The sequence below is a fragment of the Pogoniulus pusillus genome, chromosome 29 (genome assembly GCF_015220805.1).
Source record: "Pogoniulus pusillus isolate bPogPus1 chromosome 29, bPogPus1.pri, whole genome shotgun sequence".
In the NCBI taxonomy this organism is placed as follows: domain Eukaryota; kingdom Metazoa; phylum Chordata; class Aves; order Piciformes; family Lybiidae; genus Pogoniulus; species Pogoniulus pusillus.
In genome coordinates, this window is record NC_087292.1 from 81,618 (window position 1) to 153,324 (window position 71,707).

A 71,707-nucleotide genomic window follows, 5' to 3' on the forward strand; every position below is an offset into this window, starting at 1 on the left:
CCAGGGCTGGGGAAAGGGAAAGGGAAGATCCTTCGAGGGCTACGCTTGAGCTGTGGTTTGATGCCCTGGGAAGGTCAGGGGCTTCCAAAGCTGGCACCGGAGGACACCATCTCGAGCACGGTAGAGAACACGGGAGTCCAGCTCTGCTCCTGACCACCACAGCCCTGTGGTTCATTCGGCACAAAACAGACTTCTGTGGTTGCCAAGCTGAGACAGGGGAACGGGATGAGCTGGTTCGCTGGTCTCTCCCCACCGTGAGCCAACTGCACTCAGACCGGCATGTGCTCAGCAGCCTTTGCTCTCCTACCCCTACCACGGGTTAGGGCTAGAGAGGCTGCAGAGGACATGTGGCACAGAGCAGCCAGCTGTGCTCACAGCTACATACACCAAAACAAGTAAATGAGAGATGCTCAAGCCCTCTGGAGCAGTCATGCCAAGCAGAACTGGGAAAGCATTTCTTCCTCCTGGGGGTCTGGCTCTCCCACTCAGTATTCAGCACCAAACACCTGCACCCATGCATAGGGCACCTTGCAGTAGGCCAGGGTGGCTAATCCAGCTCTGTTAACACCGAGTGAATCATGCCTATGTAATGCCAGGCAGTTTCAAAGCCATCCTTGCAGACAATCCATTTACTTTTCTCTTATACAAGAGCCCCATTGAGCATCAGGGGGGAAAGCACTGCTGGTGGTGGAAATGAAGCACAGCAGGGAGGACACCACATCAAACACAGGAGGCTGACAGCATTTGGCACTTCTATGAGCCCAAACGAGCAAGCCTCGCAGTTCAGGGCAGCACAGAAATCTCAGTGCACTGACTCCGCACCCAGTCATGGCTGGAGAGGAGCAAGAGGGCTACAAGTCAGGCCGTTTTAATGATTCATTCAGACCACCAAAGTGTATCACTGGTGGGTGGATCCAGCACGTGCTCAAAGCTGAACAAAAGCCACGATCTCCCACGGGAGGTTGCGTGGCTTCCTGAAATACCCAGAATGGTGCTATCACTTGGATTCACCTGAAGACAGTACCTCAGTTTTGGTAAAACAGGACCTGGGAAACTGGGAGCACATTTTACACCTGAGGTAGGGCACTCAGCTCACCAAGCAGTCTGGACAAAGAAGGGGGATGGAACATTACCTCCCACTGAGAAGCGACCTCTATTGGATAGTATGGCATAAGTCTGCCATGAAATGCCACCAATATTTACTGCCAGGTGTCCTAGAAGTAAAAAGGAACGATCTTGTTGAGCTCCCACGTGCAATAGGTGATTTTGACTTACACGAAGCCCTGAGGCTGAAATACCGTTGAGAGCTGCAAGTACAAGGGTGCTTCCTCAGCCCTGGCCAAGAGCAGGCTGAGACTTCCTAAGCGCTCTCCATGTTAACTGTGGAGATAAAGCAAGAGACGGAGGTGCAGAAAGCATGCACCAGCAGTAGGTGAGAACAGCACATTCTCTTGAGGAAAAAAAACCTGAGCTTGACCTGAGCTTTCGTCTACCTGGAGCAACAACCATGCCATAAATCCACATTCTAGCTACATCCAGGACACACCTCCCAACCTCTTCAACAAGACCTCCAGCAGTGGTCTTCACTGCCCTGGGAGTGTCTGAAATGAGTGGAAAAGGGCAAATCAACTGCTCTCCCACAGCTTTCCACCTGGGCTCATACCCATGTAACTCCTGCTCTCAAGTGACAACCACAGGACTTCTTGTGCTAGTTTGAAGCAGGCTAGAATGTTTTGGTGAGAACTAGATTACAGGCTGTGACAGGAAAACAACAGTGATGTCTACTTCCCTCATAGGCCTTGTAATCTGTTTTAGTTTAGGCAGCCCCTCAAGAAGAGAGGCTGCTTGGCTTCCTTCAAGAATCTACATAAATGCAAGCCAGCTGAGTGTTGTAGGCTAGATGCTGGAGTAATTCTTAAGAGATAGTCCAGCATTCTCTAGGTGAAGCTGTTGGCTGCCTGTGGAACCTGGGAGCACACATAGTCAAAACGAGGTTTGAATAAAAAACTAGCACAAACTCTTCTTTGGCATTGGCTCTAGGCTCACAGCCCTTCAAGCACAAGCTAAGTGCTAGTTTGGTGGCAGATATCATCTAGAAGGACCAGTCTAGTTGAGGATGTAGATGCAAATTCAGTTTCTGCTTTCACACAGGGTTGTGACCTACCAGCTTCATAGCCTGAATTGCCAGGGCAGTCTTCCAAATTATTCTCGCCATTTCCTGCTTCATCTGGTAGAGCAGGCAAGTTCTTTCTTAAGTCCAGAGCAAACAAACAGCTCACTGAAGGAGAGGACTGCAGGATATACATTCAGCAGTCTTAATGATTAACAGGTAACAGGACTAATGATAATGGACAACTTGCTCAGCTTTTGCAGCTGATCACACTCACAGAATCGCAGAACATTAGGGACTTTGAAAGTCCAACCTCCCTGCCAGAGCAGGATCACCTAAAGTAGGTCACACAGTAATCCATCCAGGCAGGTTTTGAATGTCTCCAGAAGAGACTCAACCTAGGCTAACCCACATGCTGAATCAGCATCTGGCTAGTGTGGCAATGCATCCAAACCCCCTCCCCCACACATGTGATCAGCATGGCAGCGAAGATCAGAAGCACAGGAAAAAGGGCAAGGCAGAAAACAGCTTCCCCCTTTTGAGGCTGTCAGCTGACACCTGAGCCCCTGTTATGGAGGGGGATTCTTATCAATTATTAATCACCCTCCGGGGCCACGTCACAGCCTATATGAATGTCCAGTTCTCCAGGGTCTCTGCCTGTGGACTCTGAGGCTGGAGTCCTCCCGGCTTGAGGGGAAAGGATAAATCTTCCCAGTCTCTGGGGAAATAGGTTTTCTGACCTTTTCTCCTGGTGAAGAGGCGATCTCTGCCTTTGGTGCTGCTGGCTTCTTCTGGATGCTGCATCCAGGAATCCTTGGCTGGCAGGATTTGAGGAGCAGAATATCGTGCTGTCTCTGGCACAGTTCTTCACAGCTAGCAGGCCATGTGTGTGTGCAGGCAATTCAGAGTCTGCTTCCTGGTTATCTCAGCAGCAGTGGCGCTTACCAGGCAGTGATAGGCAGCAGGCATGCAAAGTGTGCGCGGCTGCTGGGAGTCTGAGCTCCGTAGGTAAAGGCAGTGCAGATCTGGGCCTGATAACACAGTGGTGTGCAGATGTGCACAGCTGGCTGGAGACTATTGGCTCCTCATATAGATATATGCAGGCTTAAATGAGCTCTGCATCTAAGGTACACAGGCAGGTGAGCTGCGACTGGGTCACAGCATGAGGTCGGGGCCGCTGAGTGTCTGAGTAGCTGAGCTATGCAGGGTCTGTGCCTGAGGGTCCGAGCTGAGCACTTTGTTTACCTGTGCTCCCCTATTTATTGAATGTGAGCCAAGATTAATGGTCCCTTTGGCCACTAGAATGACCAATCAGGTTGGCAGTCAGCCAAACCTTACCATAATAGGCAGAAGCTGCTTGCCTGGACTCTCCCAAATATGGGGATCACATGGGCTTACCCCAGGGAAACACGAGGTGGGTGTGTGGGGGCTCACACAACCTGTTTACAACCAGGGGTCCTGGCACAAAAACATGTCCAGGCAAGGCAAGGTGTAAATAAGCCTCTTTTCGGGCCTACAGGCCCTCCATGACAGCCCCTTCCCCCAAGTCATATGTTAGGGGCAAAGCCCCAGGCCAGCACAAGCCTAGACAATCCAGAACCTGATGCTAATCAGTTTTCTGCCCTTTTTTTGGCATGTGGAATATGACCTCTGGCGTCCACAAGACACTTGGGCCATGAGCCAATATAAAATGGGCCTGCTAGAGAGCACCCTGGCTCTGCCTGGGGCTTTCTCCCCCTACACGTGTGGATCACACACTGCAGTTCCAAAAGGACTCCTTGAGAAACAAAGACACCAAGAGGACTTCTCACAGCTGGAACCAGCCTTGTGAGTATAGCTGGCATTTGCCTAAGTCTCTGGGGAATACCTTCTCTTGTTAGTAGGGGCAATCTACTGCTGGTGGATTCAATCATTTCCCAAACACTGATCTTTACACTGTTTGCACTGGTGCTTGTATCCTGTCATCCAACCGAGCAACCACCCTGTAAATTATCTTATACTAACCTTTGTATCAGCTATGTGGGTGCCAGAATCTTTAAACTAACAAATAATTTATATTTTAATTTCCCACCAGCATCCCTTTATTCATAACAGCTACTACTAAAGATCTTCCATAAAGTAAAACATCTATATGGATGAACAACAAAAAGAAAAGCCCAGAAAGGAACTGTTATGTAAGTCAAAGTAGATCGTTTATTTGTGGAACTGAAAGTGATGACCACTTGCAGTGCAATGACAAACCCATTTCCATATCCCTACCTTGAAATGAGCGATCAACTCCCGCCTCTCAAAACAACTGTGCTTTGCTATCTTGTGCCTGTTCTGCAGTCTCCAGACCACGGAATACACACAGTCCTGAAGACAAGGACACACCTCTTCGCAGTTCCAGAGTTATCTCATTTCCTAACTTCTGCAGCACGAAGAAGTCACTCAAAGCATCTTTATTTCAATGTTTCCAGCTTCTGTATTTTGAGAGTCACATTAATGCAACTCATTAGTCCCATCCCAAATTAATTAATGATTAATCCTCATTAAGTCCCCCCCAAAATAAGTACAGATAAGTAAAGTGCAGTGTTCTTAAACTGCAACAGTGTCTCCAAGCAAGAGGCCATCACAGAAGACATTTTTGCTGACAGAAAAAATGTGATTAAAATAAGATTACAAAGTATGGTCACTGAAGTGGGAAAATAAGCCTCTACATGTAAAAATAGACTGGCACTTTAGGAAGGCACAACAGGAACTACCTCAGACACCCAACCAAGAGGACTTTGTTAGCAGCCAGGACAGAAGGGTGCCCCCATTCCCAAAGGAAAAGCTGAGAACACAGGTAGGCACCGTCACAGCAAACATGTCTGCAGTGCACCTGTGCCAAGCTCAGCACAGAAGCAGCACTGTGCAAGCAGCTCTGGGAGCAAGCAGCAGATGGGCTGTGTCAAGCCATGCTGGATTGCTCCTGCTAGGTGGAAAACCAACAAGGTCCATTCTATTGTGACAAACGCTGCTGGCAGTTAGTGATTTTTTTCCCTATATACATTTCTCTCAGCTAGGAGCAGGAAAGATCAAAGACACAGAGCACAAGCAGGTGAGTCTGTGTGAGTGCTACCATTTGCAGGCAAGGAGCACTCAAAGTGTGTAAGGGAGCATGTGGGTGTAGGCAGCTTTCTTCACTCCAGTGATAGTGGTGGCCAGGGTCATGCTGCAATCTACATTGCCTTTACTTCTGGTGGTTTCACAGGTGGCCATCCCTGCCACTTATAGTATGACACCAGCTGCTTGGGCACTTCAGCCAGAACCACCTGGGAAAGTGCTTCCCGAGAAGCCTGCAAGGAGAACGAAGGAGAATAAATCAGAAATACTGCAGAGAAAGGATTCATTACTCCAGGGATGAACTCTCAGAGAACTCAGAGCAAGTCACCCCACCTGCCACATCTCACTTTGCTCCTGGAGTTCTTGCTGCACTTTCAGGAGCACCTGACAGTCTTGGTGAGCACTGTTAAAGAAAAATCACTCATTCCCACCCCTGCACTGTTCCCACCTCAAGACCAGGCTCATGCAGCCTTTACATGGCCTGGATGTGGGCAGGAAGCTGTCCCAGCCACTGGCAATTTCTCTTATTGGGAGTTTTCATTCAACTCCACTTCTGAACTCAACTCACTGTGCAGTATGTGTGAATGCCAGTGCCAGCTGTGGCAGTAGGGAGTCCATCAGGACTGCTTTCAACAGCAGGGAACCATAAAATGAATCACAGAATGCACTGGGATGGAGGTCATCAAGCGCAACCCCTTGGCAGTAAGCAAGGACAACTCCAACTAGATCAGGCTGCTTAGAGCCTCCTCAAGCCTGACCTTCGATGTCCCCAGGGATGGGGCCTCCACCACCTACCTGGGCAATCTGTTCCAGTGTCCCACCACCCTCACACTAAAGAGTTCCTTCTTAATGTCCAATCTAAATCTACCCTTTTCTAGTTTAGAACCCTCTCGATGAGCCCCATCAACTCCTGGGAGAAAATCCTTTCCCTGCTTAGAGACAGACAAACTCCCTCTGCGGCCAGCAGCCCTGGTACTGTCAAAACCTCACAGTCAAACAACCCCAAAATTCCACCAGTGGCACCACCAGCATTCACCAGGTGTGCATTCCTGTCCTGTTCAGTATTCTTCCCTGCCACTGAAGGGATTGAGGAAAACACCACCTGTGCTCCTCATCCTTCAACAGGTCACCCCAGAGCTCTGAAGTCCCTTTTGATTGCTTTTGGACTCCTCCCTGCAGCCTCATCACTGCCCATCTGCATGACCAGCAGTGGGCAATGGTCAGAGGGCTGGACTGGACCAGACTAGACCAGGGAGCTTCCTAGTGAAGTCCCCAACCCAGGCCTCAGGGAGGCAGCAGCCTGCCCTGTGGGATGGATCTGGTTGGCAAACTGGGCTCTCTGCTGCCCACAGAGGAGAATCACCTATGACAATCACTCTTCTTTTTGCTTACCAGAGGCAGACACAATGCTCACTCACCCCAAGCAGCCCCCTAGACGGACCTGCACCTTCACCCTCATTTGCCTGGCCCTCAAATTTCAGAGCCCTGTATCACAGAATCACAGAATTAACCAGGTTGGAAAAGATCAAGTCCAACCTATCAAGCAACCCTTCTGATTAACTAAACCATGGCACTAAGTGCCTCATCCAGTCTCCTTTTGAACACCTCTAGGGACGGTGACTCCACCGCCCTCCCAGGCAGTCCATTCCAATGCCAATCACTCTTTCTGTGAAGAACTTCTTCCTAACATCCAGCCTAAACATATCTGTTGTGTAAGGGCAAGTGGGAAGGCGGGGAAGGCCAGAGGGGATTCATCTGCTGCACCAAGCAGGGACCTGTTCCCATTCTCCCCATCCACAATACTCCTTAGCCTTCCCACCTCCTCTTCCATCTTTGCCACCACACTAAGCAGTTCATTCACCTGGTCGCATTGCACACAGCTGCTGTCTCTGCTGTCCTCTGGTACCAGAGACAAACTCAAGCACGTCCTGCAGCCCTCCAGGCTGCACACACACAGCAGTGTGCATGTCTGCCACCTTCAACTGGGTCACCATGCTCCTTCTAGTGATGGCATTCAGCCAAATGGAAACCACAGCAAGGCCCTCTGCTGGGAGGTGCTGACCACCAGTTGAGTCAGTCTCTAGAGCCAGAAGGAAGCCTGTGCCTTGCCTGCACACCCTCCCCACACTCCAGTGTCACTGCTCTTATGTATTGAGGGAGTTTAGCCACTGCCACACACTGTAACTGCCCATGCTAAGTCACAGCTGCTGCTGCTTAGAAGCTCACTCTTCCTGCTCTGGACAGGGGAGAGGGAACTGGGACACCCTTCTCTTTCCCTGTGTTTTTGTGACTTGGCTGCTTTAGGAAGGGTCCTGCAGTACAACCCTCTGGTCTGGAGCCTTTCACCTCATTGGCTTCGCTTCAGTCTTCAAACAGAGAAGATAATATCTCAACTTCCACCTGGAGCAAGCAGCTTGAAGCATGCAGCTTGCTGCCTTGCCTAGAGCCTGCTAACTTTTCAGATTTAATAGCTGCACATACACTGGCACTAGGACTCCTCAAGTTGCAGATGACTTACATTTTTGAACTGTCGGAAAGGCACAAACTGGACAATATCTCGTGCAGCTGGCTCTCCTGTCAGGGATTTCAGGACACCATCGTCTCCATCAAGGAACTCCATTGCTTTGAAATCAGCTTCCCCAACTCCAACAATAATGATGGACATCGGTAGCTTAGAGGCATTAACGATCGCATGCCTAGTTTGATCCAGATCAGTGATCTCTCCATCTGTGATGATCAGCAAGATAAAATATTGCTGAAAAACATGAGAAATCACCCAGTCAGGCAGTTAGCACCAAAGCCCACAGAACTGAGGGCAAACGGAGCAATCTCTCACTCTAAGGAAGAAATGAGTTAGTGCTGTTGATTAGACAAAACCAGAACACTAAAGAAATTTGAGTTCATTTTCATTTTTTTTCCACATGCAGATAACACTTTTCACTGTGCACTTCAGATTTCCTGGGCACTAGAAAATAAGACAGAGACTTAAAGTCAATTTCTGAAGAACAAATGCATTCTCTACAGATGATGGTGCTTGACAAGAGGGGTTAGAGTGATGGACCTGCTGAGAGTCCAGCTGGTCTACAAGCCAACAGAGCACCCCAGTTTGCTCTGAATACCAGCAAGCTGAGAAAGGAGAAATAATAACATTTGAGCAATGTGAACTAATGTCAATGTCCATCAAGTTCAGTTTGTGTCAATATATACAAAGAAAATACCCACAGCCTCTCCTGTAAGCTGGTAAGAGAGAACTTGAAGTGGGCAGATTTAGACTGGAGATGAGGAATAAATTTTTTAGAGTGAAGGTGGTGAGACACTGGCACAGGTTGCCCAGGGAGACTGTGGATGCCCCTTCCCGGTAGGTGGTGAAGGTCAGGCTGGATGAGGCCTTGAGCAACCTGGGCTAGTGGAAGGCATCCTGCCAATGGCAGGGGGGTTGAACTGGAGGAGCTTTAAGTTGTCTTCCAACCCAAAGCATTCTGAGTCACAGAATCACAGAAGGTTAGAGGCTGCAAGGGACTTGAAAAGATCACCCAGTCCAACTCCCCTGCCAGAGCAGGATCACACAGGAACACATTCAGGCAGGTCTTGAATTCATCTCCAGAGAGGAAGACTCTACAGCTCCCCTGGGCAGCCTGCTCCAGGGCTGTCACCCTCACAGGGAAAAAAACTTTTTCATATTTCCATGGAACTTCCTATGCCTCATCATCCACCACTGCCCTTGTGCTGTCCTTGGGCATCACCCAGCAGAGCCTAGATCCAGTCTCTGGGCATTCACCTGTACATCTTTATAATCATGCAATGAGGGCAGTTCTCAGGCTCCTCCGCTCCAAGCTCCAAGCCTCAAGCCCCAAGCCCCAAGCCCCAGTTCACTCAGCCTCTCCTCCTAAGGAAGATGTTCCACTTCATTATTTTTGTGGCTCTGTGCTGGACTCTCTCAAGCAGTTCCCTGAGGTCTTTCTTGAACTCAAGAGACCCAGAACCAGACACAACGTTCCAGATATGGCCTCACCGGGACAGAGTAGAGGGGCAGGAAAACCTCCTCTGACCCCCTAACCACAGCCCTTTTAATCCACCCCAGGATGCCCTTGGCCTTCTTGGCCGCAAGAGCATATTGCTGACTCATAGGCACCCTTCTGTCCACCAGGACCCTCAGGTTCCTTCCCCCTTCACTGCTAACAGGTCAGTCCCCAACCTATCCTGATCCCTGGGGTTGCTCTTTCCCAGGTGCAAGACTCTCCCCTTGCCCTTGCTGAACTTCATTCCATTTCTCTCTGCCCACCCCTCAGCCTGTCCAGGTCTGGCTGAACAGCATTACAGCCTTCTGGTGTGGCAGCCACTCCACCCAGCTTGGTGGATCAGCAAACTTGGCGACAGTGCACTCTGTGCCCTCGTCCAGGTCATCAATGAATATATTGAACAGAAGTGTCCCAGTACTGACCCCTGTGGGACTCCACTAGCTACAGGCCTCCAACTGGACTGCATCCCATTGACCACAACTCTCTGACTTCAACCAGTTCCCACCCACCTCACTCCCTGATCACCCTGCCCACACTGCCTCAGGTCAGCTGTGGCAGACAGTGCCAAGCACTTCACTGAAATCAAGATAAACCACACTCACTGCTCTGCCATCATCAATTCACCTGGTGATACCCTCATCAAAGGCTATCAAGTTGGTCAAACGTGACTGCCCCTTGGTGAAACTATATTGGCTGCTCCTAATGACCCCTTTTTGTCCTTGATATGCCTAAGGGCAGTGCCAAGGATAAGCTGCTCCATGACCTTTCTGGGGATGGAGGTGATGCTGACCAGTCTAGAGTTACCCTGCTCCTCCTTCTTACCCTTTCTGCAGACAGCAGTGACATTTGCCCTCCTCCAGTTCTCAGGCACCTCTCTTGTGCACCATGACTTACTGAAGATGGTGGAGAGTGCTCTGGCAATGCCCTGTGCCAGGTCCCTCAGCACTTGTGGGTGCATCCCATCTGGACACACGGACCTATGGATGTTCAGATTACTGAACTGTTCCCTGACCCAGCCCTCATCAACCAAGGAAAACTCCTCCTTTGTCCTGTCTTCCTCTGGTACCTCAGGAGTCAGGCTCCTGAGGGCAATCTCCAGCAGTATAGACAAAGAAGGCATTTAGTAACTATGTCTTCTTTGTGCCCTCTGTCAGCAGGCACCCACCGCACTCAGCACTGGGCCTACATTGCCTCTGGTGTTAGTTTTTCCTGCAGTGTATTTCAAGAAGCTCTTTTTGTTGTCCTTGACATCCCTTGCAAGTTTGAATTCCAAAGAGGCCTTAGCCTTTCTAATTGCCTCCCTGCATCCTCTGACAACCACCCTGTACTCCTCCCAGGTGCCAGCCCCTTCTGTGATCATCTGTAGACTCTCTTCTTCCACTTGATTTTGTTCAGCAGTTCCCTACTTCACTATGCAGGTCTCCTGGCTCCTTTTCTCAATTTCCTACTTTTGGAATGCTCTGATCTTGAGCTTGCAAGAAGTGGTCCTTGAATACCAACTAACTACCATGGGCCTCTTTGACTTCAAGTACCCTGTCCCATGAGATGTGCCCTAGCAATTGCCTGAAAAGGCCAAAGTTGGCCCTGCTGAAGTCCAAGGTTGCGGTCCTGCTTGGTGTTCTGTTCTTACAACACAAGATCATGAGCTCCACCATCTCACGATCACTATAGCCAGGACTGCCCTTGACCTTCACTGCTTCAACCACATCCTCCTTATTGGTGAGTATTTGGTCTAGCAGCACCCCGCTCCTAGCTGGCTTGTCCACCATTTGCATCAAGAAATTATCATCAGTGCACTGGAGGAACCTCCTTGATTGTGGCTGGCTGCATGAGTAGCTCTTCCAGCAAATATCTGGGTAGTTAAAATCTCCCCTGAGAGCCAGGGCCAGTGATTGAGAAGCTGCTGTCAGCTGACTGTAAAAGGCCTCATCAACTTCCTCATCCTGATCAGGTGGTCCATAATAAACACTCGCAACTGTATCATTCATGCTGGTCTGCCCCTTATGTTGCACCCACAAGCTCTCAACTTGCCTCTTCTCCCTCCCTGAACAAAACTAAATACACTCTAGTTGCTCCCTCACATAAAGAGCAACTCCACCACCTCTCTTTGTTGACCTGTCTTTCCTAAACATCCACAACCACATTCCAGTCATGGGAGCTGTCCCACCACATCTCTGTCATTGCCACCAGGCCATAACCCCTTGCCCTCATGTGGATTTCCACCTCCTCCCGTTCATTCTCCGTGCTGCATGCACTGATATGCAGGCACTGTAGGGAGCCAGCTGAGCATGCTGAGCCTGTGAACTAAGCTTGGGATCCTAAGGAAGGAATACAACAATGCTTTGTTGTTCCATTCTACCCTATCATGGACATGGAAAGCACACCAACCCCAGAGATCAATGGCACAGCACATGAACTCACTGAAGCAGCTCCTTGTTGTGCTGAGTGTGCTGCAAACCTCGCCACGTGGTTTATAATAGGAGAGAAATTGGTTGGCCCATAGAGACGGAGCTGAGGCAAGATCTGGCGGTAGGCATCCACTATTCCTTGGATCCCTGTAACACAAGGAAGAAAGCTGCCACAAGAGCCTCATTACATCCCCAGTTGTTACACAGCCATCAACTTCCAAAGGGCAAATAAGCAGCAGGACAAGAGCAAGCACACAAAGCACAAGGCTGAAACCAGCAGCTATCTGCAGAAATAGGATTTGCAAATTTCTCCCCCATTCTACATTGTTCACATCACTCTTTGCACTTCTAACATCACAAAGCTAATGGAAGCTGTGGGAAAAATAGTCCAAGGAAGGCATACTGATGACTTTGTTTACCTGTCCTTTCTACCTTGCTTACAGCCTGATCAGACAAGGTCAGGAGCTCTCTGGGACAGCTACATTTCACTTTATTTGAAAAGTCAGACAACAATCACTGAATCAAAATTCAAACATTTCTGTAACAGCATTAGCTTGCATTGTCCACCAGGCAGGTTTTACTGTGGTACCTCTCAAAATACTGCACAAGGACCCTTATAGGGCAAAGACAGATCCCAGTGAGGCAGACGATCAGAAAACACTTGGATTTTAACACTGAATCTCAGATCCGTCACATTTGTTTGCCTTAGACCAGGGGGAAAAAAAACAACCACACCAGAAAGAGAGTTAAATATGCTTGTTCAAGAACAATTCTTTGCCACTGCAAAGTTAGTTCTAAAAGGTCATCATCCTTCTTAGAGAGCAGCCACTGGAAATAGTGAAACAGTTGCTGCTAAGAAGATGGCTATAAAGAAAGTTTTTAAGACAAGCCTTTACATGTAACATCTAAGCATATATACAGAGCTGATAAAGTAACCTGACTGCCTTAGCAGATGGCTGCTGTAGAAGCACAACTAGCACAGACACTTTGCCGATCTGAATCCACAACCACCTGTGACATACCAGAAGTAGCCAAGCTGCAGCAACACAACACAAATTTCAGACTAACAATCAAATTAAATCTGGAGCCCTCTGCTGGAGCTTATGCAGACTGTGCGGGATTTTGCTTCAACACACAGCATGCAGAGAAGGGTAAATCTAATTTGCTGCATGTCTTGGTGCTCCATCTGTTTTTCAAGAGCTATGAAAGAAATACACAACTTCAAACAGCTGCTCCTCTCAGTGAAGTATTAATAGAGACATCCTTACCTTGACAGTAAGGGTTGCTGGGGTTGAAGTTCAGAGCAAACTCATGAGATACCTAGAAAAAGATACACCACAAACAGTTAGAGAATGCCTACTGGGACAGAGCAACTGCTCACTGTTGTGAAGGTCCTACCTGCCAGCTAGGAGGAACCTGAGCTCCAAACCCAAATGCAGGAAACAGTTTGTCCCTGGAGAAAAAAGGTATCAACAAGAAATGAGAAAGAACAATTCTTTAATAGCCTGCTACTCTTATTCCCAGAAAGCAGCTGAAGACCAATTCCCGTCCTAAGGAATGGGTACACTATCTAGCTCCCCATGCTCCCTAGGGCTTTCAGGCTTGGGCTTGACACCTTCAGAATTTCCTTCAGCGCAGCGTCCCATAGGACTCTAAAGATTTCTAGGCAGTGTGAGAAAAGCTAACCCAACCACAGCCCAGCTAAACAACAGTTGACAAGCACGTTCCCATGGCGTCACACAGGGAATCCATGTTTGAAATGCCCTGTCAGAAGCGAAGAATTAGTGAACAGCTACAGCAGCACTACAGAGGCCATAAACAGACTGACCTGGAAGGATAAACCAAGTGAACATGCCAAATTACAGAGGGCTGCCATTTCCCCTCCTGACAGTCACAGAAGCAGGAGAAAGCAGTAGCAGCAGCTGAAGGGACTTCCCAAGTAAAGGTAGCGATTCAATCACTGTAATGTTACAGCCCTGGCACAAGCTCTCAGACTTGATCACAGAGGCTTGCTGTGACGTTTTTGAGGCAGCGGCTAGAGCGGGTAAGATCACTACATACGTGTCATAATCCTGGACTACACTTCCCACACTCCAGATGGCAATCAGGTACTCATTTGTCCCATCTGGGCTGATGTAGTGAAGAGAACCTGGTGACCTGGGATCTCCGTTGGAGCCAGTGAAGTCTACACCCACCTAATTAGTCAAGATGATGACAAGAAGTCACAGATGCATCACCATAAGCAAAAGAACTAACCATACCAGAAAGAGGGTGAGACCTGGCCTGCAGAGCTCCCTTCCTTTCAGGCACATGCACCTCCGTGCAGGAACAGCAAACTGCCTGCATACCTTTTCCCACTGGGGTACAGGTTTAGGAAGCTGTAATCCTTTGCACTGACAGAAATTACTTTCTAAGGAACTTGAAGAAGCTCTCTAGTTCCATTAAAGCTGATACTTGATCACAAAAATTAAGAGTTTAATTTGAATTTTGCATTCTTCATTATTGCAGATCCACATTGTGCCTGCAGCCATTCACACTGCAAACAGAAGTGCTCACCACAACGTCGCTGCTCTTGTCCCATCACCTATCAAGATATGCAGCGGAGAAACAACTCACTGTGAAGTTAATCTGGCAGCCTCCCATGATATAGTCCAGAAATGAATAGTCTGTCTCAATCTGGAGGTACAGACACACAGTGTTACATCTCCTCCCCAAAAGAGATTTCATTGTAATCAGAAAATTAAAAGAAAGGCAAAAAAAACCCAAAATCTTCCTACCTTGAAAGACTTTACCCTAATAATGCCAGAGTTTTTGTAGCTCTTCTTCTTTTCTTTCTTCTCAGGATGAATGCATTCAAACTCCACCTAGGTAACAAAAGTGCGCAAAGAGCAAGTTTCAAAACACCTGCATCTACAGGAGGGCAGATAACTGGAACAGGACGGCATCAGGGTATCACACAGTTTCAGAGATAGGCTAATACCTGGCAGAATTCTGAAACATAGTTTAAAAAGGTTTGCAACTCCTTGGCTGCTGCCTGATGAGTTAAACAGGACGCTTGCCTTAGCACTGAGGAGAAGTCCCTCATCACTGTGCATGCAGCGACGGAAGTGTCATCCCATCAGACAGGAGGGAAAAGCTGATCACTGATACAAGCATCTCTCTTAACATAACCAAGTCCTTAGTTAAGGAAAGGCACTCAAAGAAAAGCTGGAAAGGCAAAATCTGGGGATGGAAGAGGCTGAAAAATCCTAGGCTGCAGGTCCCCAGGGGCAGCAGTTCACTGTTTTGTTTTGCTCACGTTAGTTCTGATTTCACACGGGCTAGGGGAAAAGGGAAGAATCTTGCACCAGTTTTGGGATGACAGCTACAGAAATCAAGTTTGTTGGCAACATGGAGCAGTTCTGGACTATGCCCTACATGCAGATTCACCTGCCTAAATTCAGATGAGACATCTCAGTGAGAATGAGTTTCAAAGAATTAGTTTTCATTGCAGACAGCAGAGAGAAACTGCCACCAGCAGTGAAGGGCTCCAGCTTGCTCTAAACTGGATGCTCAAGAAAACAAGGTAGGAAGAGTATCCCCTAGGAAACACTGATGCTCTCTGTTAGCTAGAGAGGCAACCACAGTGCTTGTAAGGGTGACCACTCATGGTGCACTCATGGTAAAGCATGACTAAGCCTTTTTAATTTCCGCTTGACTCAGCAGACAGAAAAGCAACCCAGTTGCTGGGAAAAGCAGCTAGCAGCCAGCAGCCTCAAGGACATTTTTAGGAGCAGGAATGGCAGCAGTACCCCAGGAAAACAGAGCAACAGAAATCCCACACCAGATTTTACTCTTCACAGATGCTGGCTAAGTAATACAGAGACAGAAAAATTCCCTTTTGGAGGCTACAACTCAAAACACATCAACGAGGTCAGCTTTAACAGGGGGGTATAAAGACAGGGGACTGTGGAAACTCACCAGAGAGCCATCAGCTGCTCTCTGCAGCTGGGCCAAGTGGGTCTCAAAGGTGCCTATCAGGTCATGGGAGCCATCGCTGTCGTGGTCTGCACACTGCACCTGCAAGGGGAGAGAGGCTGCCGTGGGCAGGTGCAGTGCAGGGGCAGAGTGGCAGCTGCCTCAGCGCCTGCCTCCCACAGCTCCACAGCCGCAGCAGTGAGCTCCTCATCACAGCTCAACTGGTGGTGTCATCCAGACCATTCACTGAGCTACCCAGAATCATTCTCATAAGAGGTTCAACTACTCACGCACATAAGCATGCACGGTAGAAGTTTCAACCAAAAGCTTCCTCTAGTTTAAACATAAGAGATTAAATGTGAGTTTGAGCATAGAGGATTAAAGAAACCCCAAAACACAGAACCCTCCAACACTTCACAGCACAGGTGTATAAATGCAGGACCATATAGGATAGGACATGAAACTGGGCTAATGAGAAGCAAAACTTTAAGCACTTTCTGAACAGTCTTATATTCTGCCCAGCAGTAGCACCGACTTACAAAGAAACTGCAATTTCATAGATTCACAGCATGGGTTCAGTTGGAAGGGACCTTAAAGATCATCTCATTCCGACCCCCTCTCCACGGGCAACAACACCTCCCACCAACACAGGTTGCTCAAGGTCTCATCCAGCCTGGCCTTCAACACCTCCAGAGAGGGGGCATACACAACCTCCCTGGGCAACCTGTGCCAGTCTCTCCCCAATCTCACAAGAATTTCTTCCTCATCTTCAGTCTCAATCTTCCCCTCTCCCAGCTCAAAGCCATAGTCCAAAGTTTCTCCCCCCAGCTCTCCTGGATCCCCTTCAGGTACTGGCAGGCTGCTCTAAGTTCTCCCTGGAGTCTTCTGTTCTCCAGGCTCAACAGTCCCAACTCCCTCAGCCTGTCCCCAAAGCAGAGGTTCTCCAGCCCTCTGATCATCTTGGTGCTCTCCTCTGAACCATCTCCAGCAGTTCTATGTCCTTTTTGTGCTGGGAGCCCCAGAACTGGAGGTAGTGCCACAAGTGGACTCTCAGCAGACCATAGGGGCAGAATCACAGCACTTTTCTCTGCATCTTCTATCAATCAAGCTATAAATACCTACTAACCAGCTATGGCTGAAGTAGCACGAAAGTTTTTGGAACTAGATAATACAGAAGAGCAATGCATTTGAAATTAAAGACACGCTAGCAACTACGGCTTGAAGCAAGCACAGTAAGGTATCCCCTGTCAGGAGGTCCCCAGAGACCAACCATGAGCAGCATTTATAACATGCACAATGCACACAGCTTCAAAACATGATTCCAGAAGCAGTCTGTGATGAGCTGCCTATTCCACACTGCAGTTCACCTGCCACAGATCCAAGAACTCTCCAAGATCTGCCCATAGTTACCAGGGACTGACCGTACTCCAGTGTGAGCCACAGTGACAGTGCGCTCCTCAGGACAAAAGGACAAGATGCAGCCATGTGTTACACCTCAGTACGGATGTCACACCCAAAGCCTAGGCATCCGAACTGGAGATAGGCTTCTCTTCTAGGACTACCTTAATTCACTAGAGATCTTCCACTGCTATCAGTGGGAAGCCAGCATAAGTCAGGTGAATTCTATCCTAGTCTAGATACCCAGCTGGAGATGGATTTCTGTCACAGTGCCAGCTGTTCCTCAGTATTGTGAGGAGGAATTCACTCCCTTTCTAAGCACCAACGGAACACCTTATCTACAAAGGTGATCAGTGTCATCTTCTTCAGCGACCATAAAGGCAAGTTGCCTTACCACATGTTCAGGCAACCCTGCATCATGTAGTTGCTTTATACAACCTGGGTTTGGTGGATGGAACCATCTGGAGTAACTCCGGAACTTGTCGAAGTCACCGGAGCAGCTGGGATCTCCAGCGCGGATCCTTCTGGGGAGATGCCTTTTCTTGTCCCTCTGGGAACGCTGGCTTCCAGACTCAGAGCGGCTGGGGACACGTTTCTGTGGCGCTCTTCCCTTTTGCCATGCAGTGCTGGCAGCTGAGGCTGTAGCGTTAGCAGCTTTCTGCTGTTTAAAGTTCGCAGCTTTTCCCCGGGATTCCCTTTGGGGATGCTTCGCAATTTTTACTTGCCCGCGCAGGGGCTTTGCGGCACAGTGAAGCTGTGTCGCTGGGCAGGGTCACGGTGCAGCTCGCAGGCAGGCTGGAGTCACACACTGAATCACGGAGAGATTTCTCCTGCGCTGTGCCTCTAAGGCTGCGGTTTGCCGATTCGCTGCTTTCGCGCTGCTCGGCAGGGCTCGGCGGACGGCTTGCATCGGTCGCGTCGGTGCGAGCAACTGCACTGCACATGCTGGCAGTGCGAACGTCTCCGAGCTTCGGAGAGCCGATGCCTTTTCCCTCCTGGTTGCCTTTAGCTTTGCGGCAGGGCTTGGTGGAGAGAGCGCCTAGAGCCGTAGCGGCAGGACTTTGGGGGCTGTCCCTCGCCTGGCTGTTAGCTGAATTGAGGCTGCTCTTGGCTGAAGAGAACGCTGATAGCTTTTCCCCGAAGGCACAGCCGATTCTTTTGGTTTTGCTAAGTGTGAGCAAATACCTCCACCCCGCCTATCGCCACTGGGGAGAACAGTGGAGAAATACAGTCTGCTTTTGCATCTTGCAAAATGCGCAGTGGAACTAAACAGAAAAGCCTCTGGGTTTGAAACGTTTTCAGGTTCTCTTTCCAGATGCAGAATGTTTGCATCCGCATTTTTTAGCTCCGTTAGGGTCTGCGCTAGACAGATAGCCAGGATTAAAGCATGATTTTCCTGAGCGTTGCCTGCCAGTTCTTCAAAGAAGATTTTGGGCTGGCGGCAACTTTTAGCTGCCCACTCCAGACCGAAGCCTGTGATTTTATATCCCAAGTGACGCAGCCTTGCTGTAATAGCGTTCACTACTCAGGCCGTGCTGATGAACTTGTAGGTCTCCAAATTAAATGCCGTGGGTCTTGCATGCGATTCAGGCCAACCTAAGGGAACAACATTCCAGGGAAATGCCACTCCTGATTCGTGAGCAAATCCAGCAGTTGGTCACATTCACCGACTTTGCAAAGCTAGTTTTCAAGTTTCCATGCATGCTGTCACGGCTGGCTGCACCAGCTGTGGGCTCCTGTCCCATTACATCCCCTTTCCAAAATACCTAACATGAAAAATGTCCTCAGCTTTCTCTCAGTCTTCTCGATAGATTTTCTGCTAACTCTCCACCGAGGTCGTTCTGGCATCGGGGCTGGTTGCAATTATGCGAAATGTATCCACAAGTTGACTCTTTCCACTTTGACCACTGTGTGGGTGATCTGGAGGCTTTCAGAGGTTAGTTGCCCCAGTCACCGGTTTTGCCCTTTCTTTCAGTTCCACTTTTACTGGTTCTGCCAACTTGGCTCTTCTGGCCTTCTTGTGGCACATACAGAAGGAAGCATCACATTAATTTTTTTCAGGAGGAAATCTCACTCTGATCTTCTTTTTTGATGTTCCCTTTGCAAGATGATTCCTTTAACACACATACTTGTGCTCCCCAGAGAGTATTAGCTGAAATACCAATACAAGCCTAGTTTCAGTTTCAAAGTTCTTTGTGTCCCTAATTTAATAAGCCTCTTCCCACCAGAGGCAATGGACATTTTAGGGTCACTTAGTTTGCTAGGTCCTGGACCGTACTAATTGGTTTTCACCACTTTTGAAGGATGCTTTGTTAATTAAGGAAATATCTATGTGGAGGCCTCAGTGATAAGGATACAAAAACTATTTGTCTGTTGCAGGCAGTAAGGATGTGATTAAATTGCTGACATGTAGCCCAAGCTGTTTAAGATAATTCACATCTGTAAATATTTCCTAACAACGACTGAAATGCTTGGTGAAGTTTGGATGTCTGAGCTTATGGCCAGCACTGACCTGGTGCAGCTGCAACCATTAGTCTTCAGGGCACCAGTCATGGTGGGAGAATGAGGTGGGAGATGCTTCATCAGTGGCTCCCTGCTCCACTTGGGAGCTGCATTCAATCTCAGATCCTCATCTCAGCCCCGCCTGAGTTGCAGTGAAGCTTATGCCAGGCCTGGCACCTTGCTGACCCTGACTCACCAACTAGGCCACTAGTAATTTGGCCATGGCTGACCCTGGTCACCCTCACCAAACCTGCTCTCCTCCTCTTTCGTTGTGGGTATGACATTGTTAAGCCGGCATTTTGGCTGCAGCCAGCCTGTCACCTCCTACTGCCCCTGACACCGTGAGAGGTCCCATGGCTGGGAGGAGCAGCAGCAAGAGGAGATCTGTGCACTCTTAAACTGAAGGAGACAATACCAGACAATGTGCTGTGAAAGCTGAAACGACTGTCAAGCTACCCTTAGGAGTTGGCAACTTTTCTCACCATGGACTGCATTTCCTTTATTGCACCAGGAAACAAAATGCTAGGTTGAACAGCAGCACACCCACATGGCTAGTGGGATCTCTGCCGCTGGAGATTATCAAGGTTCAGCTGTGCCAAAGCCGTGATTTGATGAAGGTCTCACTTCAAGCAAGAGTTTGGGCTAACACCCTGCAGTGCTGTGTCAAGAGGCTTGAGGTCTGAGCTGAGCAGGCAGCTGTGGTGAGCTCACCATCATTTCAGAGCACAGGAACCTTGCAGCAGTGTCTCAAATACCTTGTTGAATGGGACCAGGCTAGCCTGGATACAGGAGCCGCAGGCTGAGGTTCCCTGAGGTGTGCCCTGTGAGAGCCCTCCCCTACAGTCTTAGTACAAATGAGGCAAACGAAAACCATCCCTGTACTGAATGAACCATGTCTGTGTTTCTGGGTGAAGATGCTGAACAGCTCAGGACTGCACTTTGGAAAGAGCTAGCCAGGGATATTTGGCCATTTTCACAGAGTCACAGAATATTTGGGTTGGAAGGGACCTGAAAGCTCATCCAGTTCCAGGCCCCTGCCATGGGCAGGGACATCTCCCACCCGTGCCTTGAGCAGTACAGGTTGCTCAAGGCCTCATCCAGCCTGGCCTTCAATACCTCCAGGGAGGGAACATCCAGAACCTCCCGGGGCAACCTGTGCCAGTGTGTCACCACCCTCACTCTCAGCAATTTCTTCCTCCTCTCCACTCCCAATCTCCCCTCTCCCAGCTCAAAGCCATTGTCCCTCATCCTTACACTCCCAGCCCTTGTGCAAAGTCCCTCCCCAGCTCTCCTGGAGCCCTTTCAGGTACTGGAAGGCTGCTCTTAAGGGCTCCCTGCAGCTTTCTCTTCCTCAAGCTCAGCAGCCCCAACTCTCCCAGCCTGTACCCATAGCAGAGATTCTCCAGCCTCTGATCATTTGGTGGCCTACTCTGGACCCTCTCCAACAGATCCAGGTCCTTCTTGTACTGAGCAGCCACTGGAGTCAGTGCTGCAAGTGAGATCTCAGCAGAGCAGAGGGGCAGAATCCCCTCCCTGCCCTGCTGCTCTCCCTGCTTTGCATACAGCCCAGCACACAGCTGACTCTGGGCTGCCAGCAACCAGTGCTGGCTCCTGGGCAGTTTGTCATCACTTGACACCCCCAAGGCCTTCTCCTGCAGCCTACTCTTGAGACATTCCTCGCCCAGCCTGGATTTGTACTTGGGATTGAAAGCTGGGGAGAGACTTTTTAGGCTCTCAGGGAGTGACAGGACTGGGGGGAATGGAGCAAAGCTGGAGGTGGGTAGGTTCAGGCTGGAGGTGAGGAGGAAGTTGCTCAGCATGAGAGTGGTGAGAGGCTGGAATGGGTTGCCCAGGGAGGTGGTTGAGGCCCCATCCCTGGAGGTGTTTCAGGCCAGCCTGGCTGAGGCTCTGGGCAGCCTGCTCTAGGGTAGGGTGTCCCTGCCCGTGGCAGGGGGGCTGGAAGTGGATGATCCTTGTGGTCCCTTCCAACCCTGACTGATTCTGTGATTCTATGTTCCAGTCCCTTCATCATCCTCCTATCTGTTGAGCTCTCTGCAGTAGTCTTCTGTCCCTCTTGAACTGGGGAGCCCAGAACTGGACACAACAGATGTGCTCTAACTAGGGCTGAATAGGAGGAGAGGAGAATCCCAACCTGCTGGCCACACTCTCAATGCATTCAAGTACACTCTCGGCCTTCTTAGGCACCCAGGCACACTGCTGTCCCATGGATAACCCACTGTCAAGAAATTAACAAGCAATTATTATCAATATATCAATTATCATTTGTTTAATGATTCTTTCTGGCAAATTAACTACCCAGCACTCATTACGAGCCTTGGAATGCAGGCAGCAAGTACAAGATCCCCTTCCAGCTACAGGAGGAACTCTCAGATCTCACAATACGTAAATGGGACCCAAACTGCAGCTTGTGGCAATACCAACCCCTACAAATTCCACATCTGCCATCTTCACCTCCATGGCCACGGGGCAGATGTGTTGCTTTCATTCACTCACATCTGTAATGAAACTGCCAAGAAGCTCAGGCTGTGTCACAAATCTGAGCTGCTCTTCAAGACAGAGCAAGGAGAACATCACTCTGCACTATGACCAAAGCGTCGAGTAGCCCCCTCAGTGTGATCAAAAGGGTCACAGCTCATCAGCACCCCTCACGCACAGCTGGCAAAGCTGATGTTCAGCAGACACATCAGTGTGGCTGTTTCCACTGTGTTGAAATCCAGGGAGTTCTTCCTTCACCTTTACTTCACACACACAGGACCACAGAATCATGGTTGTGGAAAAACCCTGTCAGACCACCGAGTCCAACTGTTCTCTAGCTCTGCCATAGCTGGTGCTAAACCGAGTCCCTTAGCACCATCTCTGTGTCTGGCAAATGCCTCCAGGGATGGAGATCCAACCAGTTTCCTGGGCAGCCTGTTCCAGTGTCTAAGAAACCCTTTCTGCAAAGAAGCTTCTTCTAACGTCCAACCTAAACCTCCCCCAGAGCAGCCTGAGGCCATTTCCTACTGTCCTATCACCTGTTACTGAGCAGAAGAGACCAAGCCACGATTCAATACAATCTCCTTTCACGGAGCTGAAGAGTGGTAAGATCTGCCCTCAGCTTCCTCCTCGCCAAACTAAACTGCCCCAGGTTCCTCAGCTGCTCCTCACCGGACCCTTCACCAGCTTCACTGCCCTTCTCTGGCCCTCAGAGTCTCTCTTGAAAATGAGGATCCCAAAGCTCACCACAGCGCTCAAGCTGCGGCCTCACCAGTGGCCACTACAGGGGCATGATCCCTTCCCTGCTGCTGCTGCCCACACCATTGCTGATCCAGGCCAGGATGCTGTCGGCCTTCCTGGCCACCTGGGCACGTGCTGGCTCACCTTCAGCTGCTCTTAACCAGCAGCCCCAGGTCCTGCTCTATTGGGCAGCTTTCCAGGCACTCCTCCTCAAGCCTGTAGCACAGCATGAGACTGCTGCAACCCAGGTGCAAGACCTGGCATTAGCTGTGGCCCATCAACCCAGCCCATCCAGACCCCTCTGCCTTTCTTCCCTCAAGCAGATCAACACTCCCTCCCACATAGGTGTCATCTGCACACTCACTGAGGGTGCCTTCAATCCCCTTGTTGACTTACATTTTAGAGTCTCTGAACGAGAGGTTCAGAGCAGCAAACACAAGACAAAAAATGAGACATCAGAGCAATTGCGGTGGGAAAGCTGCTAGGCAGAAAGGGACCTGAGGGTGCTGACTGACAGCCAGCAGAGCATGAGGCTGCAGTGTGCTCGGGTGGCCAAGAAGGGCACCAGCATCCTGGCCTGTCCCTCGGTGCTGGCCACTGGGGAGGCCACACCTCAAATCCTGGGTTCAGTTTTGGGTGCCACAGTATAAGAGACATTGAGGGGCTGAAACGTGTCCAGAGAAGGGCAGCAAAGCTGGGGAAGAGCCTGGAGAACAGGGCTGGGGAGGAAAGGCTGAGGGAGCTGGGGGTGTGCAGTCTGGAGAAGAGCAGGCTGAGAGCAGACCTCATTGCTCTCTACAGCTCCCTGGAAAGAGGCTGCAGCAAGTGGGGGTTGGTCCCTTCTTCCAGGAAACAAGAGAGAGAATGAGAGGAAACAGGACAAGAGAAAGAAGGCTTGCACTGGACAAGGAGCACTTTCTTCCCCCAAAGGGTTGCCAAGCCCTGGAACAGGCTGCCCGTCCCTGGAAGGGTTTTTAAGACACGTCAATGTGACGCCGAGGGCCATGGCAGTACTGGGTTAATGCCTGAACTCCACGGCCTTGAAAGTCCTGCCCCAGCTAAGCGAGTCTAAGATTCTAGGACATGTTCCCCACTGCAGAATGGGGCAGAGCAGGGCACCTGCACCCCTGCTCCTCACCTGGGATACCCCAGAGAGTCCTTAGCAACCAGCAGACCAAAGGGACCACAGCACTGCTGCCATGCTGGCACCTGCACCCCTGCTCCTCACCTGGGATACCCCAGAGAGTCCTTAGCAACCAGCAGACCAAAGGGACCACAGCACTGCTGCCATGCTGGCACCTGCACCCCTGCTCCTCACCTGGGATACCCCAGAGAGTCCTTAGCAACCAGCAGACCAAAGGGACCACAGCACTGCTGCCATGCTGGCTGCTACTGCGCAGACACCAGTCCCCCCAGCACGCCAGCTCCTGCAGAATTCTGGGCTCCCCAAAACCTTCTACATCCAAGGTAGGACCAACCCTGACCCCTGCAGCCCAGGGATGCTCTTGGGGGCAAGAGTGGAGGTGACCACAGCTCTTATCTCTCAGGTACAGCCAGCCTGTGCCAGCTGCCCAGACAGGAGCACACCTTCCCCACAGCCAGGGTGCTCCCTGTGGAAGTGGCACCCCAGGCTCTCCAGGCACCGCCAGCAGGTATGGCACCCATCTGCTCTGGCACCTTCAGCACCCCTCAACTCCCCTGGCACTCCCAATAAACACACCACAGCCCACCCAGGCATCACACAGCAATTCAGTGAGCCAAGGCGAGCACCCCTGTCCTTGCCTGGGGAACGTGTGCCCAGCAGATCCAGTTCCCAAGCACTCAGGCTCCTCTCTCCCCACTCACCTCCTAGAAGCTTGTCTCCTCCCCACTCTGCAACCCCATCCTGCCAACTCAGCAGCTCACCCTGCAGGGACTGCCCCAGCCACAAGCCCTCCCAGTGCCTGCTGCAGAGCCAAGGGGCACTGCAGATGAGGGCCCCTGCAGAGTCCTTCCACCCCAGCCTGACTCCTGTCACCCACACAGGTCTGCAGAGAGCTCCATGTGGCTGCTTCTTCGACCCGCAGGTCTTCTGCATCCAGTGGGCAAGCATCGTCCTGCCTCCAGCAGCCACCTCCATGCCAAGCTGCAGCACTCCTCTGCTGGGGGCCGCCGTGCAGGACCCCAGGTCATGTGGGACCCCTGCAGCCTGGGCAGCCCCAGGGAGCCCCCCCCAGGGCCAACCTCAACACCTCACATACAAACATCACAGGAGAGCAGCGGCCTCAGCCCCCTCCTGGGAGCTGCCAACATCTACCAGCAGCTATGAGCACATCGAGGGGCGGTCAGCACCAACCCAGAACCGGGGCATGGCCACCTCCTTGTGGCTTCCCTCGCACAACAACATCCCCTGGGGCACCAACACACACCCCAGCCCCTCTGCTGCCCCTGACAACCAAGGCCTTGGGGATCCAGCAGCCGAACTTGATGTTTCTGAGCACATGCCTCTCCAAGAGGCCATGAGGCTCTTTGGCTGCTCTGTGGACGGCAGGCAAGACAGTCACCCTGTGCCCGGGGACCCTGAGGACACCAGCAGAGTAGGCAGAACAGTGCCCCCAGCCCCACCAGTGCCGCCAACATCCAACCCTGGCCACAAGCACATCGAGGGGCAGCCTCCACAACTCAACATCGCTGCGATGGCCACCCCTGTAGGGGCAGCCCTGGGCAGAAACATCCACCAGGGCAGCGACTTCCCCCTTCGTTCTGTGCGCTGCCCCAAACAACCAAGGCCCTGGGGACCCAGCAGGCAACCTGGCACTGTCCAAGGAGGTGACACTCAAAGATGCCCTAAGGATCTCTGCATGCTGCCAGGACAGAGCGGAGGTCAACCAGCAGAGTGCCAGCAGCAGGGCCCTGCCTGGGGACCCTGGAGACACCACAGCAGCCTCCCTGACTTTGCCTCGCTGTCGCTACCTGACGACCTGCTCAGCCCTGACTACGATGTCCCTGAGACTCTTGATGCCATCCTGAGCCGCGAAGAATTCCTCAGCGTGGGGATGGAGCCCCAGGAGCCGTGGGTGGAAGCAAGGCTACACTTGCCCCCAGCCCAGCCTGCCCTGAAAGAGCGTCAGCTGAAGAGGCACAGAAAGAGTCACCCCCCACAGCCCCCCTGCAAGCGCAGGGCTGCAGCTGCCAGCACTGGGGTGCCAGGGGGGCATTAGAGCCAGGCAGGGATGACAAGGAGGTGAGGGAAGGGGGGGAGGGGTGGCATGTTTGGCAGGAAGGAGGAGGTTGTGGTGGCTTCGTTGGGAGCTTTCCTCAGTTTTGTTTCTTTTCTCCCATTAAAAGACATTTCTGCAGCACTGCCTGTGTGGGAGCAGGGAGGGAGATCAGCAGGCACTGGGAAGCAATGCCCCAGAGGTGCCCAAGCCCCACTGAGCCCCACATCAGAGCCCCAGAGTGCCATGCCACCACCAACCAGTGAGTCAGGAAATGGCACAGGGAGACTACTGTCCTCTTCCCTAGTGGAAGCAGCCGTGGGGCAGGGGAGCAGGACCCACAGACACAGCCCCATGCAGAAAGTGGCATGGAGTGCCCAGGGCAAGCAGCAACACTGGGGGCAGGGTGATGCAGACACACACTGCAGGGGCTGCAAGGCCTTTGTCTCCAGCAGCATGCAGGGGGCACAAGGCTCACTGCAAAGCCTTTCAAAGCCCTGAGTCAACCACACTCTTCCCTGCATCCCACCAGGCTCAGCTCTAGAGCCCACTTTTGCCTAACTGCTACAGAATAACCCCAAATCCCCCCAAGAATGGAGAGGGAAGGAGCCTGCAGTCCGAGCAGTTCCTAGAGTCACAGAATGGGTTGGGTTGGAAGGGACCTGAAAGCTCATCCAGTTCCAGGCCCCTGCCATGGGCAGGGACACCTCCCACCAGCACAGGCTGCTCAAGGCCTCATCCAGCCTGGCCTTCAACACTCCAGGCAGGAGGCAGCCACAGCCTCCCTGGGCAGCCTGTGCCAGCCTCTCCCCACCCTCACGCTCAGGAATCTCTTCCACATCTCCACTCTCAGTCTCCCCTCTCCCAGCTCAAAGCCATTGTCCCTTGTCCTGCCACTCCCAGTCCGTGTCCAAAGTCCCTCTCCAGCATTCCTGCAGCCCCTTCAGCTACTGGAAGGCTGCTCTGAGGTCTCCCTGGAGCCTTCTCTCCTCCAGCCCCAACTCCCTCACCCTGTCCCCATAGGGGAGGTGCTCCAACCCTCTGATCACCGTTGTGGTCTCCTCTGGACCAGCTCCAGAAGTTCCACATCCCTCTCATGCTGGAAGCACCAGAACTGGACATGTGTGCAGACTCTCAGCAGAGCAGAGGGGCAGAATCCCCTCCCTGCCCTGCTGCTCTCCCTGCTTTGCATACAGCCCAGCACACAGCTGACTCTGGGCTGCCAGCAACCAGTGCTGGCTCCTGGGCAGTTTGTCATCACTTGACACCCCCAAGGCCTTCTCCTCGAGGATGATCTTGAGCTACTCATCACCCAGCCTGGATCTGTGCCTGGGATTGGCCCACTCAAGGTGCAGGACCTTGCAGTTGGCCTTGCTGAACTTCATGAGGTTAGCTTGGGCTCGCCTCTCCAGCCTGTCCGAGTCCTTCTGAATGCCATCACAAACTCACAAAATGTTAGGGGTTGGCAGGGACCTCCAGAGATCATCAAGTCCAACCAAAGCAGGGTCACGTAGGAATGCAGCCAGGCAGGCCTCCAAAATCACAGAATCAGTCAGGGTCGGAAAGGGACCACAAGGATCATCCACTTCCAGCCCCCCTGCCATGGGCAGGGACACCCTACCCTAGAGCAGGCTGCCCAGAGCCTCAGCCAGGCTGGCCTGAAACACCTCCAGGGATGGAGCCTCAACCACCTCCCTGGGCAACCCATTCCAGCCTCTCACCACTCTCACCACTGAGCAACTTCCTCCTCACCTCCAGCCTGAACCTACCCACCTCCAGCTTTGCTCCATTCCCCCCAGTCCTGTCACTCCCTGAGAGCCTAAGAAGTCCCTCCCCAGCTTTTCTGCAGGCCCCCTTCAGATACTGGAAGGCCACAAGAAGGTCACCTGGGAGCCTCCTCTGCTCCAGCCTGCACAGCCCCAACTCTTTCCTCACATCAGAGCTGCTGCAGTCCTCTGAGCATCCTTGTGGCCCTGCTCTGGACACTCTCCAGCATCTCCGCATCCCTCTTGTAATGGGGGCTCCAGAACTGGATGCAGTACTCCAGGTGGGGTCTCAGCAGAGCACAGCAGAGGGGGAGAATCACCTCCCTGGCCCTGCTGGCCACACTTCTGCTGCTGCAGCCCAGGCTCTGCTTGGCTTTCTGGGCTGCAAGTGCACACTGCTGGCTCCTGCTGAGCTTCTCCTCCACCAGCACCCCCAAGTGCCTCTCCTCACAGCTGCTCTCCAGCCACTCACTGCCCAGCCTGGATTGGTGCTTGGCATTGCCTCAACCCAGCTGCAGAACCTTGCACTTGGTCTTGTTGAACCTCCTGAGCTTGGCTTGTGCCCACCTCTGCAGCCTGTGCAGCTCCCTCTGGATGGATCCTGCCCTCCAGCCTGACTGCTGCACCACACAGCTTGGTGTGGGCAGCAAACTTGCTGAGGCTGCACTCAGTGCCTCTGTCCATGGCACCCACACAGATGTTGAACAAGACTGGTCCCAGAACTGATCCCTGAGGGACTCCACTTGTCACTGGCCTCCACTTGGCCATGGAGCCATTCACTGACAGCCACTCTTTGGGTGCGGCCATCAAGCCAGTTCTGTATCCGTCCAGTGCTCCACCCATCAAACCCCTGTGTCCCCAGCTTGGAGGCCAGGATGTGGTGTGGGACAGTGCCAAAGGCCTTGCTCAGCTCCAGGTCAATGCCATCAGTTGCTTGCCCCTCAGCTATGAATGTTGTGACCTGCTCATAGAAGGCCACCATTTTTGTCAGGCAGGATATGCCCTTGGTGCAGCCATGCTGACTGTAGCCAATCACCTCTTCACTGTTCTTCTGTCTCAGTAGTGCCTCCAGAAGGCTCTGCTCTGTGATCTTACTGGGCACAGAGATGAGACTGACTGGCCTGGAGTTCCCTGGCTCCTCCTTCCTACCCTGTTTGACAACAGGAGTCCTGTTTCCCCTTTTCCAGCCAGTGGGGGCTGCCCCAGACTTCCATGGCTCCGGGAGTGTGGCTGGAGGCCTTTGCAGTGCAGACTGAGGTAAAGAAGTCGTTGAGAACTCCAGCCTTTGCCACGTCACTCGTGACCATTTCACCTGTTTCCTTTCTGAGGGGACCCAACCTTCCCTAGGCTTCTTCTTACCATTAATATACCTGTAGAAATTCTTGGTGTTCCCTTTGACCTCCCTGGCTAGATTCAATTCCAACTCTGCCTTGGCTTTCCTAAGCAGATCTCTGGCTGCTGGGGCAGCTTCCTTATATCCACCCCCCCATTCCAGCTGTCCTTGTAGAGTTTCCTTTTGTGTGACAGCGTGTCCAGGAGCTCCTTGCTCAGCCAGGCAGGCCTGCTGGCATTCTGCCCTGCTTTGCTCTTTGTTGGTAGGCACTGCTCCTGGGCACAGGGGAGGCGATCCTTGAACACTGACCAGCTGTCCTGGGCCCCTCTTCCCTCTGGGCTTCGTCCCATGACACTCAGGCCAGCAGATCCCTGAAGCCATCAAAGTCTGCACGCCTAAAGCCTAGGGTCATAAGCTTAGCATACCTCCTCCTGGTTGCCCTGAGCATCTGAAATTCAACTGCTCCATGGTCACTGCCGCCAAGGCTGTCCCTGAGCCTCACGTCAGTCACCAGCCCTTCCCTGTTGGTGAGAACAAGGTCCAGCACAGCACCTTTTCTTGTTGGTTCCTCTACCACTTGGAAGAGGAAGTTGTCATCTCTGCACTCCAGGCACATCCTGAATTGCTGATGCCTTGCTGTGTTGTCCCTCCAGCAGATGTCAGGGTGGTTGAAATCTCCCATGAGGACCAGGGCTTGTGACCTGCAAGCCACTTCTATTTGCCTGTGAAGGGCCTCATCTGCTTGGTCCTGCTGGTCAGGTCGTCTGCAGCAGACACCCTCCCCTCTTTTCCCTTTAATTTTAACCCATACCCTCTCAACCAGCTCAGCATCCTTCCCCAGGTGGAGCTCCACTGATTCTAGCTGGTCACTGATATAGAGGGCAATGCCTCCTCCTCTGCTTCCCTGCCTATCCTTCCTGAAGAGCTTGTACCATCTATCCCTACATTCTAGTCGTGGGAATTATCCCACCAAGTCTCAGTAACAGCCACTCTGTCCTGGCATCCCAGCAGCACAGTGGCCCTTAATTCATCTTGTTTGTTGCCCAAGCTCTGTGCATTTGCATAGAGGCACTTCAGCTGGGCTGGCCCTGGCCTCCTCTTGTCGCGAGCCCCCTTGATTGCCTCAGATTGTCCTGGTGCAGCATCCCTGGCTTGCCTCAGGGCAGCAAGTTGAGGGCCCTCATTAGCTCCCCATCCCTCTGCCTCCAGCGAGCTGCCCCACTGTTTGTCACCAGCCAGCAGGTGACTATCAACCCCTTCCCCCTTTCAATCTAGTTTAAAGCCCTATCAATGAGCCCTGCCAATTCCTGCCCCAGGATCCTCTTCCCCCTCTGGGACAAGTGTATCCCATTGGTTGTTTGCAGCTCTGGTGCCCCGTGAACAGAGCCGTGGCTGGTGACACCACCAAACCCCTGTTAATGACACCAGCTCTGGAGCCATGAATTGAGCTGTTGGCTCTTCCTACATGTTCTCTCATCCATTGCTGATGTTAGAGGGAGAGAGGAAAACACAACTTGAGCTCCTGATCCCTTTAGCAGCTGCCCTAAGGTCCTGAAGTATCTTTTAATTGATCGTGAGCCTCTCATTGTTGCATCGTCACTACCCACTTGAAAGACCAGAAGTGGGCAGTAGTTTGAAGGACTCAGGAGGCTGGGAATTTTACCTACAGTCTCTCTTACCTGGGCACCAGAGAGGCAGCAGACCTCTCTCTGAAGTGGATTCGGTCTGCCTATCAGGCCCTCTGCTCCCTTCAGTGGGGAGTCTCCAATAACAATGACCCTTGGAGGTTTCTTTTCAGGATTGGTTTTGATGGCTGGCCTGAGGCAACCTGTCTTTGGTGCAGTTTCTGGGCTTTTTGAGTCCTCACCCTTGCTGACAACCTGTTCCTCCTGCAGAGCCTCATACCTATTCTGCAAGTGCACTGTGGGCAGTGTGCTTCTTAAAGTAGCTCGCTTGCTCCATTTGCATTTGTTCCATTGGGCGGAGACCTGTTCCCACTGACCCTGCTCATGGGAGATACTACATGGAAGCTGAGAGACTTGCTGGTGGGAGTCTCCAGAGGAGACTTCATCCTTTCACTCCAGCGTGTCAAGCGGAACACACAGCTTGGTGTCATCCACAAACTTGCTGAGGGTGCCTTAATCTCACTGTCCATGTCACCAACCTCCATCTGTACATTGAGTCGCTGACTGCAACTCTGAGTGCAGCCCTATCCAGCCAATCCCTTATGCAGCCAGTGCTCCTCGAGCCCATGCTTACCTGGCCAGGATGTCATGGGGGCAGTGTCAAAAGCTTTACACAAGTCCAAGTGGAAGCCATCAGTTGCTCTTCCTGTGTCCACTGATGCTGTAACTCCATTGTAGAAAGCCACCAAGTTTGTCAGACAGCATTTGCCCTTGGTGAAGCCATGTTGGTGACCACCAATAACCTCTCTGGTTATGCCCTGCACATCAGCCAGATGGTCTAGCAGCAGCCCCAAGCCTGGGGACTCTGATGACATGGGAGATCAGTGGCCCCAGCCTCTCCAATGTTTCCACATTCAATCCCAGCTACGAGCACATTGAGGAACAACTTCTACAAATTGACATCTCCGGCACCCCTGGACAGCATCATCCATTAGAAAGAAATCCTTAACCAGCACTGCCAAGCCCTGGAACAGGCTGCCTAGAGAAGTAGTGGAGTCACCACCCCCAAAGGCATTTAGAAGACATGCAGAGGTGGAGCTTACAGACCTCTTTTGTGGTGGCTTGGAAATGCTGCTCTAAGGGTTGGCACTGGCAATCTTCAAGGCCTTTTCCAGCCTAGATGGTTCTGATCCTCTGCTTAGTACAAAACCAGTGCTACCCTTTTGCAGTTTGGAAGCCTAATGGATTATTTGCACACGCACTGAGAATTTGGCTGAAAGAAACTAGCAGGAAAAATCTACCCTTTTTAAGCAGCAGCTCTCTCCACAGAGATCTCGAAAAGCACAGGAGCCCTCTAGAAAAAAAAAAAGTCCAAAACACACAAAAAGAGAAAAAAAGGCAAAGAAAACAAAAATCAAAAGAAAGAAAACCAAACCACCAAAAAAACACAAACACCACCACAAATCTTGAACCTGCTCTTGGGCAGAAGGGTTGTAACTAGATGATGTTCACTGTTCCTTCCAAGCTGAACTATGCACCTGTGAATCTATAGAAGAGCTACCCACCAGAAGGTGTGAAGCACACCACCTCAAGGCAGCTTTTACAAATTATAAGAGGCATTTCTTTACCATCTCTTTTCCACATCTTCCTGCTCACTTTTGGACCAGGAGGATTTCTTTCTAATCTAAGACTGTTGATTCCCCAACAACAAAAGCTCATGAACACCATACAGGACATTGCCATGGATCAACAAGCCCCACCCATGTGAACATTTATCTGCAAGTTAATTAGCTCAGGAACTCTTTGGCCATGCCATGCTACACAAATAAAAGCATCGGCATGCACAGTTTTCACTAAACCTTTCAGCTCAAGCTTCCAGAAGGGTGTTCCTGCACAGATATGATGAGGCAGGAAAATTCTGCAAATGGGAAGTGTTTATGAATTGGATGAGAGACCACACCACGGATGAATTTAAATGTCTTTACATTAGCAACACTTTGCTTAGAAATTAACAAAATCATTTGCTAATAATTTTATTTGGTGGAAACAATTTAATTGTTTTGCTGCCATCCCCATTACACTGGAAGTAGGGAGAATTAGTTGTCACTTACAAAATATTGCACAGGTCTACAAATGGAGCTCTGACCTGGAACCAAATTTCTAGTTGGAACAGACTGAGAAAGAACTGGAGCAAGCTTGTCAAGCTCCTGAACAGGTGAGTCTGGCAGATACATGAAGATTCTCTCTCTGTCAGTATCCTATGGCACTTAAACCTGTCCAACACGTATGAGCCTCTCTGTTAAGTTAGAAACAGCGCTAGAAAGGCATAATTAAAAAACCACCACCAAAACAAAAATGCTCAAATAAAAAGACAGGAAAAACCAAAACCACAAAACAACAACAGCAACACTCAAACAAAGGCTCACTCTGAAATCCTGGCCAGAACACTGGGAAAAAAAAAATCCATTTATTCTTCTGAGTCTTGACTGGAAGTGCATCACTTCTGCATTCCCAGCTTCTCAATCTGACTACTCACTGTGTTCTAGCACAGACTTTATACTTTGAAGCCATATAATCACTTATCTGCCACAGTACTGTTGTAGGAAGGCAAACTAAAAATGTAAATGCAATTAGACAAGCTGATCACTCCTGGTTACCATCAACAGTCTGGATTATGACAACAAAGAGAGTTTCTGAAGCCTGTACCTTGATGGGCTTATTAAAATCTCCACCACAGAATGTCTGCAAGGGAACACTGAACTTCCTCCAGCATGGATTTAAGTTGTTCTTAATCACCTTGAAAACAATTACAGCATAACATCACATGAGGGATGTGGTATGCAAAGGACTAAGCAGCACAACATGACAGCTCTAAGAGCAGCCTCATACAGCTCAGTCCCGACATGCACAGACAGACAAGCAAAAGCTCTGTAAGAAATAAAACCTTGAAGCTCAGAGTAGGAGCCAAGCCAAGCTAACAGCACAACAGGAGATTCTTGCCACTCTTCCCACTTGGTGCACAGACTCTGACTGAGCCAGCTCACTCCAGTCCCCAGGCAGGAAACAAACACTCTGTGACATGCCAGTGAGCAGAATGTCTTTTTTAGGGTACAGGACAACTTTCATTGCACAACTGGTGCAAAGCACAACCAGAAGCGGGATTCAAGAGTAACCTGAAGGAAAAGAATCAGCACAGCTGCAATACCTCTGACCTGTACACCAGTTGCCACATTCCAGCATCACTCTGCTTGTAAAACTCAAAAAATGGATCAGATTTGCCCAAGAAATCCTGCAAACAAAAACCCGTCAGATGTAATCAGCATTGTACCCTGGTGAGAGAAGAGCTGGCTAAGCAGCATGCACAAAGCACAAAGTCAATCAAGCTACACATTTGCTTCCCTTTCTTTCACTTTACTTTTCTCTTTTAAGCACCACACTAAGTCATGAGAAGTTATTAACTCACAGAATCACAGAAACACTTGGTTGGCAGAGTCCTCCAAGCTCATCTAGTCCAACCCTCGAACCAGCACTAAGCCACACCCCTAAGCACCCAGTCAGGTCCACAGGCTGCTGGAAAACCCCCAGGGACATTTTGGTTTTGAATGTTTATTGAACAGTTACAGGGTTTGTACAAATCCACATTTACAGGAGGGGGTCTGTACATTTTGCTAAATAGAGAGGACACCAAATTCTCTGAGTGATCTTTGGCTTAAAATAGCATTGAGGCAGCCTATAAATTTCCCTGTTCTTCCTTAATGACATTAGAGAAATCTCATCCACAGCTACCACATTCATTGGAGATAATCACGTAACTTAACTGTATTAACATCGAGAATATTCTACACTTAAACCATCCCCAAAACCTACACCCAAATGTTGAGTTCCTAGCTCGACACTGTACTTACCAACATGAAATGACATCCTCAGGTTATTTCATTGTAGTAACAAACCCAAGTCTTTCTCCATGCACAGATTAGCTTAACTTAGCTGCACATCTCCAAATACACATCCCAGGCCAACAGGCACAATCACAGAAGCACACAAGTTTGGTTTTTTTTTAAATCAGTACCTTTTTGTCCAAGTTTTGGGCTTCAATTTCCAAGTACACAACCCTACTGTCTTTAATCTCCTCTGCTGAAATCTGTGCCACAGCAATTTAGGGAAAAAAGACAAATACATAGATAAGTAAGATACCACACAGAGATTCACTCATCCTTTTCATAGATTCAGAATGGTTGGAAAGGACCTTAAAGGTCACCTCGTTCCAACCTCCTCAAGGCCTCATCCAGCCTGGCCTTCAACACTCCAGGCAGGGGGCAGCCACAGCCTCTCTGAGCAACTTGTGCCAGTGCCCCCACATCCTCACTTTCAAGAATCTCTTCCTCATCTCCACTCTCAAACTCCTCTCTCTCAGCTCAAAGCCATTGTCCCTTGTCTTGGCACTCTCAGCCCTTGTCCAGAGTCCCTCCCCAGCATTCCTGGAGCCCCTTCAGGTACTAGCAGGCTGCTCTAAGGTCTCCCTGGAGTCTTTTCATCTCCAGGCTCAACAGCCGCAACTCTCTCAGCCTGTTCCCATAGCAGAAGTTCTCCAGCCCTCTGATCATCTTGATGGCCTCTTCTGGACCAGCTCCAGCAGTTCCACATTCCTCTTATACTGGGGACACCAAAACCAAATGCAGTGCTCCAGATGGGGTCTCACCAGAGCAGAGTGGGGTAATCACCTCCCTTGTCCTGCTACTTGCACTTCTTTTGAGGCATGATGCATGCACTTCTTTGTCCATTCAGCTACTACAGATTGCCTACTTGCTCCTACTAAAACTGCATCTGCAAACACCTTCCTCCTGTACACACATTGTATTTTGAAATATAGTGCAGACAACCAAACAGTACATGAAAAAAAACGATGGAAGCACTTTTCACACACAAACCCCTTACTTACCATAATGGTGCCCTTTCCTGCTGGTTTTCCCTGCTTCAGCTCCAGCGCTCGGGTGAAGACAGAGCTGGATACAACCTAATGTTGTAAGACAGATATTACAAATATCGAATTAGACAAAGGCAAAAAGAATTAGTCTTCAGAGGCAAAGCTTTCAAAGTCTCTTAAAACATCTAAAGGGATTAAAACACACTTCCAACAGCAGCTGCCATCAGAGCTTGTGCTCCTGAATGGCTGAACATCCTGAACTACCTAAAACACAGTGCCCACTGACACGTCTTCATACTTAACTTTAGCCACTCACATTTGCTACTCCTGACACACAAGAGGCATTTTCTTTAAAAGTAACCAAAATGCTATTAAAAATCCTATTTACTCAATAACATGAAGCCCACTTTTCCTCTCCTCCCTAGCTATACAGGCCCCTCTTCAGGAAGTGAAGTTACTGCTCAATGACAACTTTGTGCAAAGGACACTCTAAGCACCGTGCCTGCCTTTCATGCTACAAGTGCCTCCCATAAGTGAAATAATTAACTGCAAACCACACATGTTTGTACCATTGACTTTGTGATCAACATAACAATTCTTCTAATGATGCTCAAGATTAATCTGTTCAATAGGGTCTTTTCAACTTGGAATGTCAAAGCCTTTGATAAAACAATCTTTCCTCACTTTTTTCCTTACAAACCAAATGCTCACTGCTGCTTTCTAGATCATTTTGCACATCTCTACACATACCTGCCCCAGTGTGCACTCAATCCCTCCGAGGTAGTCATCATCATTTAAATCAAAGGACTTGTTATCAATGTCATATATGGCGAATTTCAGCTTCTGCACCTTCTCAAAGTAGTAGTCCACAACCAGTTTCTTGCAGAACTCAGGGTTCAGGCAGTTCTTGATCCTCTCAGTGCGATCCAGCTGCACACACAGAAGCAGAGCTTTGGATGGTAAGAAGAGTGCCTTCACCCACACAGCTTTTAAGCTGCACCCTGGGCCTTTGCACTCGCTGAAGTAGGGTACCACTCACGCGATGGGCTGAGCTTCAAGCTCAGCGACAAACCAGGACACTGTCACCACACTGACCAATGACTGCCGAGAAAAGGAAACTGCAACAGGTAGGCAACATTCTTGTGCTAGAAAACTCTGAAATTGGAGGAACGCTGCAGTATGGACTGCGTGCTTTGGGGGAAAAGAAAAAGGACAGGCTACATTGTAACCTCCTAATGTAGCTCCAGACAAGCATACAAGCAATTAGTAAAACCAACGACCATGAAACTCTCTGAGAATTTGGACGCGGGCATCAGGGACTGCTCACCGACGAGCCACCAGGAGGGAAACACAAGAGACCAGTTTTGTCTGCGTCCTTACCTCGGCCCACTGCCCACCGCTCACTTCCTGCAGCAGGACGCAGAGAGGATCCGACCTGGAGCAAAGGTCCCGTTCGAGGAGGCTCCGGCAGGACACCGACAGCTCCACGCGGGTCACGCAGCCGGCGGCCATCTGCGGGCAGAGCAGGAGTCAGAGTCAGAGCGCAGCGGTTAGAGAGCAGAGGCCGCATGCACGCCCGCCCCTCCCTTCGGCTGGCGACGGCAACTCCGCGCGGGGCGGGGCCGGGCAGCTCCCGGTGCCACCGCCCGGGGTCTTCTCGGGCTCCTCCGGCCCCGCCCCCCGCCGCACGCCCCGGCAGCAGGGAGGGCCGCGGTCCCCTGGCCCAGCCCCGCCTTTACTGCTGTGGATGTGTCGGGCCCCGCCGCAGACCCGGCAGGCGAATGGCGCAGAGAGGGCTCTTTCCGCCCGGCTCAGCCCGAGGAACGGATTCTGCAACAGGCCCTGCAGACTTCGCTGAGGCGGACAGCGGATGACAACACAGCCCCTGTCGCTCAGCGCTGCCTGCACAGACACTCCCACAGCCTGCACCGTACGGGGCAAGAGAGCCGTGTCCGGGCGGCGGCACAGTGGAAGAGCCGTGAAGGGTCCCACCCTGCAAGAGCTGCCTGCGACACGGGCATGCTCCACCCTATAGGGTCCGTTTCTTGGCGGTGATGCCTTCCAAAAGGCGGGAACGATCGCCTAACGAGGCGGTAACCGAGTTTCACGGCACCTCGAACCGCAGACACTTTCGGGCAACAACAACCTATAATCCTCAAAACTGAATGCAGAAGATAAGCCTTCAGGCATCAAAACATTCGAGAGGTTAGACATCTGAGGAGATCAAACTAGCACTTCAAATGCGTTTCAGAGAGAAGCTCCTTCACAGTTCAGAAACTAAAGAAGTAATTGCTTGCTTTTTCTAGTACCCGAGAGTCTACATGACTTTCTTGTGCTTGCAGACATTAAATATTCATCACAATTAAGAGATGAGCTTTTATTAGACAATGTTTAATCCCCTGACCTGCCAGAGTGTAGCATGCCCTGGACCCTGTCGTCCTCGACGCCACTCAGCACGCTATGGCAAGGCACAGATGCTCTAGTGACAGGATCAGAGCTCTCAAAGAGCATAATCGTTCAGCTTCCCACTAAGGCTCTCATCATCTGCTTTAACATCAGCATTTTCAAAGACGCTAACTTGAAGTAGTCTGGTCAACTGTTCAAATTACTAGAGACATTGCCCTTCAATTGTCTTCAACACCAAATACAATTTACAAAGAAACCTCTGTTTTTAATAACATTTCTCCTAAAATCCACACACTACAGGATTTTCTTCACCTAGTGGTACCACTCCTCCAGCCCAGCTCAGCTCTCCTGTCTGTGGGTCTGCAGTTCCACAGATGACACGTGCACTAGCTCTTGGGCAAAATTCAAGACCAGCAGGGGCTCCCACCGCAGTATTTCTCCTCTACTTTCCTCTACCGTGAAAAAGACCTCAATACCACAAAACGACACAACCAGAAGCCTCCTTTCCTCCCCACAGAGCACAAAAGATCTAAACTAAATTTAACCTCAAAGAAACAACTCCCCATAAGGTTTACCATTCCCAAACAGCAGCAATCCCTTTGCAAGAGCAAACCACAAACACAGGTCTCAAGCAGCTTGCAGCACAAGTCTGCGCACGTGTATTCCATGTTACAAAGACATCGATAAGGGAAAGTTTAAAGTTTGAGAAGGGAACTGCTAAGCTTCACAGTGAACTGAAGCAAGTCCTCAGATCCAACCACCTCCTCTCTGCTGTCTTGATCACTTCTCTGAAGCAGCAGCACTGAAATTAGGAAAACACTGCCGTCTCAAGGATTTATTTTTCAATACACTAACACCTAGAAGGCTGTCCCATCCTACTGGTTTGGATTTAAAAATAGCATAGCTTTCTCTTGAAACACAGCCTAGATGTTCTGCTGGGCCCCTAGGAAGTTACAAACCACAAGGGATCATCCCTTCCTGCTCCATCCAAATATTGCAAGGCACCAGCTGACGCAGGTGACAATCAGAGCACAACAGAATCACACCAGCTGGCTGACGCAGCTGCGCAGGAACCATCCTTCTAACAGACCACCTTTCCAACTAGAAAGCTGGTTTAACAGCTACAGATAGAAGCATTATGGAGCTAACAGATTCAGATAGAAAACTCCTGCTGTGTCTGAACACATCAAACTAACTGTTGATCCTGCTGCCTACAGACACCCTTGAAGAGCCCACACCAAGTTTTTTTGCTTCATAGATTTCCAATACACTGCAGAGTCTTCTGCAGCTTCATTTAATTCCTTGAATAACAGCAGTGAAAAATCCTGGTCTTATACTAGTCTCAGTACCTTAGCAGCAAGATCCTGTTAAGATACAGCATCCACTTCTGTGATGCCTGAAGATACGCTTAGCCTCTGGGCAAGCAGCTTCACCCAGTTAGCCTGCTTGCAGTTAGTGGGAGAAGCACAAATCTCTTGAAATTTGCCTGCATCTGAAACACTTGAAGAGATCAAAAGCTTAAACATTGTCCTCTCTTCCCTAAAGCAAGAAATCTGAAATACACTTTCATTCTTCATAGTAAACTGTATGTTACTGTAGGAACTGCATCTCTTTCCCTACAAAAATCCTGAACTGTTCATGTGAAATATGTCACTTCACTTTCAACCACACCTCTCCCCACAAAGGGATCATCCTGAAAGCTTCAAAACTGCCAGCAATCAACTCTTGTGCTGGGAACCACCCCATGCCTAATGCAACCTCACATCCTGAAATGCTTCTTTCTCTTCAGCTTCCGTGTGCTGAAGTTCCATACAACCCTGCAACATCCTGGTGCTACTCCAGCACTTTGGAAAGTGCCTGGTTAGCGAGTGCCAGCTGACTCAAGAGCTGTGCTGCACCAGCACTCGGGTACAGGCAGCACTGAGCAGCTCTGCATCACCACTCGCCAGCACTGTGCCACATATGTGGAGAGGGTCTCACAGTTACTGCAGCCCAACAGTGCACAAACACTCTGATTCCAGGCCAAGTACACAGTCTGGAGTAATTAAACTGAAAGAACTTGTGGACTTACTATTTTTATTAATAGCCTTCCCTTTTTTCCTTGGCATGCATTCAAAGAACTCCAATCTCATTCACCTTGCAGATTAGTGTCAGCATTTCAAAAACAAATGTAATATTGTTACATCAAGATTTCACAGAGCATATTTATATCTATTTGTACCCACAGATTTAGCTTTTAGAATTACAAGAATTAATCTTTACTACATTTACATTTCTTGCAAAACTCAAATCTCTTTTCCAACGGTTCGAAAAATGCAAAGATGTTTCCTCTCACAACCACTCTTGCTAACTAACAGTCATGTCTATTATCTGAAACTTCTGGTTTACAGAAGACAATGGATATTTCCAAAGCAAAACCAGTAGCTAAAGCAAACGACTTTCCATAAAGCTCTTAGAACACATTCCATTTATAAAGGATTTATTAAGGACTGATTCTCAAGGGCTTGCAATGACAACAATTAAACAGTGTATCCTATTTACTCACCACTGGCAGATTACGGTACAGCATGTCCTGGAAGTCACGAAAGTATTCTAGCAGCCAAAATGCAGTTTGTCAAGTGAAAAATAACTCCAAATGCAGTCATAAACTCAAGCTCTATTTAAAATACCTTGAACAGAGCCACTGAGTGCATCCCAGCATAAAGAATTCAGAAAAAAAGGTAACAGACCATAAAAATCACAAGTGATGTTATGTAATTCCCCACAATCAACAATTAACGTTACCAACTGAGAGGTATCATCTGTGAAGTTTCATCCTGAGCTGAACTTTGCATGTTCTTTCCTCTAAGGGAGAGATTCCAACAGTCAGCTTCAGATTCATCAGACACCTGTATTTTTTGCCTTTCACTAGAACTGCACAACAGGACACTACATTTTGAGAAAAAAAAGACATCACCTGTGTGATCTCTACAAACTGTAGAGCAAAACACTTTCCACAGAAGTCTGTATGACCCTGAGCACATACTTCAGGGTAAGTGCTCTTTTTCACTGCTCAACTAGACATCATTCCTAGGGCACACCAGTCAACCACAGAATAGCTCTAGACTCTACACACTTTAAGAAGTGTTCAAACAACCAGGCTGAGGTGCAGCTTGAAAAGTCAGCGTTGTTTTCACTATGCATACTGCCTCTTCCCTGTGAAGACCATCAGCTCCAACAGTTATGTAATACACATGGAAGAAAAATACAATCTTTGCAACAAAGATATTCCACGCTGGACTGAAGCACACCAGTAAGGAAGCTGGTCCTAAACAGAGTCCAAAAAATGCAACATTCTAGGAAAATCACATAGGAGATCCATGTTACACATTCAGAAGAGTAAGGAACTGCTTGCTACCTTAAGTTTATATAAAACAGAAGAATCTGCTTCCTTTCCTACAGAAAAGAACATTCTCCATGTAACCGACACCAACTCTACAGACAAGTGCAGGATTTATGTGCCACCATTCTCCTAGTAATTCTGCTTAAGCAAAGCTTAAAAGCAAATAAAATCAGAGAACGCACTGGATTGGAAGGGGCCTCTAGGGGTCACCCAGTCCAGCCCCACTGTTCTTGAAGCAAGAGTGAAAAGATTAACTGTCCCAATTTGGAGCTCAAGAGGGCCTCAGGTTCCCCCAAATGCCATATAATGGCACCTGAAGCATTAACAAACTCCTCTACACCTATCACTCTTCAGTAGAATGCCAACACTTAGGTAGTATCTAAAGTATCGAAAGCCTTGGAGTTCTGACCATTAGATGGAAGCTGGGAACTCAAGTTACAGATTGCCCATTCTCCAGACAGCAGAGCACCACCTGCACAGCACGAGTGCAGCTCAGCAATGGCAAGAGGCAGCAGCCAGGACAAAGCATCAGGCAGTCTGGACATGTTCACAGTTTGTTCATGGCAGCTCCTTCACCAACAGGGCTTTTCTGTGCACCAATACAGTAGCAGAGGGATTTGAACATCACAAAAAAACAGTGTCTGTTTTCATACTGTACATGTAGGTGACTTTGGACTGTGGGCTGCTCAAAAACACCCAACTGGCTTCCACTGCTTTTTCAAGGCTAAGAGAAAGTTTCCATCTCACACCACCACACTGTGGCTGACACAGAACTCAATTAGAGGAATTGTTCTCCCATTTCCAATTAAGAGAACAAGATGATGACACAAGTGTTGCATTCAGCCAAGTCACTGCACAGAAAATAGCTGGTATTTCATAAAGATGCAGCATTATCCACAGACTCTTATCAGGACTTACATTACAGTGACTTAGTACTGCTTTTGTCCAAACCAAAACATTTTTTATTTCATAAAACTTGTCTTGTTTCTGCTGGAAGTTATTCTTACAGGTACAACTAAGAATGAATTCTAGCGTAAAAAGCGTCTCAAGCCATCCAGCACAAGCAAAAATTGTTTGCACTCTCCTTTCTGCTCCTGGAGTGATCAAAGTAGCCAAGTATCTTCTCTTTCAAAGGAAGACATATTGCCTGTGTTGCAAGGAAGAAATGCCACTTGGGTCATCATCTCAACAACAGTAAGGTGTCAGTCATACAAAAGATGAGCATCCACATGGTAAAAAGGCCCTCCAAAAATCCAAAATGTTTATGCTGCACATCATAGTGTTCTGCTTGTGATCTTTTAGACATACTTAAACAGATCTTCTTTGAGAGACATATCCGGTTTACTCAAAATGCTTTTATGTACACATACAGGTTATCTCTGACTTAAGTCACAACAGATGTGACTATCAAAACCAATCCTAATTTACAGTCTAAGAACCTGTAGCACTGTAGAGGACTCGGGTTTAACTGCTGAACAGCACCCCCACTTAATGATAAAATGTATGAGCTGTAATCAGTCTAACTACTGCATTTAATTTCCAGATTAGTTTAAAATTTAACTACCCTTTTGTTTTATCCTACTCTTTTCCACACAATCTTGGTGCTGACACTTCTGAACCACAAACACTCATTAGATTAGGGCATCACTTGGTTGTTTTCACCAAAAGCTGGAGTGAGTTTGGCCTCAAACCTTCAGCCCAAACTCCAACACCACTTCACTGATGTACCTGAGGATTAAGACATTCTGCTGCTGGTTTATTGGTTACTCTGAGACAAATTAGCTCTGTACCACCACCCTGCACACACACTTACCTCACCACCTAAAAGCTTTCAAGTCCAGAGATGAAAAGAGCAACAACTGCCATTGAAAAAAACCCTCATGCTTATCCATTGGAGAATGGATCAGGTACACATGAGACTGGCTCTGCAGCAGTGCTGGAATGTAGTGAGGGAATCCTAGGAAGTGTATCAGCAATATTTAATAACTTCCCCTACGCTCCTTAAAGAGGGGGGTTTCTGCTACACTCAAAGAGTTTCCAGTTTTCCTTTAATTAGCCTCTGCTGTTACAGCTGTTTGCATCAGTATTCTTCAAGAACACAGTATTCATAAGCACTGTCATTTTATTATAAACAGTTGGATAATAATTAAAATGGCACTGGCAGCTGTAATTTTCACTTTTGATTTGAATTACTTGTTCAAAGAGACAAGGACTTACTCCATTCCATACCCATCTTCCTGTCAAAACAAATACTGCTGAAAAATTTCCTGCAGAGTTTATATTATAAAGCACATTCTGGCAAATGTCACTAGAGCAAGAAGGTCACTGCCTCATGCCACACAGCAGCATGAAATCTTAGTGACAGCAGTCCCATAAATTTTACCATGAAAGTCACAGGATCAAAATTACCCATAAGGAATTCTTAAATTAGTTTAGGTTCTCATTATATCCCTGTGTTCCTCCCCAAAGCTGCCTTCATTGCTGAAGCAACTAGAAAGCATTTCTAAGCTTTCTACTGTCACAGACCAATGCTGCATCTACACAGCCACATTTCAGAGCAAATGGCTGAAATGACACTAAATGTTAGAAACTATGAAGTAACTGGCTGGAAGTTCCACCTCCTTTAGGAGGTCAGAAACCAGAGTGGTACCCTCCTACTGATTCTTTGACTAACAACAGTGTAACTACAAGTATCTCAAAAACTCATCCACCTTCCTGCAGCAGTAACAAGTTCAAAAAGCCAGACTCTGCCAATCAAGAGAACTTTAGGCAGGACCAGTCCTTGTTTTCCTTGTCCTCAATTGTCAGTTTTATACTTCACAGGGAAACTGCACTCCCTCAATCACGTACTGGAAAGGCAGCCCCTACTCTGTCCCTCAAAGTTATCCTGGCTGTGATCTATTATCAACTGAATGGTCTAGTTCACCAGTAACTCATGAAAAAGGCCTCCCAGAAGCTTGAGAGCAGCACTGACTCTGGAACAAGAGTAGGAGAGTTTAAAAGTTTATTTTGGGGAAATTGAACACAGAATCACAGAATGTCAGAGGCTTGAAGAGATCTCCAGACATCAAGTCCAACCCTCCTGCAAAGCAAGACCACTTAGGGCAGGTCACACAGGAACACATCCAGGCAGGTTTGGAATCTCTCCAGAGGAAGAGACTCCACAACCTCTCTGGGCAGTCTGCTCCAGGCCTCCAGCACCCTCACACCAAAGAAATTTCTCCTCATGCTGAGATGGAATTTCCTGTGACTAAGTTTACATCCTCTGCCCCTTGTCCTATTACTGAGTATCACTGCAAAGAGCCTGGCTCCAGCTCAGCCTTCTCTCTTCCAGACTAAACAGCTCCAGGTCTCTCAATATATTGAAAGAAAACCTATTCACTACTTTTGAAAGATTACTTTCATGTAAAAGCACTGGAACTTGAGGCTGTAGACAGGAGAGCATAAAAGAAATAAACAGCCACAAAGAAGCAAGCTCTGATTCTGCAGAAGCAATAAAGGAACTCAGGTCAAAACACATCTGACTGCCTCTCTCCCAAGCTGCCACACTGGGAATACACACAGAAAACCAAACAGTAGCAAATGAAGCCATACAAAAGTGAGTGCCAGCATATGAAGGCTCAACCAACCAACACCCAGAATCAGTCAAGAGCTACAGAAAACTAGCAGTTTTAGAGTTGCTTTTCTTACATATGGTATTTATACCCATGAGTGAAAAGCATCTAGGTCTGGAAGATGAGAAGCATTCCATGCATGAACAACTGAACTGGGATTTCACAGTGACAAAGCTCAAGAACATTCCTGGCAAAGTCATCTGTACAGAAGCAGCAGCTCCAGCGGATCTATCTGATCAAAGAAAGAGAAGGAGCAGTGACCTTCAGTATGCAGCCACAAAACTTCCTGGGAATGCAAACCACCAACCAACAGATTATCGTGCTATAGGAAAGCCAAGGCTGTCATACAATCAACCAGGTTGGAAGGGACCTCCAAGACCATCCAGTCCAACCTATGCCCCAGCCCTAGCCAGTCAACTAGACCATGGCACTAAGTGCCTCATCCAGTCTTTTCCTGAACACCTCCAGGGACGGTGCCTCCACCACTTCCCTGGGCAGCCCATTCCAATGGCAAATCACTCTCTCTGTGAAGAACTTCCCCCTAATATCCAACCTATACTTTCCCTGGCACAATCACGCTCCCACTGCCAAAAAACAGCTAGGAAGATAATCCCTTGAGGTTACTCTTCCTGCAGAAGCCTTTAACAGACAGTTTCAGTTCCTCTTCCACCAGGGAGAAGAGCCATTCACTCTGCACATGAACTCTAGCTCAGTCTTACGCAAACCATGGAAGAACACAGAGCCACAGAAGGAAGCATCAGCACACCTACGAAAGCACAAAGACAAGCAAACATCTTTGGTAATACTGTTTCCAGGCCCAAGGCTCTCTCTCTAAAATCCTTTTAAAAGCAACAGAATTTGGTTGGTTGTTTTTTTAAACCCATGCAGTGTCTAATGGAGAAAACTGACACAAAACTGATTTGTGTATGCCTCTAGACTCAAACTAGATGTTTCCTGATATACCCAATCGGTTTCAAAACCATTTTCTTCCAACCAACTACCTTGTCAAAGGTAGAAAACAGTCTGTATCAAACAGAAATTGCAATTCTTTGTTTCCAGGTCCAATCCATATAGTATCTGGATACTCATCCTCGAAGAATTATGTTCAGAGTGGCCCATTGTCTGAACAGAAGCTTTAAGTGGTCTGCGACATGGAGTAGTTTCAATTTTGCAGATCAGAATTCAGAGGCACATGCTGCCAAACAGCACGCTAAGGACTGGCAGCAAGTGCGGTGGAAAGCAAAAGCTTTGGAACCACCACAGCAGACTGAGAAGGCACAAAATACAGAACCCAAAATAGTTATTTACAACTAATGCACCTCTGGTGTGCTTGGGTAACTAGAAACACTTCCCCCCACACACCTTAAATCTTTAGTGCACCAAAACTCTCTCAGCAAAACAAGCTGATAACTTCAGCCAGCACAGACAACTTCTTTAAGGATAGCCTGAGCAGTTCAGCAGAACTGAGCAGCAGGTACATTCTCTTCCATGGCAACTGGCACAGAACTATAGTCTTCATTGTCACAGTGACATTTCTCTCCACTCACAACGAATCCTGAGTGTGGATATTCAGGGATAAACATTAAATGCTACAGAAGAAATGCTGCTTAGAATAAGTGTCCTTCACTTTTCTTTAAACCTACAAAGCCTCAAACCTCTACTTTCAGAACATGACACCACCAGGGTCATCAATAAAGAACTGGCTTTAATGTCATCTGTGATACTACAGAATTGACTTAAAACCAAAATCCACCTCTGACTTATACACATAAAGGTAACTCTGAAATCACAATTTCATCTCACCATTGAAGTTCTTCCAGCACAGACCCAACTTTACCATTGAGCAATCCCTTACATTCGTTCACTTTTGAATGGGGTGACAAACCCAAATGTGTTTAACAGGAATCAAATTGTGAATGCAACATTTCATGCCTTTTATTTTCTTCAGAAGTAGTACTGAAGACACTAACACTTGAACTGCTAAAACCCACCAACTTAGCCAGTTACATAAACACAGGTACCTTCTTTCCATAACTTGAAGAAATCAAGACATCAGTCTCACCAAATGCATTGTTCCAAGGAGGCTAAGCAGGATGTGAGGCCCCAACATTCAAAGCATCAAGGCCAAAAGAACCGCAAACTTCAGCAGTGGCCCTTAGCAGAGTATTTCCGTTGCTGCCTCATTAGCAGCCAGCCTTGACGTGTGTATGCAAGGGTGGTTATACATCTTCCACACTGGAAATGGGACCTCAGGGGTCCTGCCTCTTATCCTTGAGGCTATTCACGAATACAAGCGTGTGCAGAGTGAGCAATTTTCTCAAACCCAGCCACGTAGCCCGTTACGGTAAGGGCATCCCTCGTAATTTAGCACAACATGCAATTTAAGGCTGCATCCAGCATGAAAGTGAGTTGTTACAGAAAACCTCTTGTACTTCCAAGTGCCGCTTGGTAATGAACTTTTCTTTGTATATGCCTTAAACAATCACCCATTACTACTTTGGACAGCAGCTGCATTGTTTGTAGTATAAACTCCAAATATACTACAACATCCTATTTTTATCAAGAGCCTACTCCTGAAGAAGAGGCGATGTTTAGCAACTCAGTAATTACCAGTTTATGCTAAAAAGATATGAAGCATCAACTGTTTAGTAAGATAAAGAAATCCTTTCCCCATCCCAAATCCACTTTGCTATTCCTTGTCAACAATCCCAACACCAATGGTGTTTTGTATGAACTTGCACTTTTTTATAAGTAAGCATTTAACTAACTACAGGCCATACAGAAAATCAAGAACCAGAAAATGGAAGATTTCCAAAACAAACCTGCCCTTTTAGACAATCCAGGCACACAAGCATGTTTCACAGCAGACAACACGTCTGACACAAGCACTAATGACCCTGTATCCCTTATCCAGAGGATCAAGACTGGAAATCAAAGGACAGCAAGACAAAACTGTGGATCTAATTCCAGACACCTGGAATTCAATTACATTTCACAACAAGGCAAGCATTGTTGTGATTTATTTGAACTTGGAAAAAAGTTATCACCAGTTTCTGCAAATGATCACATGCTAGTATCTTAAATCAAGTCTGTGAACAACAAAGCCAAGTTTTCCTTTTCAATCATTTTATTCTAATGTGAAACATGAAGAAAAAAGCACCCAAATAACTCCAATATAGTATGAAACTTTAATAAAAGTTGTTTAAAAAACAAAGAGCAAAATTTAAAAAATAAACTGCAAGGCTTGACTCCTAATCGCACATCTTTCTGGCATCATCAAGAGTACTTTCAGACTTTCAAAGGGGAAAAAAAGGAAGAAGAAAAAAAAAAGATCTGCAGTTAACACGTTACTCCCAAAGACTGTTGAAACACATAACATGAAGCTTCAGAGACAGTTTTATTAACAGGAGGCTTAATTTTAAGCAGTATATACAAATCACATGACTTTTCCAAAGTTGGGACCACCTAGCAACCTGTCAGAACAAAAATATGCTAATCAATTACAGAAGCATCTGTGCATTGCAAACGCCTCTTTATTGGAGCACACCTTTGTACAATCCTTCCACAGATTCCTGTACTGGGAAACCTGTTCAGGATGCAGCGCCACACAGGTTTGCAAATCTCTCCTACACACCACGTGAATAAAACTGTTGCCACTTGCACCTCTCAATTTTGCCTGACCATACACTTCAGTGTTCCATGATATGCAACACCAAAAGGCACTGTTTTTCTTTGTCCAAAAACCAAAATGGTTTTAAGTTTACTATGTTTAAGTATAATGATTTGCCGGGAACAGCAGGATTTTTTCAGGCAAAGCCCAAACCTTAAAATTTATCATAAGCCAAGCAAAGATGAACCAAAAAAATCTACTTTTCACTTGTGTAATTACCTCCTTTCCAATTCTGTTTTTTTTTCCACTGAAGGTTTTACTGAGCAACAAAGAAAATGGCAACTTTTTACAGACTTCAAATGCAACAGCACTTTATTACAAAAATATAAACTCAGTACTTTCAAGTTTTTGAGAAAAAGAAATTTTATCTCTGAATTCACCCAGAGCAGTAATTCACGACAGAGCTGCTGAAGACAGATGATCCTTTCACATATAAACTAAAACTTTAGCTGGACTCCAATCTACTACTAATCATCACCACTTCGGTTCTCTTAGCAGAGACTAAGTAAGGAGTTTGAGACAGAGAAAAAATACAACATCAATATCCAACTAACATCAAAGATCCTATCCCAACTGATTCCTGTCAGCCTAACAAATCAAGCTACTTAAACAGTAATGAGGATTTTCAAGTTGTTACCTCTACTTGAAATGTTTTTGTTTTGTTTTTTAAGCATACTCTAAAACTCATAATGTTTGAGGTTAGCTATACTTGTGGCAAAAGTCTTATTCTGCACAGTTATAATTGCAATATATAAATAACTAAAGGTTATTCCACAAAGAACAGCTTGAACTTTACAGAACGATTCTGCTCATATTTAGAGGAATTAGTTTGGTAGACACATCAGCAATGGGCATAATTCAACTGTTCATACAGCGAGTCTTGGAAAAAATAAAGATACACACACAAAACAATTAATCTGTGTACACTGAGAAGTCATTCAGTTGCAGAGTAAAACCAGGACTTTAAACAAATCTTTGACCTGTAAACAAAGCAAATTTGGCCAGCTTTTAACCAAATCCAGCAGCAGCTGCCTATTTTACAATGGCTTGCAAGAGCACCCACTGAAGAGCTTCACTGACTTCATTGCCCTTATCCAAGACTACGTAAAACCAAGCCGGATCCCTTGATAAGCACTGCGTCCAGTACAGTCACCGCACTGCTACAAGCAGGAGTCAGAACAGCTGCTCCACATACTGGTATGGAAACATCCACTGCACATCTCCACTCGCGGTGTTTCGGAGCTAACCTAGTGCTCTCGGCAAAGCCCAGCTGTGTTACCACTGAAACAACCCACAGGTTCTATCCTGGAAATACTATAAAAACCAATTCAGATGCATTTAACACAGCACTATGAACATCTATTCTACAACTACTTTGTATTAACAGCTACCCTAAAACAAGTTTTACTTTCCTGGAGCCTATAGGCCTGTCATTTAAATCCACAACAGCTGCCATAGCTTCATCACGAGACTCGAATGCAACCATTGCTTCTCCAGTGGGCATGCCTTTTTCATTGTATTTTAAGCACACTGAACCAGGGATCACTTGGTAACCATAAAAGAAATCCAAAATTTCATCCACCGAAACAGTAAAGGGCATATTCTGCACTTTAATGACAGTTGGTCCTGGCTTCCCAGACCCTGTTCCAAAACCTGGGGGTCCACCAATATGTATATTTCCTGGTCCGGGTCCAAACCCCGGAGGTCCACTCAAATGTCCAAGACCACTAGCAATACCTGGAGGACCTGCACCAAAGGCAGGTGGTCCACTTAAACTGCCAGGACCATTACCAAAACTCTGAGGCCCCGCTGCAAAACCTGCTGGTGCACTCAAATTTCCAGGACCCCCTGCAAAAGCTGGGACTTCAATACCTGCACCAGGTAAACCGCTAGTTGTAACTGTAGGTATTCCTGGTCTGGAATCAGGAAAGCCACCTATCCCAGGTGGTGGGAGAGGGGGACCAAATGTGCCAGACCCACTGAAATTACCAGGGAAATTAAATGGAGGACCATTGTTTGCTTCTTTGGCATTTCCCCCCAGGAAGGCATGCTCATCCCCACCAGCACCCTGTGCCCCTGACACAGGTGTGTTTCCTTGCAGCGGGATTTTGAGTATCTTCTTCCCTTGAGCTGGTGGGTTTCTCTCAACATCCCTCATTTCTTCTACAGTTATCAACCGCAAAACAACATCTCTTCCATTCAGCTTTTTACGGTGCAAGCGCTCCGCCTTACGAGCATCTTCCTCAGCTTTAAACTGAACCAGTGCTTGTCCTAAACCTTGCCCATTATTATCAACAAGAATATGCACAGAGCTTTCTTCTACTGCCAGCCCCTCTAGAAACTGCAGGATTTCCAACTTTGTTATGTTGTAGGGAATATTAGAGATATGTGCGCACAGCTTTGGCGAGCCTGGCTCTCCCTCAGCACTCATGAGGATTTCCCTCTGGTCATAGCTGAAATTCTGCAATCTCTTTCGGATCAGATCTATCTTTTCTAACATCGCCTTCTTAGTGATTGGGTGAACCTGAATGAAGCGATTCCCTATGTACTGCTTATGATGGCACAAAGCTGCTTTATAATCAGCTTCATTCCTGAACTCCACAAACCCCTCCCCAATGGCCTTCCCATTAGGTCCATAAGCTATATAAATGCTGTCTTCTACTATATCCAGCTTTTTAAAAAAATCTATCACATGCTTGTTCTCCGATTCAAAGGGAAGACCTTTCAACTGAACACAAAAACCCTGCTCGTGGGGAGACCTCGACCGTGACCTTTTCTGTCCACCTGGAGATTTGGACCTAGAATGAGCCTGGGGAGGAGGAGGGTGTGACTGCCCAGAGGGACCTATGGTTTGCTTGAAAGTTATGTGGCCTCCAGCAGCCACCCACTGTCTCTCTGTTGCAGGACTAACTTCAACATAGCGCTGAATCATCAGCATTCTGTTTCGCTTCAGTGCTTCAAATGTATCTTGAGGAGAAAAAAACTTAACTAGTCCATTTCCATTATTTCGACCTACATGATCCTTCAGCATATGGACCGCATCCACACGGAGCCCAAGGAAAAAGTCTTTCACATCAGATTCTGTTGCAGAAAAGGGCATTCCATGAACGCTGACATACAAGTCATCTGGATTGATTGGAATTGGCTTGACAGTACTTTGAGAATTCATCTGAATAGGATTTACAGGATTCATGGGACCAATAAACAGTGGATTCAAGCTGCTGTTCATATTCACTGCTGCTCCAGACCCATTCATTCCAGTGGGTAAAGGTGCTACAGGTGGAGGATTCATAGGAGGCATTCCTGATATGGGAGGCATAGGCGTCATTGGAGGTACAGGGGGCACAGGGGGTATCGGAGGAACCGGAGGAACAGGAGGCAGAGTGGGCACGGGAGGTGGAACAGGTATTGGGGGAATAGAAGGCATTGGTGGCAAAGATGGCATAGCTGGGATAGGAGGGATTGGAGGAGGAGGTACTGTGTTCATTGCAGATGCTGTACTAGGTATAGTTGAGCTAAATGTTGGGCTACCAAAGGTACTCCCAAGATTTGGAGGTGCAGTCCCCACACTGGCAGTAGAAAACGTGGGTATGTTTTTATTGCTTTCATGGACAGCAGTGGAAGCAGTTACTACACTAGGAGAAGGATTATTAAAGTTAGGTACGGTAGTAGGTAAGCTAACCCTTCCACCCATTCCAGAACTAGGTGGGGGTCCTGATCTGCTAGCATTTGCTGGTGGCATATCTAGATTGGCAGTTTCAAAACGCCTGCGACTGAGTTCTATCATGTTCTGCATTTCAGTTTTACTGCTCAGCAACAGCGTTACTTTTGACCCTTTAATGGTACCACCTGTGCGCATCATACCAAGCCTGGCATCTTCATCAGTGGCAAAAACGATGAAAGCCTCACCCAGTTCACCCCCTACAATATGCACGCCCCCATCAGGGATGGTCAATCCAGAGAAGAAGTGGCGAATGTCCATGGTCCCCGCCACAATCGGGAGACCTTGCAAGCGGATGACCACAGCCATGCTGCGCTGAAACAACACACACCTGCAGATGAGAAAAGGCAACGGCCATGTCAGACTACTGATTGTGACACCATACAATTACCTACAGACACCATCTACTGTATTTGTTTACATACACGGAACAATATCTTGCAAAGATTAACCATGTTTATACTCCCAGTTTCTTGTTCGTGTTTACTTCATACAGTCTGAAGTATTAAACATTTCCCAGCACAATCAGTACATATTTTGCACTAGCAATTCCAAAACAACTCTTAAACTAAGACCCACAAGTGAAGAAAACAAAAAATAAAAGTAAAATGTAAAAAACCACACACCGCACCTAAGGAACAGCAAAAATCAGAACTATTATAGCGTAGTTAACACAAAACGAGTATTTTAGCCAAGGAAACAAAATTTGTCATACACTGATATGGTATCCACTGTACTTGCAAAGCAACTGCTAAAAATTCTGCACACCTATAGGAAATAAATAGCTCTTTTCCATTTGGGGAGGGATTCTCTCCTGCCAGGTGAAGATGGCTAACAACATAAAGTGGGTCGGTTACAAACAAAACCTCACTATGAACAATTAGCAACAGTAAGACTCGCATGACATCTTGACAGGGACCATCTAAGTTACTCTAATCTTCTATTTTTCTCCTAGCAATGGCAAGACATCTAGGTGACCATGAAGTGAGCTGCTACATACCAGCCCCAGACATTTTGTGATCACACAGACCTCATCTAAACTTAAGACTGACATCCATGCATATCCTCACTAGACATACGGCTTTTGAATTTCCAAAATCAAGGTGCATTTTTGTAACAGTTGCAGACACTATCTAGTACTACACCTTCCATTTCAGGCACAAGTAAATGACTTTTACCTCTGGCAGCTGAGGTTAGTGGAAGCTTAGATCAATTCTGAAATGGGAGATCTGTAAGATAGGTACAAGGTAACTGTCAAGAAGAGCCTGATTAAAAGTTCAAGACGAACAATAAATGAGGTAATTCTCACTTATTCTTGACAAACCTTCAGTAAAGACTGAAAGTATTAATACTAGCACAATTCATTGATTCAGAAGCCAACCTCTCATTCTATACCAGCAGCACCTTATTTCACTTAAGCCACTTCATCTCTGAATCCTCCCGACTTCCTAAAAGCAAGCCAAGGCAGTACCTCTGTGGAAGGCCTCTAAGACTCGCATTAGTCACATGTGAAATCAGAACCACACAATGCAGTGCAGGCAGCACACCAAAGACTTCTGGCAATGTACGAAAGCTGTGACCAATCAGTAGTTATCTCTCGGCATTTCACATTCAGACCAGTATTGTAGCTTAGCAGACAGCCAAATCTTTCAGTCACCTTCATTTGCCTGTTCAGGTCTTCCAGTTACTTCAGAGCAGACATGCTTTGAATACACACTTAGCTACTAGGGAAAGCTGCTATCCAACAACTGAACCACATCACAGATTTCCTGACAAGCAGCGTAAAAAAAAATCTTCTACAGGGAAAACTCCTCAGTGGTCTTCTGTTTGCAAGGCAAAGCTTCCTACCACTCAAATGGGTACTTTAGCTGTGGTTTATTGGGCAACAAAACTAAATACTAATCTCTTCAATACACTAACGAACTCAAGAGACATACTGGGGTATTGCAGGGCATTGGTCTGCATCCACCTGACATCAGAGGACCTTTCTCCCTCAAAGGAACAGCAGACAAGCCCACTGACACCAAGTAGCTCTGCTGCTCTATCTACTGTGAACGAACACCAAATTCCTCACATCACCTTGACAGAGAAATTGTGGCTTGCAAGTCGAACATAGGAAGACTAGGAAAATAAAACACACCACCAACCACACCAGCTGGCTGCACACAGCGCTAAGAAAAACCTTGCTCCACCAAGGATGGCAGCAGTAGAACGGGCAGCAGACTAAACATCAGATAGAGTTTTAGAACAACTTTCCATCTTGAGGCAAGGTAACAAAAGCATCACTTTACATTCATCTCTTAGGAGTGACACAAATTCAATTTCAAAACAGAGTTCATCACCCAGTCATTTTCCAACAGCAAAGTAACAGGCCCCTGTAAGAAAAGCAGGTCAGAGTAGGAATTGTCTGTGCTCTGCATACATGGAAACCATGTCAGACTCTTTGTACTGCTTGAAAACTGCAGCTTTCTTCAAAGACTCTGTAGATGGATCTTAAAATTTGCCTACTATTGATGGCACTGAAATTAAAGTCAAAATAGAAACTCTGCTTAAAGGAAGCCATGCTAAAGGGGATGGTGAAACCTATGTTCACTACATAATGCTACAGGACTGCTTTTGACATGATCACAAGTGAAGCAAACATCTCTAATTTTGCACCTATGCCCTGAAAATTAAAATAGTAGCAATAAACTTTGCTGGGAGATTTATATTTCCTCTATTACCTATTAAATAAAGAAATTACTTTCAGAAATCATTATGAATCAGGAGTTAGACATTTGGAGTTTCTTGTGTTAAATGGGAAACTACTTTTAATTACTTCCTTATTACTGCAAGAGCAATGACAACCTGGCATGGCCATTAGTTGACCAAAGACAACCTGGGAAGGTTCCACCAATCTAGCCCAGAAGACAAATTAACAGCTAGGGTCACAAAAAAAGTCTTAAAGAGTTCCAGCACTTGAACATTTACATAACTTCTGGGATAACCAACTGTTGCAGCCATGCACTAAATTCAAAACTTCACTCTAAATGCAAAGAGATTTTGTGATTTTATGACTAAGTATTCTATTTACTTTCACTAATTCACTACCAACCAAAAATCCAAACAGCTGCTTAGCACAGAAGCTACTAGAAAAACTGGCTGCAATGACTTCAGTGCAGTGAATTCCATGCATGGTATTAAGCAAATGCTTGCTATTAAGCAAGAGCCAAGAGTAAGATGGTAAGAACAAAAAGAATTTTAAGGACTTTACTCCATCAAATACTTTTGCCAAAGCAAAGTATTTTACCAACATGTAACCGCTTTGACTTTTTCAGGAATTCAGTGCTTTACATTATTATCTGAAGAAAAATTATCAGGATCAAGAATGCCAAATTTCATGTTTCTAAGCACTTTTTTTTTTTCTAAAACACACTTTGGAGACACCACATCCACTTATATTTTCCATCTAATGAAAAAGCAAAGCCCACTCAAGTATTACACCATTTAATTATGAAGATCAACATCAGAGAAGCAGCATTCAGTTCAGACACACAATGGCTACATGCCTGATGAGTGTGCATTGAAGGCTTTTTCTTGGGTTGTGTTCGCAGGCTGCCCACAGGTTTGGTTGTCATTTTGTGTGTTCTGCCTATTTCTGGAGAAGCCAGAAGCACAAAATCCTAGAGCTGTAATATGGACTAGCCAAGACCCAAGCAGACAGTAAAGGCCTGCTGGCTATTGAGCCGATTCGACTCATCTGATAAGCTGTCACAGCACCTTTACACACCTCACCAGTGACCTCTTTAAAAACTACGTTGCACTGGGAAAAATGTACTAGATGACAGCACTACTTCTTCAATCCACAAGTTAGCCAGTAAAGTAAGAAGAATTTGAGTCACAGGCAGAAGTTAATAAAAAAAAAAAATCAGACTGGCCTTTTAAGATGTATACCTTTTCCAAACTAAGAACCACTCAGAACATTCAACAGTCCCTGGGGAGCACTGAGTACAGTATCCACACAGCACACACACAAACACACTGTATTTGGCAGCCCCTGGACAAAAGCTAAGAACTGGAATAACACCAGTATCACAGGAAAAAGAAATAAATATCCAGGCTGAGATAGACTAGCAAAAGTTAAAACTGCAGACTATAGTTTTACCCTTTTTTTTCCCAAAAAAAAAAAAAAAGGCCAAAATCAACTTGTTAGATTAAGGCAGTCACCTCTATGCTAATTTGGATTCATTTGATCTTTCTAAATACTGCAAAACCCAACTAGTACCAATTGCTGTGCACCTGCAGACGTGTGGTCTGCAAAGTAGCTACATTTCCTAACAGTGCAAAATAACTGGGAGAGTGTTTCAGACTACCATGTGCTGATGAAATAACAGAACATGAGTTTGGCAGGATTCTGTTTACAACACTGCCAGAACCACCATCACCAGTGGGAGTCACAGGGAAGAGACTAGCTACAGGTATTTTAACCCAAGTGGGTTTTCTACCAATTTACAGATTCCCAAAGCTTCAAATATTTCTTAAGACATACTCAATGTGCATATAAAGAAGTCTTCAATTCAAAGGCTCTTACCTGCAAAGACAGATGTTTTTTCTTAACAAGAAGCAGAAGCCAAGCCAATCCTGTGGGCAACCAATTAAAACCAACTTTTAGACTGCAATAAAGAATAAATGGAGGCACAATCAATGCAGGCAACACAACAGCAGTAACAGTCCACAAAGAACTGTATATATAGAAAGTTCAAACCTGCAACAACCACAAGGTGCTGCTACATACAACAACCATGAGAGGAAGATGCATTTTCTACTACCTTCTCCCTGTATGGCTTGTCAGCGACTGCACTGCAATTTTTGTATGGTTTCCAGATATGAATATGCCTGTCACAAATATAAAACCAACCAGAAAACATTCAAAGAACCTTTCAAATTTCCCCCATCACCAATAAGGGAACAAATCATTCTTTCAAAGGAAAAGAAGAAGAACAAAATGCTTGAGAACCCGAATTGTAACAAACCCTTACTCCATCGATTATACTCCTTCCTCCAACTGCACATTTTCTTACTTGAGCAAATCAACACAAGCTACATCTCAGAAAACCTCCCCAGAGCTCAAATGACGAATTCTTCAGGAGTCACACAAACCAGTAGCACTAAGTGACATTTCACAGCCACCTGTAGGCAGTCACCTGCACTGAGCACACCGCAAGAAATCCACACAAAGACGCCATGTTAGCAGTTGCAACCTCAGCTCGTTATCCAAATCCGCATCACACGCCTGTGTTGCTTCATGCCTGTATATAAATTGTCTTTCTGAAATCACAACTCAGCAAAAGAGCCAAACATCTGAAGTGGGAACATATGTATTTTGCATTTAAAGATGACATGAAAAAAATCTTCTCATTCACTGCTTAGCAGACCACCTCATCCTAAAATTGTAGTTCTCTAAAGAACTACCCAGGAATTTATCACACCAAGCATAGATAACTGCTGCCTCCTTATTCAACCCAAACAAGCTATTTTCAGTTATATGCATCATAAACAAAGTGAATTTGGAGAAAGAAGCACTACCAAACCACCTACAAAGTCTCTAACAAAGTGAATCAAACCAAAGAGACATTCACAGATCTTCCAGGACATTAACAGCAGACTTACAAGAAAAATACAACTACACTCTTTAGACTTACTGAAACGACAAGAGCATTTATGAAAATACCTTTTCATTAGACTTTTAAGAGAAATAAGCAATCCTATCATGGGAAAGGCTCAACTTTCGCATCCAGCAGGGTCAAACAGTAGCTTACAATGCAGTAATCACCTGGAACAGTTTCATTAAAAAAAACAAACCACCAACATCACACCAAACCTGCTTCAAGAAGCAGGTAAGTTTTCCATGCACATGGAACTTTCCATTTGGAAGAAAACCCCAAATCCTTTCAAATATTTCCAATATAGCAACCATGGTGTTGCTTTTGTTTCTCTTCACAACACTTAGCACAAGCTAAAGATTTGCAACGTGCTGTGATGGGAAAGAACATAAATAAAATCAAACAGCATTCTTCGAAGAGGTGCAGGACTCCACTTTGTTTAATCTTTCCAGCAAACACAATCTAGTATTGTTGCAAGTCTCCATTTTCTCAACTTTAACGTCAGATTTATCCATAAAGACATCCTGTCCAATCAACCTCGAGTCCAAGAGTGTACTAACTCAGCAAAAACCGGCCAGGGCACACGGTGCTCCCACAAACCGCTGACACATCTCTGGAACTTCATGGGACTCCCCACAACACCCTACCAGGGACACAGAAAGGGCCATCATCCAACGGGACATGGAACAACCGATGCAACTAGCTTAGGAGTCCACCAAGGAAGCAACCTGTCGATTTTTCTCCTTAACCCTGCCACATGGAAACCGCTAAGAATGGATACAGTTGTGTAAAACCAGCGCCAGGAGCTTGTAATGGAAAAAAGCTCAGAGAGATTCCTGCTGAATGCTGGGCCCCACTTCAGCACTAGTGCGTTTTAGGGCGGCTCAGGCTCTCTTAAATTTTTTTGTTTGGTTTTCTATCTGAGATTGATTAGCCGAGAAGAGCGTTACGTGACGGCACGGCAGCTTCGCTACTCCTTATGCGTGCCTTAGACCGCCGGTGGCGGTGCCGCAAGCACCAGGGGCCTCTGCCGTATTGTGCGGAGCGCCTACCCCGAGGGCCGAGCAAAGAGCAGCCACCGGAGACCAGACGAGTGCTCCCGGGACCGGCCCCATGTCGCTGTTTTCGCGCCGCAGGGCCGTGGCGCCGACCACAGGAGCGGATGGCGGCGCCCGCCGGACGCACGACTCCCAGGGTCCCGCAGCTCCTCCGCCACCGGGGGCTCGCAAGGCGCCGCGCCCAAGCTGCGCGACCCCCTGCCGCCCGCTCAGCCCCAGCCGCCTGCGGAGCCCCCGCGCTCCGGCGCCACCACAAGGTCACTCGGCCACCCCCGCCGGCCGGGCCCTCGGCGCCTGCGCTCGGCTCGCATATACTCACCTGCCCGCGCCGACCGCGCAGCTCCGCGAGGCGCGGACGGAGGCGCGGCGAGAGGGAGTGAGCGAGGACTGGCCCGCCGCCCAGAACCTTCGGCCGCAGCCGCCAAGCCGCGGCGAGGCAGTAGCAGCCCCCGTTCGGCGTCCCGGGCCCACAGCGCAGGAGGCACCGCTTGGCTCGGCCCTTTGTGCAAGGGGATGTGTGCACGCCGCGCCCGCCCGGCCCCCCCCGCCCCAAGATTCGCCTCGCCGCGGGCCCGCAGCGCGGGAGTAGGGCAGGTAGCGCGGCCCATCCGGGCGCCGCCGCGCTCTTACCGAGGAATCTGTACGGGGAAAATGGTTAGAACCGAGCCGACCCGTCCTGGGCCCCACTCCACGCCAAGCCCAGCGCCACCGCCCGCGCAGCGCCACAAAATGGCCGCCTCGCTGCGCGGCCGCCACCCGCAGCTGGGGAGAGAGAGGCGGGCTCCGGGGAGAGGCGGGCTCCGAGCAGGGCGGGGCGGAGGGGGCGGACTCCGAGAAGGGCGGGGCGCAGGGGGCGGGGCGGCACCGGGGCGGAGCCTCATCGCTCGGCTGCCGGAGGCGCGTGAGAGGTTGGCCGCGCGGCGGGGGGGAGCGGAGCGGAGCGGAGCGGATCGGTGCTGGGACGGCGGCCGCGGCGCGGTGCTGGCAGCCTGGCGCACGAAGAGGTGTGAGGGCTCATGCTGAGGAAACGGACACTCTGAAGGAGGCACTGAACTTCCAGCCTTCCACTGAACCCCGAGGAGTGGTTCTTCACCGAACCTTCGCTTACGATCAGGTTGCAGAATTAAAGTGCAGGTCAGCTTACCCTGGGTTGATGCCCTTTTGAGTGTAGCTGCCCCGTGCTGGATTTATCCTTTGCTTGACTAAAACCAGGTGCGACACAAATCCCTGGAGCGCGGCCTGAGTTGAGGAGCAGGCAAGAATCCCTCGAGAAATGCTGTCGCTGCAGCAGCAGCTGTTTTCAACAGAAAAACGCCGTTATGAGATACTACAAGAAACAAACAGCAATAAGTCATTGCTTCGTGTCACAAACACTTTTCCAGCAAGTTTGGAAGTTCAACAGTTAACTTGCTAGTTCTTCAATGCTTAGTAGAACCTGGGGCTGAAAGGTGTGATGGGTGTTCTGTCCGGAGATGAGGGCATCTGGCCTGGGGCTCAGAATTTGGCTTCAAAACCACAACAGTTCATAAATTCATAGAGTCGTTTGGGTTGAAAAGGACCTTAAAGATCATCTCGTTCAAACCCCCTTGCCAAAGGCAGGGAAACCTTCCACTGTTACCAAAGGTCTTGGATTCAAACTCTCTTAAGACCAGTTTGCAGGTTTTAGGGAGTCAGAAGGCATTTATTTCTGGGAGCAAGTTGCTCCACACAGTCCCTGCATCCCAAACAGGTTTGGATCCGGTCCTGTAAAACACACAGCAATGCTTTTCCAAGGAATCATTAACACAGTCATCAACCTTTTGGAGCTCATGCTAATTACACAAATGTCTCTTCCACAGGCACAATCCTAGCCTCTGGAGAATTTTGGGGAAGGGTCTTTGAGGACAATTCCCCTGACTTCCTTCCCCTTTGGTGCTCCAATGCTCTTCACCACTTTGCTCACTAGCTGACCTTGAGGTTCCCACATGCTCAGAGGAGTGTGAACTCATTAGCCAAAGTCTTAATTGTCAGAGTTTCTGTTGTTTCTTATCTTCAAGAAAACTGCTGACTTCACAATTTATTCCCCTCCCTTCCAAGACTCTTTACCTGAGGCCTAGAAAGGCATTCTCTTTCCAGCTGTGTTATCTTAAAGGAACAAGCTAACAGTGATGCTTTTGCTGCTGTGCTCTGGTTATTTCATTGACTTATTTAATATTTATTTATTTTATTTATTTCATTTTCTACTTAGATCACCAGCCCAGGGTGCTCAAGGTCTCATCCAGCCTGACCTTCAACGCCTCTAGGGAAGGGGCATCCACAGCCTCCCTGGGCAATCTGTGCCAGTGACCCTCCACCCTCACCCTAATGAATCTCTTCATCATCTTCAGTCCAAATTTGTCTTCCTCAAGCTTCAGTCTATTCAGGTCCTTTCCAGCCTGGATGATTCTACAATTCTGTGATTCTCTCTTATCATTTCAGTGCAGGCCCTTGCCAAAAGTCCCTCCCCAGCTCTTCTGGAGCCTCCTTCAGGTACTGGCAGGCTGCTCTGAGGTCTCCCTGGAACCTGTTCTTCTACAGGTTGGAAAGTCCAACTCTTTTCAGCCTGTCCCCACAGGTGAGGTGCCCCAGCCCTCTGATCATCTCAGTGACCTCTTCTGGACCTGCTGCAGTAATTTGATGTCCCTCTTATGCTGGAGGCACCAGAACTGAACACCACCGCAGGTGGGGTCTCACCAGAGCAGAGTACAGGGGAGACTCACCTTCCCTCTTCCTGCTGGTCACACTTTTTTTTTTAAATGCAGCCCAGGACATTTTTCCCCCTCCATATCCCTTCTTTCTACTCCAAACTCTCCTTTACCACCCTTGTACCCTTCCATCAAGCAGCCCACACTTATTTATTTATTTTCTCCCTATTGTCCCTGGGTTTACAGATCTTGTACCCTAATTTGGTACTTATGGTAACAGCTGCTCTGAAAACATATTGCTTCTGTCAACCTCATGTCTAGGTTTTGTCCTGCTAAGCATGCCCTCAATTGCCATAGGTGGTATACAGTAATTAATCTTTTTCTAGCCCAGCTGCAAATCAGAGCAAAGCAGATTGAGACTGGATGTGAGGAACAAGTTCTGCACCAAGAGGCTGCTACAACACTGCAACAGGTTGCCCAGGGAGGTGGTTGAGGCCCAGCCCTGAAGATATTCCAGGTGATGCTGGACAGGGCTGTGGGCAACCTGATCTGTTTGCGGACATCCCTGCTGACTGCAGGGGGTAGGACTGGATGAGCATTGGAGGTCACTTCCAACCCAGACCATTCTGTGATTCAATGATCTTCCACCAGGCTATTTTTATCTCAGTTTCAGACAGGTAGGAGGAACACCATCTGTGCTCAGCCCTCCCAAGCACTCAGCTTGTCCATTTTAAATGCTGGAAGTGCAGGACCCAATATTTACCATCCTGAAATTTTGTCAGAACTGTCTGCAGTGGAGAACAGCTTTTTGGCCAGCTCTCAGCCTTCAGGAACTGTCTCATTTCAAAGCACAGGGCATCCTTGTTAGCAGAAAGAATTTAAGAGCAGTTTGGCCATGACTGACATCACTCTAGAAAGACTGATGGGCTTGCTCTTCTCAATCAGGCAGCTATAAGGCAGGAGGTGGCACTTTGTTGGGAGCAAGAGTGTTTATGTTGATTTCTCATTTAAAACCCAATTCCCAGCAAAGTTTATGTCTGGCTGTGTAACATTGTCAATAAACCTGTTAAGTGACCCTCTTTATCATCTCGAGTCCTTAACAGGTAAATGTCTCCTGTACCATCCAGTACTCTGTGTAGTTAGGTGATATGCTCTATCAGTCTTTACAAATGCTAAAACCCATCAAGCAGGATATTTTGCTCCTCTTGTGTATTACCTTACCCAAAGTTTCTTTCACTCCCAGTTGTCACACTGCTTCCATCCTCCTGACACTTGCAAAACATGGCACTACATCTTCACCCTCATCTTGTTTTATTAACAAGGCCAAGTGTAAGGTCCTGCACCTGGGTGGACACAATCCCAAGCACATCTCCAGGCTGAGTGGGCAATTGTTGGGAATCACATTCGGTGGAGCGCTATGGGAAGATGACTCTTTGTTCACCAATATGGTTAGATGGTCAAATCCACCTTTATTTCTGTGATACAGTGACTTATATGCATTCTAGCAAGAGGCGTGCTCAGCTTAAGATTGGTTACAGTCAGAGGGTCCAGGGTTACATGTAAGGTGTGCATAGGTTAACTTATCACAACATTCTAAGGGTCAGCCTTCCAGACCACCCACTCCAGCCCCCTTGGTTATCTAGTCTCTGCCCACTGCAGCTGTGTGTGGGGTGCTCAGTTGTTTACATCTCGATTTCCTAGCCTCGCTGGGAACCAAGGACGTTCTCAGCGCCAGTTACCCATGTTTATGACTTTATGTCCTCGACTGGTGAGAAATTCTTCCACAATTCCCTCTTTTTCTTTTTGAGCAACCCACACCTGGCTAACTACCTTAGTTAAGCTCTTCTTAATGCAAGCAAAGACAATACAAGCGCATAGCAGAATTATTATGAAAATAACAAATAGCTGTAAGCCTTCTCCTAATAAGCTGCTTAACCACCCCGGGATTGTCCCAAACAGGTTCTGCAACCAGTCATCAAAGGTCGATGTTTCCTTTTCGATCTTGTCAATATGACCTTTCAACCAGGTTATACTCTTGTGAATGGGCTCACCATGATCTGATAAATTCAAACAACACATCCCTTCGAAGTCCTGGCAGCCGTGTCCTTGGGCTAGCAAAGAAAATCAACGGTTGCTCGATTTTGCAACAGGGCATGATGAAGGCTATTTTGATCAACCAATAGTTGTCCTAAAACCTTTGTGGTGACATTGGCTTGTTTTGCTGACCAACACGCGAGTCTCTCTAGCTGTACTAATGCTTTTCCAGCTGCTCCTCCTGGTAGAAATACAGCTAAGGCAACACGAGCAGCTGTGGATAACAGTTGAACGTTGTCATTGCAATTAGGACTCAATTTTAAAGATCGCTTAGGCCGGCGTCGGGCTAGGTCCCTGAGCTGACTAAGATGAGGGGCAAACATTGTCAATTTACCCAGATAACATGGACCTCCATAAACGTTCTTGGTATGCCTTGCCAGGCTCTATCACCACAAATAAGGAACACACCAGTGGGAAGTGCCTTAGCGGTTCTGTTGTTCCACAACAGATGACCTCGGCCCCTTCTTGATGCTTTAACACCATAACGCCAATTGTTTGCTCCAAAAGCACCTAAAGGTCTAACATGGGCCTTGTCACTGTCGTTTGAACCGCAGTGTCCGCCCTCATTGCTAAGGAAGTTATCATAGGCTGTTTAGCACAGGGGTGAATGGTGCAGCTACAAATCAACAGCGCTACAATCAAAGGAATAAACCTGTTAGAGCTTTCATCAGTAGCATTAGTCTGGCAAGCTAACAACCCAAGCTTAGCTAACAATCCCAAAAGCCATTTCTGCAAGCGACAGTAAGTAATTCGTTCAGAAACCCAAAAGTGCAGATGAACATCACAGTCACAGGAGAGTGCAGGTGTGCCACGCCTGCGCTGGCTCTGTGTGGCAGTCGACGCTGCAGACTCACAAATCATTCAGCTGTCGAGTATTCTTCTCAGACTCCCATAGTTCTGGATGCACTCGATGTTCTCATTACACTCCTTAGCTATGAGCTGTGTCTGACTATTGTGCTTAAGAACTACTAACCTCTAAATACAATACAAAGATATGCCCTAGATGTTACTATCAGTCTATTCTACTTAGGCCTTTTCCCACAGTTCTTCATCTGCTTTTAGAATTTAGGGCAGTGGTTTTTTTATCTCTTGCAGGGCCCTTGCAAGAGAAAAAAGTCACATTGCCATCTTATGCCAATTTGAGTGGGCTTTGGCCTTTACAAAGCTGTTAAACCGAACCTATTCCGTTAAACCACAATCACTGAAAACTCGTAAAAATACCCAAATTCATTAGCCATGGTCCAAACCTTAAAGATCCATACAAATACAATCATCATGTCAGTGCTTCTTTCAAGTCCTTTCACAGTTCTGCCATCTGAGCAAGACTTCTGCTCACTTTAGGGAAAAAACAAGTTGGTCATAATCAGGTTGGTCTTCATCAAGGCCTGTGAAGATAAATGGTCAAACACAAGCAGATACAAGAACAAATGCAGACACATCCATTGCCTAGGCTAGCAGATCCACTGGCCTAGTCTGTATGCTGTGATTGGAAAGATCTCGAGAAAAGAAAAGATTTCTTCTGCTATCCTACTGTCCTCTAACCCATATTCCCCTTTTCAATAATGCCTAAATGTACCCAAGAAAAACATCCCATAACATCCTTATGTCCTAAGTTCCCAAAACTACAAACCCTTAGTCTTAACTTATCTTACTCTAAGGATCTATCAGGTATAGGAAATTCAAGAAAAGCAAAGAAAATCCAAGAAGATAACAATCCCATGGTATTCTCAGAAAAGGGAAAAGTCAGAATTGTCACAAGGCTCATTTCATTGCAATTAGCAGCTGTTCCAGTAAGCTTCTATACTAGTCCTGTCTTTATCTGTTATTGGGGGAAGGAGCTGACTGGCATTAGCCTACAAGCTCTATCATTCCCTGCTCCTAGTCCAGAATCTGGTTAGTGACTTGCAATGTGGATCTCAGTGCCTACACCCTCGCTGTGAGAGGCAATGCATCTGAATTCTAGTCTGTCCTGCTTGGTGCCTTCAGTGTCTGTATAAGTTTCCACCCATGGTCAGTGGCACTGGCATCTCTGCTATGTCCTAGAAATCTCCCTCTTTTTCTTTTTGCCACTGAGCAGTGGGTGCAAAAGGAATTAACCAGCAAGGCGATGGTAAATACCCCAGCCAGGAACTATCAGCTATCATCCGGAATACAAACTGTTATCATCAGGTGACTAAAAAAAATACACCTGTGCGTGTCCATGCCTGTAACAGGGGCAAAAATGGTCGTAAGTCATCCTCGTCATTCTTGCTATCATTTCCATAAACTTTCTGACATCTGTCTGCAGTAGCACAGTATCACAGTACCATCAGGGTTGGAAGAGACCTCATAGGTCATCAAGTCCAACCCTTCACCACGGGGCTCAAGGTCAGACCATGGCACCAAGCGCCACGTCCAACCTTGCCTTGAACAGCTCCAGGGCACCAGGGACGGCGACTTTACCACCTCCCCGGGGAGCCCATTCCAGTATCCAATCAGTCCCTCAGTGAAGAGCTCTCTCCTCGCATCTGGTGTTGTCAAAACAGCTTCGAGGCTTCGCTGCCTCCTAGCAAGGAAAAAAAAAATCCGTAAAAGAAACAACGGGGGGGGGGGGGGGGGGGGGGGGGGAACGGGGCCCCGCGGGCCCTCCACAGGTGGCTAGAGGGGGGAGGGAGGAGGGGGGGGAGGAGGCCAGCAGCCGCAGCGCCGCTTTTGTCCTTGGCCCTCCATCTCGCCCAACCCCCAGCTGTTTCAGGTCAGCCACCACTTGTTGTTTCCGTCCTTCTCCCATCCCACTACCAATCCTTAGTACACAACATGAAATCTACTCTGAAAACTTCCCAACTGCTGTCTTCCCTCTAAGACTCTTCAAGACAGACAGAGAAAAAAGGCAGAGGTGAAGCTGTGAGCTATCGAACTGCTAATCTCCCTGTAGCCATACAAACGCAAATTGACTAAACTCCGAAACGACTCAAGGAAACCCACAAACTCTTCCCACCCCACCGATCCCCTCAGCATCTCCCTCAGTCCCCCAGCTGTTGAAGACTCGCGGGAGACCCCTCGGCTTTGGGATGCGGTCCGTCGGAGATGGGGCGGGCGTGCGGCGGTGAAGGGGGCGGATCTGAAGACTGTTCCGCCGAGCCGCGGGAAAGGGAGGGTCCCGAGCCGTCCGGTGCGGTCGCGTCTGCCGTCGGTCCATTCTCTCTTTACCGTCCGTTCCTCTCTACATTCAGTAACGTCTTTTACCGGCTGAAAACTAAAAGTCCGTGTCCCGTATCGCATGCAGTCATCCGCGGGGACGCGCGGGCCACAGCGGCAGATTCGACACAGTACACACAGCGGCAGGCAGCCGCCCTCCGCGCGGCAGGGCCGAAAACTTTTCCAAGCTGAGAAGCGATTGTAACTGGCTGCCGGCGGGTCGCTACGGGCAGCCGCCATCATGGGTGTGTCAGTGAGTCGCCACGGGCAGCCGCAACAACTCAGTCCCAAGCGCGTCTCTCCCAGCGCTCCAGTTAGACCGATCAAAAAGTCCTTAGCAAGACGAGATGTCTCTCGGAGACTAAGACTCGTCAGCGGGGACAGAAAACAAAGTCATTCACATAGTGATAAACAATTGCACACGCCCAGTTCTTTTCGGGGGTCTTGCAAATGCTTTGCAACGAACAATCAGCAGAGAGTTGGTGTGGTCTGCATGCCTCGCGGCAAAGTTGTGTACTCAGAGCGGCTCGCAGGCTCTGCTTCAGTCACAGATGGTACTATAAAGGCAAATCGCCGGCAACCTCGTTGCGAACCGCGTATTGCTCCTGCGGTCAACGTGGCTACAATCGGGTTACCGGGCGCGGCTCCAGTAGGGAAGGAGGGCGGAGGCAGGCGCGCGGCGGGCGACACGGGTGCCCGCCGGGATCGTACGGCACGCTCATTGTCAACTCCGCCACAGAGCTGGCAACCTTCCGAGCCACGCCTTTAACGGAAGCAGCTCCGCCAAGACCGAAAAACCGAACCACGGAGCCTTCTCTCTTCGGGACGCTCGGGGCGGGGGTGGAGGAGAAACCTGGCGCCGCGCACGCGTCAGAGCTGTTCGTAGCGGCCGGCAGGGCTAGGAGTAGTACCAGGAAGACCACCGCCGTCGTGTTTCTTTCGGCTTTCATCTTTAGTAACGTGCAGAGCACCTCCCGCCGGGCGGGACTTAGCTGTCGGGTCGACTCAGAGTCTGTGCCGTTGCTAAGAACCGCGTCCCACAGCGCGTCTCCGACCTCCCGCTGCACTTTCGATCTTAAAATCACGGGAGGCTCTTTACTCGCATGACCCTGCGCATACGCCCGGGCCAGCAGCTCTCAGAGCTCAGTGTCCGGCGAACTTCTCTCACGAGATAAATACGCCAGCAAACGCAGTGCCCCAGCAAATCCACTGTGGGCCTTACCTGCCTTACACACAGGCTGTTCACTCCGGAAATGAACGTCCAGACTACTGCCACCTCGGGGCAGCGCTACCCGGCCCAGCGGCACCGAATGACGCTTACTCTCTCCGATACGGAGAACGTCCCACAAGTTGATCGGACCCCTCTGTCTTCGGGCCAACCCTCCGGCCCCCAACGCAGTCTCACCTGCGGCCGGCTTGTGTCCTAACGTCCCTGTTCGGGCGCCAGATGTTGGGAATCACGTTCGGTGGAGCGCTATGGGAAGATGACTCTTTGTTCACCAATATGGTTAGATGGTCAAATCCACCTTTATTTCTGTGATACAGTGACTTATATGCATTCTAGCAAGAGGCGTGCTCAGCTTAAGATTGGTTACAGTCAGAGGGTCCAGGGTTACATGTAAGGTGTGCATAGGTTAACTTATCACAACATTCTAAGGGTCAGCCTTCCAGACCACCCACTCCAGCCCCCTTGGTTATCTAGTCTCTGCCCACTGCAGCTGTGTGTGGGGTGCTCAGTTGTTTACATCTCGATTTCCTAGCCTCGCTGGGAACCAAGGACGTTCTCAGCGCCAGTTACCCATGTTTATGACTTTATGTCCTCGACTGGTGAGAAATTCTTCCACAGGCAATGGCTGAGAGCAGCCCTGAGGAACAGGACCTGGGGGTCTGGGTTGGTGAAAAGCTCAACGTGAGCCTGCAGTGTGAGTGCAGCCCAGACAGGAACCCTGTGCTGGGCTGCAGCAAGAGCAGTGTTGGGCAGCACGGCAAGGGAGAGGATTCTGCCCCTTGGCTCTGCTCTCCTCAGACTCCACCTGGAGTCCTGTGTGCAGTTCTGGAGCCCCCAACACAAGCAGGACATGGAACTGTTGTGGCCAGTCCAGAGGAGTTCACAAAGATGCTCAGAGGGCTGCAGCAGCTCTGTTCTGAGGACAGGCTGCGAGAGTTTGGGCTGGGCAGCCTGGAGAAGAGAAGGCTTTGAAGAGTCCTTGGAGTAGCCTTGCGGGATCTGAAGGGGGCTACAGAAGGGCTGGGGAGGTACTATTGACAAGATCTGGTGATGACAGGATAAGGAGGAATGGGTTTGAACTGGCAGAGGGGAGATTGAAATTGGATGTTAGGAAGAAGTTCTTTCTAGCGAGGGTGGCAAGACACTGGCACAGGTTGCTCAGGGAAGCTGTGGATGCTCCTTTCCTGGAGGTGTTCAGGACCAAGTTGGTCCCTTAAGGGACCAGTTCTTGTGGGAGGTGGCCCTGCATATGGCAGGGGGTTGGAATTGGCTGAGCTGTGAGGTCTCTTCCAACCTAAACCATTCTATGATTCTAATTTCATGCCCTGCAAATGGCTGCAATTAATTACCAACACCTCTCCCACCCCCAAACCTCCACGTCTCCCTCACTTCTGAGTTACTGGCACCTCCACCTGTAAATCCTCTCCTCCCAGTTTACTTCCCCTTACAAAACACTTCTGCTGCATTCACTGGAGTACAACCAGGTGTTCATCCCTGGCATTACTGCTTCCATCAGGGGCAAAAGTATCTCCACAAAAACTTCCAGAACAAGATGAGGACAAACATTTGTCAAGAGTGTGAAGGAGTTTCCCTAGTCTCTACCTGTGGAATTTCTGTTTCATTATAATTGCAGAATCTTCACAATTTGGAGCTGTGAGTTCATTTTAAAAAATGCATGAGGCATTGAGTTTGAGGATTCATCAGAAGTCAAGGGTTGACTTTATTCGGCTCTTGTGAAACCCTCAACTCGAATACTGTGTCCTCTTCTGGTGTCCCCATCATAAGGGCACGGAACTACTGGAGTGTGTCCAGGAGGACCACGAGGATGATCCCAGGGCTAGAGCATCTCTGCTATTAGGACAGGCTGAGGGAGCTGGGGGTGTTCAGCCTGGAGAAGGCGCTGGGGGGACCTTGGAGCTGCCTTTGAATAGCTGAAAGGATCCTACAACAGAGCTGGGGTGCAACTTTTCATAATAGTGTCTAGTAACAGGGCATGGAAGAATGGTTTAAAGCTCAGGCAGAGCAGGATTAGACTAGATTTGAGGAAGAAGCTTTTCAGTGTGAGGGTGGTTGAGAGTCTGGAACAGGCTGCCTAGGGAGGTTGTGGATGTCACCTTCCTGGAGGTGTTCAAGGCCAGGTTGGATAAGGCCTCAAGCAACCAAATCTAGCAGAGAGGTGTCCCTTCCCATGGCAGGAGGGTTGGAGTAGATGATCTCTGAGGTCACTTCCAACCTGAGTCATTCTGTGATTCTAGGACTTCATGATAGAAAGGAAATTAAGGAGTTTGATCTTTTGTTGTTCTCTAATGAAAGCCTGAAATTTATCAGCTTACTGATTATGCTGCCTCATTCAGCCAGACAGGTGGATCCAAAAAGATTGGAAGTAGCCAACTTCAGGTCTTATCTATATTTTCTTATCATCCATGAAACACAAAGAACAATTTCATAAACACATAGATCTAAAACATGCTGGGAAAGTGTATTCACATGTTTAATCCAGAAAAAATATACAGCCCACAGAGAGAGCAGAGCACACACAGCTCCCAAAGCTCTTTATGCACATGGTCATTTTACCAACGTTGTGATGAAACAAAAGGTGACAGCCCTACAGCATCAGAACTGCTACAGCCAGTAATTTCAACTACAACAACTGAGGACTGGCTTTGCATTACAGCCAAATCCATCCTTGGTAACCCAAAAGAAAAACCCCAAACCACAAGCTGTGGTAGCACAATCCACCTTGTAGGACTTAGCTTCAGCTTTTACATCACACAGACCATCTTCAAGGTAGAGGCCACCCAGAACTGAAGATGTGCTCTCTACAAGGGGCATTCAGTTCAGCAGCTAATACAACATCCATCAACACAACTGACTGGAAAGCTGTCTGCTTGTGCAGCTGAAACAAAGGCACTTGGTGGTAAGGGGTTAAGCTTCACAGTATCACAGTATCACCAAGGTTGGAAGAGACCTCACAGATCATCAAGTCCAACCCTTTACCACAGTGCCCAAGGCTAGACCATGGCACCAAGTGCCACATCCAACCTTGCCTTGAACTGCCCCAGGGACGACGACTCCACCACCTCCCCAGGCAGCCCATTCCAGTGCCCAATGACTCTCTCAGTGAAGAACTTTCTCCTCACCTCGAGCCGAAATTTCCCCTGGCGCAGCCTGAGGCTGTGTCCCCTTGTTCTGGAGCTGGCCACCTGAGAGAAGAGAGCAACCTCCTCCTGGCCACAACCACCCTTCAGGTAGTTGTAGACAGCAATAAGGTCACCCCTGAGCCTCCTCTTCTCCAGGCTAAACAACCCCAGCTCCCTCAGCCTCTCCTCGTAGGGCTTGTGCTCGAGGTCTCTCACCAGCCTCGTCGCCCTTCTCTGGACACGCTCAAGCATTTCGATGTCCCTCCTAAACTGGGGGGCCCAGAACTGAACGCAGTACTCGAGGTGTGGTCTGACCAGTGCAGAGTACAGGGGCAGAATGACCTCCCTG

General features: G+C 48.3%; 1 protein-coding gene across 7 annotated transcripts; it reads right to left on the minus strand.

Moving 5' to 3' along the window:
- Positions 1-4,280: 4,280 nt before the first annotated feature.
- On the minus strand, positions 4,281-59,772 carry LOC135188352 (RNA-binding protein 12-like). Of its 7 annotated transcripts, XM_064167746.1 has the most exons (18): positions 59,687-59,771; positions 56,927-57,008; positions 50,035-52,687; positions 36,944-37,075; positions 36,314-36,493; positions 35,579-35,653; positions 34,709-34,780; positions 33,845-33,928; positions 33,346-33,435; positions 15,585-15,683; positions 14,402-14,488; positions 14,241-14,300; positions 13,686-13,819; positions 13,023-13,077; positions 12,893-12,944; positions 11,638-11,771; positions 7,716-7,952; positions 4,281-5,430 (listed from the first exon to the last, which is right to left on the minus strand). In XM_064167746.1, exons 3-18 carry the CDS (start codon positions 52,663-52,665, stop codon positions 5,314-5,316), a joined length of 4,239 nt encoding a protein of 1,412 aa, XP_064023816.1. In that variant the 5' UTR covers positions 52,666-52,687; positions 56,927-57,008; positions 59,687-59,771; the 3' UTR covers positions 4,281-5,313. The 7 variants fall into 7 exon arrangements, with proteins under 7 accessions (XP_064023816.1, XP_064023812.1, XP_064023810.1 ...); XM_064167742.1 differs by lacking the exon at positions 50,035-52,687 and having other exon boundaries at positions 56,927-56,976; positions 59,687-59,772; XM_064167740.1 differs by lacking the exon at positions 50,035-52,687 and having other exon boundaries at positions 59,687-59,765.
- Between the last annotated feature and the right edge of the window lie 11,935 nt (positions 59,773-71,707).

Bases quoted from the DNA above. Each gene is read 5' to 3' on its own strand.
- LOC135188352 (XM_064167746.1), bottom strand. From the start codon at position 52,665: ATGGCTGTGGTCATCCGCTTGCAAGGTCTCCCGATTGTGGCGGGGACC. The intron at 14,301-14,401 runs GTAGGAAGATTT...CTGTACCTCCAG, and splicing joins TTAGGGTAAAGTCTTTCAAG to ATTGAGACAGACTATTCATT. The intron at 5,431-7,715 runs GTAAGTCATCTG...TTCTCCTTGCAG, and splicing joins CTTTCCGACAGTTCAAAAAT to GCTTCTCGGGAAGCACTTTC.